Source organism: Mytilus californianus, unplaced genomic scaffold (genome assembly GCF_021869535.1).
Source record: "Mytilus californianus isolate M0D057914Y unplaced genomic scaffold, xbMytCali1.0.p SCAF_3, whole genome shotgun sequence".
In the NCBI taxonomy this organism is placed as follows: Eukaryota; Metazoa; Mollusca; class Bivalvia; order Mytilida; family Mytilidae; genus Mytilus; species Mytilus californianus.
The window spans coordinates 36,703,969-36,776,057 of NW_026262679.1; the positions used below are offsets into that span (position 1 = coordinate 36,703,969).

Here is a 72,089-nt window from a genome sequence, read left to right on the forward strand (position 1 = left end):
ATCTTCTTTTAGGCTATGTTACAAACTGCATGACCAGTTTGTGATGAAGGATTCAGTATGGCTGAGATCTCACTGGTCGGCATCACGTTATTGTCCTTTACTAGTTGAATGCCGGACCTGTGCAACTTTGCAAATAATGCTTCAGCAATGTCATTAGCGGATGGACTGGTATGAAGATTATTGTTGGAAGAACTCATAATAATAATATTGTCCGGCAAATCAGCTCGTTGCGGTTAACGTTGTGTCCTAGTACTCCTTCGTTTCTTTGCCCTGGGTCTATTTAATGGCGGCAAAGCAGTAGTCTCCATCTCAAAAACATCCCTAATTGTCGCCTCAGTCAAATGTCCGGGAGCAGCTTTCCTTTTTGTTCTTTGCTTTGGCATTCTGACTGAAATAATTAAGAATTAAAAAAAATATATGTGTATACTATTTTAATTGTTAGTACAATATTTTCTTAATATGGCCAATTGAGGAAATTATGATCCAAAAATTTTTAGGCATATTTGTAAGCCTATACATGTGTAAATAAATACATAGATTCAACCAATATTGAATTTAAAATTTATATATACTGATATAATAACTCCAGAACTACAAATATTATATGTATAGAAAACATGTAAAATTAAATTTTATAACCAATTTACCCTTAAATTAATTGTGACACAACCATATAGGGTTATAAACCATTTAGTATGTTCCTCTGCTTCAACCAAAGTCAATACACATGTATGTACATGGAAAATGATTAAATAGTTAATCCACATGTAACTGAACCATGTAATAATATAAGACATTAGTAATGTCAACCATTCTTGTGTCACAACCATAATAAACCAAAGCAAGACAGAGGGAAAATATGTTAAATAATATAAATTAAGTAGTAATGGAGTACCATATTTTCAGTAAATAACCATAATATTTTGTCAAGTTACCACATGACAAGATCCTCCATATCATTTTTTTGTATATTAGATAATTGCATCAATATCAAACAAAAGTGATAAAATATTTAACTTCAAGCTGGACTACCTACAGCTGCACGAATACTCTTGGCATATTTGACCATACCTATAGCGTTTAAATGCACCTTGTCATTTGATAACAGTGCTCGAGTGTTTTTCCAAAAACCCCTGTGCTGCCAGTAGCTAATATCACAACGTTGATATACATTTTTTCGTAGTTCTTTGTTTATCTGTATAACTTTGTTATTATAATTGTCTTTCAAAACCCCGGAGTATCTCGGGAACAACTGACTTATAATCACGTGACGAGCGTCGAGGATAAAAAAGCCCTTTGTCGCATTTTCGCAATATATTTTCAAAACTTTATTGTTTTGAAAATAAATGAAAAAAATATCCCAAAGATAAAAAGTAAAATAACAAAAATACCGAAATCCAATGAAAATTCAAAACGAAAAGTCCCTTATTAAATAGCAAAACCAAAAGCTCAAACACATCAAACGAACGGAAAACAACTGTCATATTCCTGACTTGGTACAGGCATTTCCATATGTAGAAAACGGTAGATTAAACCTGGTTTTAAAGCTAGCTAAACCTCTCACTTGTATGAATTCCATTATATTGACAACAATATATGAGCAAAACAAACAGACATAATAGGTTAAATTGTCAAACATTGGGGTACAGCAGTCAACATTGTGTTATAATCTTAATCACTATAAAAACAAATTGCTGTGTCAACAAGGAAAACAAAATGACATAGAGACACTTTACAGACAAAGCACATAAGCAAAAATGAAAGACAAAATACAAAAAAAATGACCATAGTACAAAACACAATGACGGGATGTATATATAAACGCATGAAAACATCAATTTTGGCGTATATATTAGATACATAAAATTGCGTTTTTTATCCAACGCAATCATAGGTTTGAACGTTGTTTTCAATTTAGACTTGTTTATATTTTTTCGTTTGGGGCTTGTATTATATTTGCCTTCGGGTTTATATAATCCATTCATCCTATTTCGACTCTTCAAAATTCAAGAGTCCATCCTAAATTGAGGTAAATTATATGGCCTTCCAAATACCGTTTCGATTCCTAACATCACTGAAGAGACATTAATTGTCGAAATCCGGATATGGTGTACAAATTTTTGCACCTCATGTTTGCGGTATACCATCTTTTCCTCAAGTTTATTGTTTTCTGTTTGGTATTAAATAAATAATTAAGATCCATTTAGTTACATCTGGTAATCCGTTAATTTGGCAATCGCCATGGCAGTCAGCAGGATTTAAGAACATCGGTTGTTCGACCTGCTAGTCAAATGCGTTTTGTTAAAATATACTTTTAAAAAAGTTAGGGTATACTGTTTTACCTCTGTATGTCCGTCCTTCCGTCCATCCGTCAGTCCATCCGTCCGTCTGTCCGTCCGTCCGTCCCATGAATATTTTTCGTCGCATCTTCCTCAGGAACTACATTACAAGGATTTCTGAAATTTGGTTTCAGGGTTTATATGAGTCAGCTATACGGTGATGCATTTTCAGATTCATCACTCAACAACTTCCTGTTGACCTTATACTTTTAGAGGGCGGGGGTATCATTTGTGACCAGTAGCTCACAGATTCACTTGTTCACTTTTTTGGTCTTTTGGAAAATGTTGTTTGTGCTGTATTTAGACCCCTCTACCAAGAAATTTGTTTTGCATGCACACGTAAAACCGCATTTTTTTATACGTGTGCATGCAAAACAAATTTATATATTATACATAATATAAGTATGCATGCAAACTATAATACAAAACAACTACTATAACTACTTCTAATAACAATATCGTTATTCAAAGTGACCAATTTTTTTTTACACCAATTTTCAATAAGGTTCACTTGGTGCAATACTAACTATATGAATAAAAAAAAAAATCAACCAATTCACGACGCTCAACAATATATTAACTGGACAAAATGTATAGCACAACATAGTGGTAAATGTGATATTAAATATAACACTCAGTTTAAAATATGATGCATGTAAGACTATTTAAATACAGAAACAGTACAAAAATTTCATTGTTCCTAAATCAAATACAAAATTTTAAAATTAAAGTTTTATTTTAGAAGTCCAAAAGTGTTGAATCTACCAACTGCTGAATAAAAAATTCAAAAACTGTCTGCTTTCAAATGTTCTGACACGTCATATATTATATTAAAACAAAATGGTTTATGGTAATTTTACCACAACCATTTGTAATTGTTTTAGTGCATGGATATAAATATAGTTTAGCATTGTGTATTGGATTAGAAATGGTGCTTTTTTATTAAGCTATTTGTAATGTATCAAGAGAACTATAAGAGTGACTTTCTGAAAATTATTGTAATTGAAATGTGTTCCATCCAAAGATATTCTTATCATTAAACGGCTACAACTCCAGAAACCACCTTCCTCACAGCTCAGTGTGTAAGAAACGGTTCTAAAAATAAAATTTATGCGTTTTTATGATAAATAAAATTTATCTGAACCGACATCGTATCGTGGAAGTACTATATTGTCTATGTTATTTCCATGTTTATACATGAGTATATGATGAGTATAATCATGCTGCTATTTCAAATAAAACAAGAGGCTCTCAAGAGCCTGAATCGATCACCTGTAATTTTTTGCTTAAATCTTTCATCAATGATTATTTTTGCTTTTCAATATATATTAATGTGTGGCTTAAAAATGCCATTTAAATGTTCTCTGTATTTGTCATATTTTCTTCAAAAGCCAAAAAATGCATTTTACCCCTATGTTCCATTTTAGCCATAGTGGCTATGTTTCTTGACGTACAAGGAAATAAAATACAATTTTATACTAGATACTCTGAAACTCATTCAGCTCAAGTTTGGCTGAAATTGATTCAGCAGTTTCAAAGGAGAAGATTTTTTAAAGTAAGCAAACTAGATGAACAAACTGTGTAAAATTGTCCTTAAAGGACAATAACTCCTTAATGGGTCAATTGACAATTTTGGTCACATAAAACTTATTTGTAGATCTTACTTCGCTGAACATTTTTGCTGTTTACAGTTTAATAATAGTTGTTGACCTAATGAATACTTTAACTTCTGTCTGATTTGCTCTAAATGCTTTCGTTTTTTAGATATAAGTCAAAAACTGCATTTAACCCTATGTTCTATTTTTAGCCATGGCGGCCATGTTTTCTGAGGAAACAGAAAATAAAACACATATTTTATTCTAGATACCCTAAGGATCATTCAGCTTAAGTTTGGTTGGAATTGGTTCAATAGTTTTAGAGGAGAAGATTTTTTAAAGTTAGAAAACATGATAATCAAATTGTGTAAAATTGTCCTTAAAGGGCAATAACTCCTTAAGGGGTCAATTGACAATTTTGGTCATTGAACTTATTTGTAGATCTTACTTTGCTGAACATTTTTGCAGTTTACAGTTTATCTGTATCTATAATAATATTCAAGATAATAACCAAAAACTGCAAAATTTCCTTAAAATTACCAATTTAGTGGCAGCAACCCAACAATGGGTTGTTAGATTCATCTGAAAATTTCAGTGCTGATAGAACTTGACCTAATGAACATTTCTACCCTTGTCAGATTTGCTCTAAATGCTTTAGTTTTTGAGATATAAGCCAAAAACTGCATTTTACCCCTATGTTCTACTTTTAGCCATGGTGGCCATGTTTTTTGACGAAACAGAAAATAAAACACAAATTTATTCTAGATACCCTAAGGATCATTCAGCTAAAGTTTGCTTGGAATTGGTTCAGTAGTTTCAGAGGAGAAGATGTTTGAAATAGTTTACACCGGACGGACGACGACGGACGATGACGGACGACGACAAACGACGACGGACGCCAAGTGATGACAAAAGCTCACATTTCCTTTGGAAAGGTGAGCTTAAAATCACTCGAAACGCGAAAAACGCAAAACGAAAACCATTTCGTGTTTTCTCGATTTCGCCTTCTCGCACATGTCAGATGAAGAGTTTATATTTTATTAAACTGGAGGCCATATAGAATATCATTTTCTATATTATTGTATGCCATACTATTCATAATATGTATGTATAATAATAATGGATAGGACATCATTGGAAATAATCTGTTTTGCTTCCATTGTTCCTTTGGTAAAGGCGTTAAATATACCTTTAGCCACACCCATCGCTATAACTTAAGATTTTTACCTTTGTTTAGCAAATCTAATTTGTATTTATTCAAAAGCCTTCCCATGAAAACAATATCAAAATTATTATTATTAAAGGCGAAGAGGCACACATTGCCGTATCCCCCAACGTTCTATCAGACAGTAGATGGACAACAGGTCAAGGCTTAATTTACAAATAATTGTACGTTCAAGACAATACAGCACAAGATAAAACAAAACAACACTAAACGTTCAATTCGTTCCGTTGGTTAATGTAGTCGAGCGTTTGATTTTGTCAGGTTTTGTGGACTTCACCCTTTTCAATTTACCTTGGAGTTCGGTATTTTAGTTAATACTTTTTCCCTTTTTTGAGCTAAACGATCAAATTATTATAAACACAAAATATATAAATTGGTCAATATTATCAGAGAGATATAATAATGTATTATATGTCTCTGATATCATGAATTAAAAAAAAACAATGATTTAATGTCTCATATTCATTAGTCAAAACATTTTGAAATTCAAAATCAGTATCAGAATACCATCTCAAACATTAACAACAGTATCAAAATACCTACAAACCTATAAGAACGAATTTTACATAAGACAATCTCTACCCAGCCCCAGACAGACTGTTGGTAATTTAACACGTGTTTTAAAGCTCGGGTCAGCACGGGCTCTTTTGTGCTAAACCAGGACTGAAAACACAAGCATCTTGAACATCAACAACAGTATCAGAATACCATAGTTTCAATATGAATGTAATCAACAGTATGCTGCTAACAGGTATGCTTTACTTGAAGGCCGTACTTTGACCTATAATTGTTTACTTTTACCCATTGTGACTTGGATGGAGAGTTGTCTAATTGGCATTCATACCACATCTTCTTATTTCTATTTACTGCATTGGAACAAATTTAACAACCAGTAAATCATGTATGCAACAACAACCACTTATGTGTGTACTAAATAAAAACATGTCAACAGCAGGAAGAAAACCAATAACAATACCAACGACATCTAATGTGAAACAACACCTCACACTACTATTACTTATACTATGATGTTTATTGAACTTAACCCTGGACCTAGAGGGAAACATCGAAGCGTGTACCCATGTGGATGGTGTTTGTTGTGATGAATGTGGTAGGTGGCAAAATAGATCATGTATTGAACTATGAACAGTTGATTACGAAATCCTTCAAAGATCAAACATTCAATGGCTCTGTTGTATATGCCAGAGTATAAATGTGTCAGCTTTTAAATTTCACAGCTATGAACTGAGCAAATAAAATTACTACGAACCATTCCCATATGAAATTTCATTCGAAGCTGTGTCATCAAGCATATTTAGCCCACTATAAAGACCAGCAGTCCAAGACTCAAAACGAAATCCTCACGACAAATAATTTTAAATATTACAGTAATAGAAGAAAAACATAAAGTAAAAACATATTTTACTTTAAACTTGGTGGTGGAGTCTTTATCCTTGTCCAAAAAGACATCATATCAGTAGAATTATGTAGTAACAAATTGTGAGTTAGAATGGGTAACAAAACATATTAACTGCAAAAAGGAACTCCTTTTTGGGTCATTCTACAAGCAAAATAGAAACATGAAATGCGTAGAAGAACTAGAAAAGTCTTTACAAATGACAGCAAGTAAAAACAATAACATCATGCTTACTTTAACTGCCAAGATATAAACTGGGAATCAATGGCAGTACCAAACAACTCAAGTGTCATGGTGATCCAAACTAAACTCTTAGAAATAACTCCACCCTTCTAACTCACTCAAATTCGTGAATCACCAACAAGGGATAACAACCTCATTGACATAGTGTTAGCAACAACCCTGTCAAAATCATCCAAAAGCACACTTGGCATATCACATAATGAAATGATAGTTACAGACTGCGACACTAAGCCATACTAACAATGTAGCAAACCCATGAAATGTTATATGTACCCAAAGGCGAATTAGAACAACATAAAAAAGAAATTACAATAACATCAACGAAAATCAGAAAAATGCAGGACAAAGGAATAAATGTACAAGAAATGAGTGACACCTTCAAGAAAGAACTGTTTTCAAAGCATGGACAAACACATACCATCTTTTTTTTTAATCAAAATTCAATTGAAATTCAAAGTTTTATTTAAAGTCGATATTCAATAAACTACATAAATACAAGCTCTAGTGATCATCTAAAGAAATTCGCCCAAAGTACCTACCCTGGATAAGCTACAAAATAAGGAAGCTGTTCAAAAAGAAACAATAAGTCTATACTGACAAGCTAAACGTACTTAAAAGTGGACACAATATTGGCAGTTCCAAAAAGGAGATAAAAGGCAAGTCAGGAAGGCAGAATACACATTGTATTCAACAACTTAGATCCGTCTTCACAATTGACCAATCAACATCAATATCCAAAACAACAAAATACATCAAATATTCTATTATACCTGATCTAAGCATAACAACAAACGGACTGGAAAAACTACTAAAAGATGTAAAGCCATCTAAACAATCTGAACCAAACAGAATACGGAAAGAATTTGCTACAGAAATATCACCAGGTCTAAGTACTATCTTTCAAACATCAATAGACACTGGAATACTACTAGAAGAATGGCTCAATGCAAACATTTCTTGTTTATTCAAAAAGGGATACAAACAGGCAGCTGAAAATAAGAGACAAGTTTCACTGACGTCGGTATCTTTCAAACTACTAGAACACATTATATGCCGGCACATTTTAAAACATCTTGAAAAGCATAAAGTATTACATCGCTCAACCATGGATTCAGATCTGGCTATTCTTGCGAAACACACATTTGCCAGTCACCTTACATGACTTTATGAGCGCATTCGAGGACGGTCTATCAACTGACATTCCAATCCATGATTTTTCCAAAGCTTTTGACACTGTACCGCATAATAAACTAATATAAAAATGGGCCGGAATACGAAATTAGAAATAAAATAAGCAACTGGTTAATATGTTCCTGACAATGAGAAAGACGAGGGTTGTGAAGGGGGAGAAAGCTCCGAAGAAGTGAAAGTGGACCCAGGAGTCTCATTAGGAAGAGTATTTGAACCGTTACTCTTTTTGTGTCAGATGAGTGAGCTCCCAGACACCGTCAAATATCAAATACGGCTGTTCACTAATGACTGTTGAGTGTACAGAACCATTAAAAGAAAGGCGAAAGATACCAAAGTGACATTCAAACTCATAAATAGAAAATAAACTGACAACAACATGGCTAAAAAAAGAAAAAGACAAACAGACAAACAACAGTAAAGAAAACACAACATAGAAAACTAAAGACTGAGCAACACGAACCCCACCAAAAACTGGGGGTGATCTCAGGTGCTCCGGAAGGGTAAACAGATCCTGCTCCACATGTGGCACCCGTCGTGTTGCTCATGTTAGTTCAAACCCGGTAATAACTCTAATTCGGTAGGTCACATTCGGAGTCACCCAATTTGTGATGGCGTCCGTAAAATTTACGCAGTGATGATTTCAACTTCACCACTTGGAACTTCCTTGAATATATAAAAAAAAAGCCCACAGAAGACTGCAAGAAGAGGCTAGCAAACTTGGATGTTTAGGTAAACAACTGGGGAATGCAACTTGATGCAAACAAACAAAAATGCTATATCCTGAGCATTTAAATTAAAAATCAGAAATTTTATACGTCCAATGGTTACATACTCCAATAAGTTCAGACCAACCTAGGAATGCAAATATAAGAAAATCTGGTGTGGAACATACATCGTATAAAAAAATGTAGCAATTACGGCTAATTCAACCCAAGGTTTTCTCGGAAGGAAACTATGGTACTGCCCATAGGAATGTAAGAAAACGGCAAACATTTCACTAGTACGATCAACGATAGAATATGCAGTCAAAGTATGTGGTCCTACAGTATAGCAGATACCAACAAGCCAAACGACAAGCAGCAAGGTTCACAACAGGCGATTTAAAAACAAGGGAAGATGGATGCCTAAAAAACAAGTTTGTCAAACTAGAACTGCAAGAGCTACAACATAGACGTACGAGCTTATATGTTTTTACAAGGTGGTTGAATAAAATTGAGAATGGAAATGGGGAATGTGTCAAAGAGACAACAACCCGACCACAGAGTAGACAACAGCTGAAGGCCACCAATAAGTCTTCAATGCAGCGAGAAACACCCGCACCCGGAGACGTCCTTCAGCTGGCCCCTAAACAAATATGTATACTAGTTCAGTGATAATGGACGTCATACTAAACTCCAAATTATACACAGGAAACTAAAATTAAAAATGATACAAGACTAACAAAGGCCAGAGGCTCCTGACTTGGGACAGGCGCAAAAATGCGGCGGGGTTGAACATGTTTTTTGAAATCTCAACCCTCCCCCTATACCTCTAGCCAATGCAGAAAAAACAAACGCACAACAGTGCGCACAGTAAAACTCAGTATAAGAGAAGTCCGAGTCCGATGTCAGAATAGGAAACAAAAGAAAATAAAACAAATGACAATTAATAATACATAAATAACAACAGACTACTAGCAGTTACTGACATGCTAGCTCCAGACCTCAATTAAACTGATTGAAAGATTATGTCTTCAACATATGAATATCAGGCACAATCCCTCCTGTTAGGGGTTTAGTATTATACCATCATAAAATATATGAGAAGAACATAACCCGTGTCATGCCAACAACTGGTTTTAGAATAAATATGTTTAATTCCGATGCAAAGACCCTATAAGTGAATCAATATTAAAGCCAAAATATGCAATCTTTAATGACCTGACAACAGTATCGTAACTATATCCCTTCTTAATAAGTCTGTTTAAAGGTTTTGTTAGCTTTTGAGGTGAATACTGACATTTTTGTGCTTTGTAAAGAATATTACCATAAAAGATTGGATGTGAAATACCCGAACGTATAAGATGTCTGCATGTTGAGTTATATTTACGAATGATGTCCTTAAGGTAGCACAATACAAAGATTTTTTACTTCCAATCTCCAACCTTTAAAATGATCGTTACTTTCTTATGACTGCATACAAATTAATAAAAGAGGTATATATAGATAGATAAAAGATTAATCTTTTAAATGAATGCAATATTTTTGTTATGTAATCATTATGTAATCAATTATTATGCAATTAATGGCAAATCTTGGTCAGTTCACTTGAATGAATTTAGCTCTGACATCTCTATAACTACACAAGAAATTAGAACGTTATCTTTTAAAATCAACACAGCAGGAGCTACAAAAGGGTATCTCAAATTATCGCTATCGTTTTCCATTCTCTCATAAATCTGTAATTAGTGTAAACATCCTTACCACATAAAAGTAGAGATTATTTGATTAGGTGTAAAATTTGATCTATATATATACATTCTATCCAAAATCTGAGACACCCTTTTGTAGATAATGGCTCTAGGAACAACATATTATAAAATCAACCCTCTCGGGGTATCCATGAAGAAGCTAATTTCAATTGAAAGTGGAAATTTCTTGTAAAATTTTGTAGACACAGTTAAAATTATAATTAATTACATAATTGTTGTATAATACTAACATTGCATTAATTTGAAAGAGTAATCTGTTAGCTATCCATAAATACCACTTTTATAAATTTTCAAGCATTATAAAGAAAGTTACAGCATTTTAAAACTGGGGAGTTGGAGGTATGAAATATTTGTATTGTGTTACCTTATACCGATGATAAAATTTTGTAAATGTTTTGACTAGTTTATGATATCGAAAACCCTGGTGTAATAATTTTTCAGTAATACATAAATTTCTATCGCAAAAATCTAATACGTTGTTACATACACGAGCGAATCGTACAAGTTGAGATATATAAACACCATAAGATGGTGACAAGGGAACGTCACCATCTAAAAATGGATAATTAACGATAGGAAATGAAAAATCATCTCTTTTATCATAAATTTTTGTATTAAATAAGCTTCCCGTTAATGATATAGATATCAAGATCGAGGAAAGGACAGTGGTCATTGTTAGTATTAGCTTTATTTAAAGTAAGTTCAACAGGAGGCTGGTTCATGCTATTGATCCAGATGACGATTATTTAGTATTTAAAACCATGAAGAACCATCACAGCTAAAAACTTTAATATTCTTTCAATCATCAAACATAGTCGAAAAACATGTGAGGAACAATCGTGACTAGGTGTTTAAATATTCCCAACAGTCTCTGAGCCACCAGTAGAACACAATAAATTTCAAACTCATTTTGTGTCCCGACAACAATAGACTGGATTGGAACCATATTGTAATTGGCGCAACAAGCGCAGAGAGCTTTAAATCTACTCCAGTGAACCGTCAATAAATCGACGGCGCCTTCACCCGTTGATACTATTAAGGGGGCGACCACTTGATTTTCTTGGGGAGGAGGATTTGAAAATGAATAAATTAGCCTGATAAAAACTGAAAATAAATAACTTTGCACCGACTAAATCGGATGAAAATGAATATTCTGCTACACGAAATACAGGAAACAAATGTGTATAAAAGTGAAAACAATTATCATTCCGCAAATCCTCCTCCCCTCCCCCATAATATCAAATGATCGTTCCCTAAAGCCAGTTTTGATTACTACGATGTATACATACAATTAGAGTCAAGGTTCTTTTTGGTTCTTTGTGATATCGGAATGGCAAACGCAACTTATGTTTCACTCCCTATTCTTAAAAGTACCCTTCTCCCCAACGTAACAGCGAAAATGAGATAACAGATATAAACTTTGCGATGGAAGAAGAAAACTTTATAGAATCTCTTTTTGAATTGGCAGACAACTTAGAAAAGCCAAAAATAAACAAGCGAGATGTTTGTTCCAGATGCAGGTAGAAATATATGATCTCCAAGATCACACTTCCACTCACTCGTCCGGAAATGTGTGAAATATTTGACAATGGACGTTAAGCAACCAACAATTAATCAATCCTCCCATCGTCCTTTATTTAGAATGAAACTTTAACTGGATATTTGATGTTGTAGATGCCATTTCTTTTTGACTCCAAGTACAGGAATAGAACTTCTACATGTTCTAGCATTTAATTTGCTTGAGCAGGTCAGGAATAACCATTAATTGGTGGATTATACCTCAATTCAGGTATAATCCATCATTTGACATATGATGAGATACACCAATTGAGGTATAATGCAGTTTTTATCCAAATAAATTTTTAAGAGATATTGGAGCATCTTTTTGCATTTACCGTACCTAGCTTTGATGACCACATAGTGAAGACATGTAATTGATTCTGACACTTTGTGCTGCATTGTGTCAGAGAAACCCCAAAACTAATATGATCCTCCTTTTCCTCTTTATAAATTCTGAATTTTCATCTATCAAATGTTATTTTTTGTTCTGTAGACTCATCCTGTCCATTTCGACTAACAAATCTAAAGTTGGAACTGATGCAGACTTGGAAACCAGTCGTGATGATATCCATCAATTAGTGGATTATACCTCAAATGATGTATAATCCACACTTTCACAGAACGCAACTAAAGGAGTTAGAAGCAATTACATGTCATCAATGAGAACTCATCAAAGCAGCAAAGCTTGAGATGGTATATGCAAAAAGATGCTCGAATATCTCTTTAAAAAATGTTTTGATATAAACTGCATTATACCTCAATTGGTCTATCTCACTATATGTCAAATGGTGGATTATACCTGAATTGAGGTATAATCCACCAATTAAGGGTTATTCCTGACCTGTTGAGGATAACTATAAAAGAATAAATGAAATTTTGGCATACTTGTAAATGTGCATGTAAACTGGCATTTTTGCGACAACTTTAAATTTAATGGGTAAAGGTCTGGGACTAAAATATTTAGTATAATAGTCCCAGGTAAAGGTTAAGGATATTTAATCTGAGTCTCAATTATAAGAGAATGATTTTTATTTGATTTACTTATTACTGCATACATGTAGATGAATATGTGAATGAAGTAGTATTCATAATGTGTTTGTAAACTATAGAACCTACCCATGTATTTCAAAAAACAGTTGTGATTCCGATAGACTACAAAAGCCACCCATTGATATTCATGAACCCTGCCCTGAAAAATTGTTAAAAGAGATCTGGTTTTATTTTGAAGTAATCAAAAATCGATATTATGTATAAAGTTATGTGTGGGTTCATGGTCGAATGGTTGAAGAACGATGGCCGCAGTGCTGAAGGTCCTGGGTTCGATTTTCACTCAGGGCACTGGAAAATTCAGTACATCAGAAGGGTGATTTTCACCCTCCCACACGCATTTCTGGTACCCACTAACCAGTCCAGATTTTAAACTAGAATGGGTACTTTGGGTGCCTCAGTAGGTCAAAGTTGCCACTGACTTTGACCAGGAGATCAATCTGCTGATATCTCTTCAGTTTGTCTGTTCCCGTTAAGGAGCCTGGTGGTTCTCTTCAAGTACTTTGGCTTCCTCCACCATAATAACAGACTTCCCAGTGTCCTAGCACCCCCTTTGTGTTGAGGTGGGGATTGTTCTTGTAAACATTGTTGTAAATACATAAATGACACATCTCGATTAATCCCATTTGGGAGTGTACATGGATTCCACTGTACCCTCGCAGCTCTCCAGGGGTGCTCCTAATAATGGAGGAATCTACCTATACATACATACAGTTACTAGATATTTTTTAGTTCTGACAGAGAGATTCATATTAGAATGTAAACTAAAACTGCTTCTGCACAAAAGTTAAAGGAGGGGAGGACATAGACAATACAAATACATAAAACTTGAAAATGCACGGAAAAGAAAAATATATTGAAATAGATTAGGGGGATTCATTATATACTTGTGCAAATGTTTGACCATTCTTATATGGAGGTCTGACAGTCCTGATAATCAATATGTCTGCAGAGGGTAATTTTATAGATGAGGATCCCTCATTGACGCTGGTAGGTGTCAAAGCAAAAGTTTAAAAGGCCTTCCAAGACTTTATGATGTTTTGGAATAGAGATCATATAAATGCCTAATTTATGAATATTGCCAGAAACAAAAAAATGCAACAGTTTTTTGGGGAAATGAAAGCAATGAAAAATTAAAATATATAAAGATCCAGTATTTTTATGATTTATCAAATTTTAAAATTCTCATTTCAGGAGACCAGTTACAGTTTGTTGGTGTCCCTTTTTACCATCAGAACCTATACAAATAACAACAACAGTATTTATTTTACAACACCCATTTGAGGTAAATTTTAAAGATGTGAATGATTTCAAAATTCTAGATAACTAAATATGCTTAATTAAACAAAAATGTTAATTTAAAAGAATGGAAACAGTAAAAAACTTCAAACCAGGTTGTTTTTTTGTCGAGCCTGCGACTTTTGTCGCAGAAAGCTCGACATAGGGATAGCGATCCGGCGGCGGCGGCTACGGCGGCGGCGGCGGCGTTAGCTAACTTCTTAAAAGCTTTATATTTTAGAAGATGGAAGACCTGGATGCTTCATACTTTGTATATGGATGCCTCATGTTACGAAGTTTCCGTCAGTCACATGTCCAATGTCCTTGACCTCATTTTCATGGTTCAGTGACTACTTGAAAAAAAAGTTCAGATTTTTTGTAATGTTAAATTCTCTCTTATTATAAGTAATAGGATAACTGTATTTGGTATGTGCGTACCTTGCAAGGTCCTCATGCCCGTCAGACAGTTTTCACTTGACCTCGACCTCATTTCATGGATCAGTGAACAAGGTTAAGTTTTCGTGGTCAAGTCCATATCTCAGATACTATAAGCAATAGGTCTAGTATATTCGGTGTATGGAAGGACTGTAAGGTGTACATGTCCAACTGGCAGGTGTCATCTGACCTTGACCTCATTTTCATGGTTCAGTGGTTATAGTTAAGTTTTTGTGTTTTGGTCTGTTTTTCTTATACTGTATGCAATAGGTCTACTATATTTGGTGTATGGAATGATTGTAAGGTGTACATGTCTAGCTGGCAGGTGTCATCTGACCTTGACCTCATTTTCATGGTTCAGTGGTCAAAGTTAAGTTTTTGAGTTTTGGTCTTTCTTTCTAATACTGCATGCAATAGGTCAGCTATATTTGGTGTATGGAATGATTGTAAGGTGTACATGTCTAGCTGGCAGGTGTCATCTTACCTTGACCTCATTTTCATGGTTCAGTGGTCAAAGTTAAGTTTTTGAGTTTTGGTCTTTTTTTCTAATACTATATGCAATAGTTCAACTATATTTGGTGTATGGAAATATTTTATGATCTATATGTCAGTCACGCAGGTTTTATTTGACCTTGACCTCATTTTCAAGGTTCATTGCTCAGTGTTAAGTTTTTGTGTTTTCGTCTGTTTTTCTTAAACTATAAGCAATAGGTCAACTATATTTGTTGTATGGAAGAATTGTTAGCTGTACATGCCTGCCTAGCATGGTTCATCTGACCTTGACCTCATTTTCATGGTTCATTGGTCAATGTTTAGTTTACTTGGTTAATGTTAAGTTTATGTGACAGTTGTAATAAAGCTTTATATTTAGGACTATCAACATAATATCAATGATTAGTAAAGAAGGCGAGACATTTCAGCGTGTGCACTCTTGTCTCATAACTTCATGCATTCATAATACAATGCCTTCTCTTGATACACTTACTGTATATAAATCTACCAATATACAATACACATAAGGTGATTTAGCTATTAATAACTTTTTGAGGTGCATGCTGGTGATATACATGTAATATAACTGGGCCCGCAATCAGAGAGTTATCACTTTTAGTTACCAGCAGTCACCCTGTTTAACTATGATTTAAAACTCATCTGACACAAAAAAAGTGATGTTGAACAGTATACTATTGTGTATACTATTTAATAAAGATGTTTGAAGTTTTTTGACTTCATAATATAATTTAGGTATATTCAAGAAAAATTGCATGAGCAGATGTAATTTCAACTCTTATTTTGTCTTTGAATTTATATATTTTCAATCATAATACACTTCAAAAACCTTTTTTTTAAATAAACAAAAATGATGTTAATAGTTTTTGTCGAGCCTGCGACTTTTGTCGCAGAAAGCTCGACATAGGGATAGCGATCCGGCGGCGGCGGCTACGGCGGCGGCGGCGGCGTTAGCTAACTTCTTAAAAGCTTTATATTTTAGAAGATGGAAGACCTGGATGCTTCATACTTTGTATATGGATGCCTCATGTTACGAAGTTTCCGTCAGTCACATGTCCAATGTCCTTGACCTCATTTTCATGGTTCAGTGACTACTTGAAAAAAAAGTTCAGATTTTTTGTAATGTTAAATTCTCTCAATTATTATAAGTAATAGGATAACTATATTTGGTATGTGCGTACCTTGCAAGGTCCTCATGCCCGTCAGACAGTTTTCACTTGACCTCGACCTCATTTCATGGATCAGTGAACAAGGTTAAGTTTTCGTGGTCAAGTCCATATCTCAGATACTATAAGCAATAGGTCTAGTATATTCGGTGTATGGAAGGACTGTAAGGTGTACATGTCCAACTGGCAGGTGTCATCTGACATTGACCTCATTTTCATGGTTCAGTGGTTATAGTTAAGTTTTTGTGTTTTGGTCTGTTTTTCTTATACTGTATGCAATAGGTCTACTATATTTGGTGTATGGAATGATTGTAAGGTGTACATGTCTAGCTGGCAGGTGTCATCTGACCTTGACCTCATTTTCATGGTTCAGTGGTCAAAGTTAAGTTTTTGAGTTTTGGTCTTTCTTTCTAATACTGCATGCAATAGGTCAGCTATATTTGGTGTATGGAATGATTGTAAGGTGTACATGTCTAGCTGGCAGGTGTCATCTTACCTTGACCTCATTTTCATGGTTCAGTGGTCAAAGTTAAGTTTTTGAGTTTTGGTCTTTTTTTCTAATACTATATGCAATAGTTCAACTATATTTGGTGTATGGAAATATTTTATGATCTATATGTCAGTCACGCAGGTTTTATTTGACCTTGACCTCATTTTCAAGGTTCATTGCTCAGTGTTAAGTTTTTGTGTTCTCGTCTGTTTTTCTTAAACTATAGGCAATAGGTCAACTATATTTGTTGTATGGAAGAATTGTTAGCTGTACATGCCTGCCTAGCATGGTTCATCTGACCTTGACCTCATTTTCATGGTTCATTGGTCAATGTTTAGTTTACTTGGTTAATGTTAAGTTTATGTGACAGTTGTAATAAAGCTTTATATTTAGGACTATCAACATAATATCAATGATTAGTAAAGAAGGCGAGACATTTCAGCGTGTGCACTCTTGTTTTTTTTTATCATGTGCCAAAAGTTTTTATTTGTTATGAATTATTATTTAGTTTGTACTCTAAATCTGGTTGAAGATGAACAACATTTTATTACTAGTTGTCCAGCATACAATAATGATAGGGAGATATTTTTCAAGGAGATAAACTGTATCAGTCCCAATGTTATATATCTTTCAAATGAGGCAAAATTTGTTTGGTTATTTACTAATGAAAATTTGTCTATACTTAAAAATTTAGGGAGCTATATTATTACATGTCTAGATGTTAGACGAAATGTTAATTAATGTATGTAATAACAATGATAATTGTAATGATTTTATAGTTCTGATCCTGCCTGGAATTAAATGTATGTGATTTTTATAGAATGAAGATAATAACATCTGTCTGAACTTTTTAATGTTTCATTTTAATATATAAAAATGTTTTTCTGTTACAAATCATGATGTATTGTTTTATGTGTACATGTTATGCTGCCCATCAAGGGCCCTTGATTGGAATAATAAATAATAAATATTCTATTCTATATTCTATTCTATTATTTCTGCTGATGAGTCGGCATATGATGTTACATCTGGTAAACTTTTAATTACTTTTATGACACAAATGGTACTAATCAATTAACATTCTGATCCTTACTTAGGGGCAATTTTCCTCCAAATCTCCAATTTCAGAGGTGAGCAGCTTAAGTCTGTTTTTATTCTATAACATGTAATGGTTATATAAAAAAATTCAAAATTCAGTATTTTTTGTAAAAAATAATGAAATGTGGTATGATTGCAAATATCACAAGCACCAACAGAGTTCAAATAAAATGGATATAAGTTATATAGAAATATTTGTGACTTTTATGGTTATTGGAGTAAGTGTTTTCTGTCATATTTTTTTTTTTTTGTAAACTTTAGATTTTCAGTTTGTTTTTGCATTGTTAATTATTACCCCCATATATTCTCTCATTCAATTCAGGTTGTAAGAGTTATTATAACATTTATTCCAGGAATCAAGAAATTTAAAAACTGCTCCAATGTTAAATCAGAGTCTATCACCAGGAAAGTGTCATGTTTACAGATCAAAAAAATTCCCAGAACACAGGTAAATTTTATATCGAAATCACCACACTATTCTAGGGATTTTAAACATACTCGAATAAAACTTGCAAGATTTGATGTAGTTTTCATTATATTGATTTTTATACACCCGTTTACGGGATGTATTATGGTATACCGTTGTCCGTCTGTCTGTCCGTCTGTCCGTCGTCAACATGTCGGACATTAACTCAAAAATGCTTTAACCAATTTGCATAAAACTTTGGTGAATTGTTTATATCTATTGACGTGAGCTCCCTTTCGTTTTTTATAAATTTTAGATTTTACGTTTCCGAGTTATGGGGTTTTATTCATTAAAAAAAGGGGGATTTTCCAGTTTTCGGACAATAACTCAAGAATGCTTTCACCAACTTGCAAGAAATTGTGGTGAATTGTTTATATCTATTGACATGAGCTCCCTTTAGATTTTTATATATTTTAGATTTTACGTTTCCGAGTTACAGGGTTTTATTCATAAAAAAAGGGTGATTTTCCAGTTTTCGGACAAAAAATCAAAAATGCTTTCAGCAGTTCTTATGAAACTTTGGTGAATTGTTTATATCTATTGATGTAAGCTCCATTTAGAATTTTATAAATTTTACATTTTACATTTCTGAGTTATGGGGTTTTATTCATTAAAAAAGGGGGGATTTTCCAGTTTTCAGACAATAACTCAAAAATGCTGTCAGCAATTCTCATGAAACTTTGGTGAATTGTTTATATTTTAGCTGATGCTGCAGTATAGTTAATGACATATATGTTTCTGTAGAAACTGGGAGATTTTGAGCTGAATATTGTAATCAAATATAAATATTTGTGTACTTGTAGATATCCAGTACTTCTCAGCTGATGATATTGTAAATGACATATTTGTTTTTGTAGATATCCAGGACTTTTAGAGCTTATGAGACAACCCAACACCTTACTACTATTTCCAGGCCCTGGGGCTGTTGATATATCTGAACTTCCACCCGTAGGAGATGGAGTGTCATATAACTTGGTACTGTTGGATGGAACCTGGGGACAAGCAAAGCATATGTTTCTATCAAATCCTATGTTACAATTTCCCCAAAAGGTAAAACTGTGGTACAAATGTATAACTAGTTGTAAAATTTTGGGTTAAATTGTTGGTACTTTGTATGATTGTTGACTGTCACTTAAAGGTGCACCACTAATGAGGTTTGGATTTCTAGCTTGAGAGTCAAAGTCACAAACTAATTTAACATTGCAGATCCTAGCTTCTCCTTTAAAAAATGTCCCCCTTGGATTGATTTATTAGTGTTTGATTTATGGCAAATAAGCACAAAAGGCTACTGTAAATTCAGAAATTATTGCGTGCATTTATTATTTCGATTATTGAAGAATAGACAAAAATGCGAGCTTAATTATTGCGATTTCAAGAAAATCTGCATACAGATATATGTATCAGATATCAGAATGCGAGTTCTTATTATTGGGATACTCACCCATTCCCATTAGTCACAATCATATAAACCTCGCAATAATTTCTGAATTTACAGTATATTGCAGCAAGTGCCCCTTGATGGAATAGTAGCTACTTTGTATGGTTTTTTTTTCACAACTTCTAGCAGATTTGTTGCAAACAATGTTGGAACTTATTTTAATGCAACAGAGTGCAGACTATAGCTACATGCATGTTTCAAATCATGTAACTCTCTATCTTGAATACTTCATGTAGTTTCTTAATGATATCTAGTTTGTTCCCCACTCCAGAATATTTGTCATGAAAAAGATTTGAAATTGCAGCTTAAAGATATCAAGGTCTTTAACTAAGCATAATGTTTCAGAAATTCAGACCCTAGGTTCCTGTTTATAAATTCTGCCAGGTCATATCTTGTGTACTATTTGGAGCTTTACAGTGATGTTAAGTTTTTTTTATTTAATAAGATTGTGATGTCTAGCACATTAGCATGAAGGTCAAGGTAATCAATTTAGCATGTGAACAAATTTTGTTCAGTCATTATCATGAGTGCTCCATGCAGTTAAAGGGTGATACTTTGTATGATTGTTCACATCATCCTGAATATGCACAATCTATTTGTCACTGAGTGTTAAGTCAACAAAATAAAAATCAATTATTGTCTCGCCTTGACAGAGTCAAAAAGCCAGACATAGGTATGCTGTTTCCGGCGGCGGCAGCTTCAACAATGTATTAGTTTGTGATTAGGTCTAGTTTAAGGTGAACTAGTGGTTGGTCAATGATATTTGGTATGCAGTTGTATTAGCACTGGCACATCTCATTTCCATGGAAATTATTTGGCTCCGCCCCCTCAGTCATGGTCTATTGACTTTAAAACTTTGCTTAGTTTACATGTATTAGTTTGTGATTAGGTCAGTTCAAGGGGAACCACTAGTGGTAAGTCAATGATATTTGGTATGCAGTTGTATAAGCATTGGCATATCTCAGTTGTATAAGCATTGGCATATCTCAGTTGTATAAGCATTGGCATATCTCATTTCCATGGAGAATATTTGGTCCCGCCCCTGCAGTCATGGTCTATTGACTTTGAAACTTTTGCTTAGTTTACATGTATTAGTTTGTGATTAGGTCAGTTCAAGGGGAACCATTAGTGGTAGGCCAATGTTAATTGGTATGCAATTGTATAAGCATTAGCACACCTCATTTCCATGGAGAATATTTGGTCCCGCCCCCTCAGTCATTGTCTATTGACTTTGAATCTTTTGCTTAGTTTACATGTATTAGTTTGTGATTAGATCAGTTTAAGATGAACTGCTAATGTTAAGTGAATGATATTTGGTATGCAGATTTATTGGCATTTGCAAGTCTTATTTCCATGGAGAATATATAGCCCCACCCCCTCATCATGGTTCATTGACTTTGAAACTTTTACATAGTTTACAAGTCAATGTTTGTGTTTAGGTTTGTTGAAAGGGAACGACTTATTTGGTATGCAGTTGTATTAGCATTGGCACATCTCATTTCCATGGAGATTGTTTTGCCATGTACCTTCAGTCATGGTTCATTGACTTTGAATATTTGCATAACTTACATTTAACTTAAATGTTAAAGTACTGTGGATTCATTTATTTTCGTGGGTACCAATTTTCGTGGATTAGGGAAAACTTGCATGTTCGTGGATATTTGATTTCGTGGTTTTGCTGAAGTCTGCATACAAGCCTATAGAAAATTTGTCATTCGTTGAACATTTAATTTCGTGGTTCACCTGTACCCACGAAATCCACGAAAATTGGTATCCAACGAATATTAATGAATCCACAGTATTGCTATTTTAATTTCAACATTTGCATTATCAAAAGTACATAAAGGCAAGACATATCTCTGTGGTAACAGTTTATTATTATAATCGCCACTATTAGAAAATCTGTGATCATGTCATGGATTTAGCCTGAAGGTTAATGCAACAAATATAATTTAGTGTTGCAGACGATTTTTTAGGTCCGTGCTTACAGATTTCACATCCAGGTCAGATATCTTGTTGACAATTAGTACTAAAAATTCGTTTGGTTTATTATCACGGAACTTTGTTCCGTGGGGTATAATGCTTTTGACCTATCTGTCCGTCAGTCCTGTTCTTGTCATCACAACTCCTCTAAAACCACACAACAGAATTTCATGAAACTTTGTAGATAATAAGGACATACTATGTAGATGTGCATTTCGATCGGAAATTATGATTCAATTATTTTCTAGAAGTTACCGTCCGTCCGTCTGTCAGTTAGTCTATCCATCAGTTTGTCAGTCCTGTTCTTGTCATCGCAATCCCTCTAAAACCAAAATTTAAACCATACAACAGAATTTCATGAAACTTAGTAGATCATAAGGTCATACTATGTAGATGTGCATATCGACAGGAAATTATGATTCAATTATTTTCTAAGAGTTAAGCCCCTTTGAACTATTACAACAGTATGTCATTGCAATTCCTCTGAAACCACATAACAGAATTTTATGAAACTTTGTAGATAATAAGGACATAATATGTAAATGTGCATATTTATCAAGAAATTTTTATCAGTTGACTTTTGTTGGAGTTATCAGTTTATGAACTTAGGAATCTAGTGAGATTTTGTTTGCCCAGTGACAATGTAAGGGCATGGAGTATGTAAGCATGCTTACAAAGGTTCTTTAATTTTAGCTGAGGCAATATCTTATGACTCTTGTTTGCAGAAAATTGCTAGCATAACTAGGGAAGCATATTTTAAGTTGGGAGTCTGGAATCGTGTTTTTCCAACCTATCCCTTTGCAATAATAAAAACATTATAAAAGTTTCTGAATTGACAGTACATGTTTTAAGTTAAAAAAAATGATTTAAAAAGAAAAACAGCACCAATTACACTCTTTGTCATAAAAATAAGAGTCATGTATAGGTTTTCAACTAAAAAGAAGAACGTGCTTTTTAGTTTTATGTTTAATTTCAGGTGCAAATTAATCCTACTGTAAAAAGTAAATATGTGATACGTACTCAGCCAGATGATGGTTCCCTGTCTACCCTAGAAACTGCAGCTTTTGCTTTATCTGTGTTAGAACAGATCCCAGACTTATTTGATGTAGGTATTTGGTCAAATTTACTATAGAGGAATAAGATTTTGAATAAACATGTCATGCATCTTAAAAGCTTTGAAAATAAAAGATATTATATGAACTAGGCGATGCCTGCAAAATGAGCTCAGCAGCTGTGTGTATTGCTCAAGCAAACTCCCCCACTGATCTTTAAACTGTACAAAGTTCAAATATCGAAACACACAATAATTTCAAAATCATCAAGTGTCATAATGCATAAATGACAAGAGAAGAAAGCCTTCCATAAGAAGATATTTTTCCATGTAAATTAAGACTTTTAAATATTTTTTCTTTACATTTTCTTCACAAACATGTTGATATATGAATTCATTACTTGTTTATGATGGTTTAGCCATTGCTTGCTGGGATTACTATGCATAAAATAAAACAATTATTCCAGTAGTGAATTGATAAAATGACAATACCATCATGACCATTATCTATAAATTTGAACTAGGAATGTAGTTCTTTTTTTACTCAGGAAAACAATTGAAAAAAAGGAAGTTATCACAAGTAACTGTAATTGGTAATTAATGTTATAAAGGTCTAAAAAAATACTTTGAAGTTTTAAAAAAATTTGAGGTAATTACAATAAAATTATTTAGTGTCTTAAAGAGGATGGGAGTATTTTTATGGACAAACAGGTAATAAAATGGCCATTTCATAATGAAAAAAAAATACCTTACATGTTGCTGTTTAAGCAGTTCACATGAAACAGTGAATAATGAAGTTCAAGCACAAAAACTTGAAATCAAATTGGAAACAAGTTGCATGAAAATAACTTTATACCAACCACACTATTTATAAATTCAATATTATATTAACTATCAATGTGTAATTGTATTTACAGGTATTAACCAAGCCTTTAGAAGCCTTATGCCAGTTCCAGCTTAATCATGGAGCCTGCACACACCATAGTAAAACATATAAAATAGAAAATGGATTGTGGAAGAAAAAACTGTCAAAGAAAGCTTTAAAAAGACTTGAAGAAAAAAAAAACCAACAAATTTTAGATGGAAATCAGCAAAGTTGACAAACATTTTATTTTAGTGTATGCTTAATTAGTGTGATTGTTTTATTAAAGATTGTACATGAACATATTTATTTCTTTCAGATCTTAGATATTAAAATTTTAATAACTTTTAAAGTTAGCTGCTGTCTTCTTTTGAAATACTGTTCTGTGTTTAATCCATGTCATGGTCCTACCAAAATCATTATAAATACTCAGATTATTTTCAATTCCTACTTTTAATTATATGCAGGACAGATAACATTGACAAGGGGTGTCAAAGTGTTTCTTTAAGGCCTAGTTTGTTATAGAATCTTATAATGATAAGATATGTGGTCTGGCTTATTATCTTAAATGTTTAGCTGAATTATTTTGGTTACAATGAGGCTTATTCTTTATTTTGCAGACAGCTGCCTGTGTCCCTCAAGTTTTGTCAAATGTGATAAGTAATTATGAATTGATAGTGTTTAATTTGTCATTTTCAGTCTATTTTTCTATTTTGATATGACCTTGAGAGGTGAACATTGACCAAACTGTATTTCTGTGTAATTCGATTATTACCTTGTAGTTACAGCAACCCATCCATGCTGACTTGATTGTCTTGCTGGGGAATTATTAATGACAAACCAGGTCTGCCGAAAATGTCTGTTTTTACAGATTGCTGACAAAACTGTGACTTAGTTTTTACAGACCAGATTTTTTTGGGGTCATATAATACCTCCTAGTATTCCTGAACTACCTATGCATGCATTTAGGATAATAGTTAATAGATACAGCATATGTCACTAAGGCAGTGGTCATCAAATGAGTCCCACCCCCACATGATTTTGATTTTGGCTACTTTTCACAATTTTCATTTTTTAACTCTAAGAAGGGCATATATGTTGTCATATCTTCATTATAAACAACACATCTGGAAAGAGTTTATGGACCATGCATTGCAAGATTGAACTCCCTGCTGCCAACACAGTTCAGCTGAGGCAGTTCTAAAAAAGTATGGAGGGTCATATGGGCAATAAAAGAATAACTTGCAATGACAACAACAGGTGGGTTTGGGGCGAAGGGGTTGATTGACTTTACTTCAAGTTAAAGTCAATTGACACTTGCAGTCCAAATTTGCAATGTTTCAGGTGGCAACTAAGATATCAATTAAATATCAGTCAAGAAAAAGGCAACAAATAATTTGAATGATAAATTGTATTCAAATGCAATTTTTATGCCTGGTTTTTTGGGCTAATGTTTGCCATCTTATCAACAGTTGACATGTTGTTACTAATTTGGGTCATTCTTTGAATGAGCTGCCACATTGAATTCCTGAAATTCAACAAGGTCCATTATTTCAATATAGATTTACAGTGTTGGGTAAATGTCAGAAAAACTCAAACTTTACTACAATGTTATAAAAACAACTCTATTTTTTTCAATAGCATAGAGGAACAAGATTATTTTTTTAATTTCCCCCCCCCCCCCACAATTTTCAATGGAAACAAACCTTTTTTCTCTTCCCTTTAGATGAAACCAACGAAACAATTTATTAAAAGAAACAACTATGCCCCCTTCCCCCCCCCCCCACTAAAATAAATAGATATATAATACAAATTAAAATAGAGATGTATGGTTGCATGGTGTCTTTGGTGTGTGGTCTTCAAAATCATTGACCTTTTTTATCTGCCAATTTTTTAGTAAAATAGTTTTTGAAATGAATATCCTGAATTATTTGAATTGTCGATGGACATCAAAAATAATAATACATTGTTCATGTACTGAGTAAATATGCATAAAAGGAAATTAATCTAATGGTATTTGGTCAATAAAGTAGGTAGCATTATTCGGTTCTATATGGGTTTGATTACCTTCATTCACTCTCTTGTCAGAAACTGAATAGAAACCGGTTGTTCCTTATGGTTTATTGCAGGTATTACTTGTAGTGCAAGTCATTGATTTATAGAAATAAAGTGCAGCTTGTCATCTAATATCCCTTCAGTATCCTCCACCTCTCTATGAACATAAATGTCCCCTTTACTGTACTGTACCGTAAGTCAACCAAAGCTATATCATTACAAACTCATAAAGTACTCTAGAAACTTATTTGAAGTCAAGTTCATGCAGTTAAATCTGAATTTTGTCAAGGGACACTTTATTTATCTGAAGGAGATTGCTGGGTCAAATATGAATTTATTTCAAAGTAAAACGGTCTTCACTTCTTTCATACAGCATTGGGCATCTGGAATAAAGAAAAAGTAATCAGTAATGCAATTAAAAACTATCAGTTGAAAGACAGACAATGCCATTGCCTACAGAAAAAATAGAAAAAAATAAGTTTCTAAAATTGAAGATTTTGCAACACAAATCCCACCAAGGATACCTGAGGACTAATTCAGGTGTTCCAAGATGGACAGCAATTTATGATGAAATTATGAGTATTTTTGAATAAAATTTCAATTCAATAAATGTTTTCACATAAAATTATAAATAAAAATTAAAAAAAATAAATATTGCAAATGATTTTTCATTGTCACACAGTTGTCCTCTGTTGTGTCTATAAGGACGTTGGTTTTAAGCTATTGCACGGTTTATCTCCTTTTTCAAACCGGAAATGTTTCTTTATACTACAAATTTCAGGGGGACATAATCATCCAATTTTTGCAAAATTTGCATGTTGAAATTTTTAAAGTAATAACCAAGTGTTTAATGTCATGCTTTTTTTAATATGCATCGGTACATGCACTCACATAATCTACATGACTGACAATACGTTTTTCTTTCACATGACACCTTTTAATTACCTGAAATAAACACTCGGAGAAAAGTTCAGAAAAATATATAAATCTCTCGGAGTTTCCCATCAATCATCTGACCATTCAGTGTAACTTGTGCAAGTTAGTTGCTTCCATTAAGAGAGTCCTATCTCCCAAACATAATATAACCCAATTTTATTTATCTGTTTATTACAGGTGTCTATTTTTCAAACCTTACAAGATCAAATAAAGTCTCCCAATGAACATGACGTAGTTCTATAGAATCTATTATGGTGTTTTCAGTGAATTATATGTTTGTTTTACCTTTTCATAATTTGAATGATTAATTATAGCTCACCCTGCCCAAATGGCCAGCAGCCGGTTGTACGAACGTGTCATCAGGCTAATGAGTCATTAAGTCTTCATTAGCCTAATGCATCATAAAGGCTTAACCCTCTTGATGCCACATTAAAAAAATCAACGTTTTGACGTTGCCAATAGGCAATGACAATTTGACGTCGCCAGTACCAAATTCTTTTGACGTCGTCTTTTTGGCGTTTTTTTTTCTCATATTGATTTATAAAGTTCTTTTTTCTACGCGAACGGCATTCACAATAGCGGTGACCAGGAGATCATTTTGATAATGCTAAATTGACCGATTAAAATCTTTCAATACAAATTTGCTTCTTGATGGACCAAGGAGACTCATGAATGTAAAGTTAACTGATAAAATTTTTGAAAATACTGTTGAATTTGTGCAATTTACGTGTTAGTTACTTTACCCATTTAAATTTTCGACTGATATAATTCTCCAAAAAGCAAGACCAATTATTAAAAGTTCTTTTTTTAAATTGCAAGAGAATATTGTAAAGTATTATGCAATACGTATTTGCCACCTACAATTTTGGCTATATATTTTCATATCATAACAGTTTTTAAAAAGATATTTTAGGGTTTTATCTTCGATTGTTTTTGTTTTCTACTGATGTGAACATTGATATTAATATTTTGCAAACTAATTTGGGTAAAATATATGGCAAACTTCGGGATAAAAAATTATTGTTTTTATCACCAGTAAAAGATAATTGTCCAAGGATAAATATAACTTATAAACAAATAGATTTGTGATAATTTTGTTCAATTGGTTGATTGAAACCCAATTAGAAATAACTTTATAAAATTTATAAAAAATGTAATATATAGCCAACAGTTGTTCGTGAAAAATACTTCTCGGCCACTGTATAAAAAGGAGTTGTACATAATTTCTTCTAAAAGGGTAATGAACATGATGAAGGGTCAGTTATAATCGTTTTTCCCCATGTTTAAGAACTTTTATTTTTCTATAAGTAACATTTTGATTTAACAATTACCGATAAAAAAGGAGGCGAGTAATGTCGTGATATTTTAACCTCGCAACATTGTCCCGTGCTGTCTCTATACATAAACCATGTGAGCAGTAGTGTTTTTTATATTACATGTAAGAACATTTTTTTCTTGCATTTAATGTTTAGGGATAAATTCAGAAGACGGGCTTAAATTTATCTTAACTTGTCTCGACACGGGACTATTTAATATATGAAGTTATATAGATGTGATTGTGTATTGAATGTTTGTCAACCTCTGTTTGTCATGATTTTTTTTAATTTATTGTGTCTTTTGATGTAGGCCTATACCACTTCTTTTTATCTTGGAGATGGGGTATTGAAGGTTGCACTTTGTAAATACAGCTGTTTCTCAAACCACGCCTCTTTTGGGGAGATATATAATATTCATAGATATGTTAATTTGTTAACGTACTGGTTCCCATTTATGATCTCTGTGTTTCATTTCATAGAGACATCACTTGGGAATGTAACCAGTATAGAAAAACATGGTAGCGCCTAAATTTTAATTCTTAGGAGGTCCAAAAATGGAGGTAAGGGTAGTATAGAATTTCAGTATAAGTTTAAACTCTTAGAAGTTCAGGGCATATAAATGTTGAAAATATGCCGTACAGCCCTATATTTTGACCTTTGAATAAAATAGTAGTGCATATAAACTTTCCTTTCTAGGATATTATTTTTCACGAAACTTCATAGTAAAAGTGTCACAGTTTTAGCCGCAAAGGGAGTTCCTATGGGAAATTGCATTGTCTATATTTACAGAATTGCAACCTATAGGTGACAAGATTCCTTTTGTGTAAATTTCTGTAGAACAACCTCAATTTCTAAAACATACAGCAAATAAAAAACAGTAAGAAAGAAAGTATTGCCCGTAACTATTATCGAAAATAATTTTAGTACCCATACTCCTTGTATTCTTCACCTGCAAAACAACTTATATCATTTCTAAATGGTATATTTTACATCATTAACCGAATCAAAACGTTAAAAATAGTTCAAGATTTTAAAGGTCGTAATAACCGCTGCTGGTTTTGTGTAAAAAAAAATGTGCCAGTAGAGGGTGTCTCCTCTTATATATTTTTTCGTGTTCTCTTCTAACGAATGCATAGACATTGGGTGTTCGTTTTGTATTTTTTAATGTGAATCATCGCACAGAGAAGTACTATTATCGACAAGATCCTTTTAAGTTAAATTACAAAAATGAATTTCGAACACTCGGAGAACATATTGTTTCATCAGTTTATTCTCTATAATTTATTTATGAATATTTCATGACCAGGTCTGTGGTATCTGTTTAGTGAAATTCAAATCCCTAGCTTCTGTTAAATCCGGAAAAGTCAGACTTCAAATAAAAAATACTGGTCCCTCAGGCTTTAAAATTTCAAGCTGGATACAGATGGTGCATGCATGGCTAAAAATACCAAAATAGTATCAAAAACATTCAGTAACTTTCATTTTTTTCAATAAATGATTAAAAACTTATGTGTTATACTTGTACACGAGTATGAATAAGCCAAATATAGTAGTCTAGTCTATATTTAGTAAGACCTTATATAGTATTATGAATTAGGTCATTAATTTTCTCAATTGAATTATTTCACATTTTTTATTTCGGGGCCTTCTATAGGCGACTAGTGGTATTGCTTTTCTCATCGTTGAAGGCCGTACTGTTGTCTGCAATGTTGCTGACATCCACTTCTTTTCAACTTTGGTTTATTGTTGTCTCATTGGCAGTTATACCACATTCCCTTATTTTTATATTATAAGTATGAAATATTGGTCACTGAACTAAATGACATGCAATTAATTAATCGTAAATTCAGTTTTAAAATAACTTTACTTAAAATTTAAATTAAATATTTCGTCTCTTAACTATGTGAAGCCGACTGAAAGTGTCCGTCAATAATGCACCACATAATGTTTAATGACATGATTTCATTCTAAAATGTTTGTAAAATATTTTTCCTGCGGTGTTCACACAAATAAAACAGTCGAAGTTCACGAAATACATGTTTGTAAAAAATGGAATTAACCCTTTCCTCTTTCATGGCAGGAACTCAGCTAGCAATAATAAAGAACACTTTGAAACATCAAAAGGAGTAAAAAACATGGTTAAATTTCAATTGTCGAAAACTAATAAATACGAAATTTTGTTTATCAAATAAAAGTCAAGAATTTGTCGCTTATCAGTCAAACACCATTTGGATAAAAGGAATTCAATTTAAATAAGAAAATGTGGGCATTGGCAGTGTGTATTTTTTCGAGAATGTTAGGGAATTTCTGTTGAGTTCCATGTTTAAAATTAGTGTTTTTCTAAATTTTCATAACTCCAAATCTCAATATTTTCTTTTAATATTTAGCGAGTCCTAACTGTGCTTTCTCTTGGGCCATGATTCTGTCATGGGTGGACCGATTTCCCGTTTCGGACTGAGAGTGTAAACACATAAACATTACTATTCGAACATACGTTATGTGCGAAACTTTCTAAAGTATTTTTCAACACACAGTCTGACATATATGTCGGATATGCGGTCAATAAATTGTTTTATATTATGTTAGTCTGGTAAGTTACAATGCCAAAAAAAGGGCGGCACGGTCTTGTTGTTCAATTATCTTGTGTTAATTTCCAGCTCTTATGTCGATCTTTAAATCGTCAGCATCAGTGTCATGTGCGTGCATGCAAATATAAAAACCAACGTTGTCGTTTGCCGCTGGAAGACGAGTTTTTTTTCAAAGAAAGAAAACTAAATTTACTTGTGCCATAATTATAACGTCACAATGACGTCATGGATACTACGTCATTGCTTCAAAATACACTTAGATGACCGATGGTCAACAATGTTATAAAGCATTAATTATTTAGTGTAGTATAGGTTGCAAAGTTTTGATTTATAATATATACTTATTGTAATATTGCTGAAACGACATATATGTCGCCTTGGCATCAAACCCCCAAACGACTTATATGTCGCTTTGGCATCAACACTGAAACGACATATATGTCGCGTTGGCATTAAGAGGGTTAATGAAGACTTAATGACCCATTAGGCTAATGCAACGTTCGTACAACCGGCTGCAGGAGAGCTATTGCCATCACTTGGCATCAGTCATCATCATCATCATCATCATAAACTTATTCAAAGATCTTCTCTGAAACTGCCAAATTTACCACTTTCAACCAAACTTGGGTTGAATGATTCTTTTGGTATCTGGTATAAATTTTGTGTTTTTTTTTATTCCAGTCAGTCAACAAACATGGCTACCATGGCTTAAAATAGAAAATAGGGGTAACAAGCAGTTTTTGGCTTATATAAATATCTTAAAAACCAAAGCAGTAATAGCAAAACTGACATTTGGTAAGAGTGATCAACAGTTCAATATTTATTTGCGAGGAAATTGGCAGACGTATCAGACACCCTATTTGGAATTAACTGTTGCCCCTGAAATAATATTTTTTTATGAAATTTCTCAGTTTTTGGTTGTTATCTTGAAAACTATTAAAGATAAAGAGTAATTTTAAACAGCAAAAAAGTTCAGCATAGTGAGATCTACAAGTAAGTCTCAGAATGGAGTTGGTAAATTGATTCCCTATAGGAGTTATTTTCCTTGAAAGATTATTTTTTTATAAAATATATAAGTTTTTTTCTTTCAAATAGATACTAACATGACTAAGATAAACAGAAATTCAAGCAGCAAAAATATTCTGCAAAATAAGCTACAAATAAGTCAACATTACCGAAATTGTCAGTTGATCACTTATAGGAGTTATTGCCCTTGAAAGATGATTTTTACTGATTTTTTTTGTTTGTCGCAGAAATCATGATAGATGGGGAGAATCTTGAAAGGCATGTTTGAACACGCATTAATATACATTAAACAGTAAAATAATCATTGATGCAAGATCTACACAATAAATCCAGGTGAACAATTCAATCTCTTAGGAGCCTCTTGTTTATACGACTGTGTTTACTATCATTTAAATTAATACTTATTAACTGTGGGTAATTTTTAGAAAATTAAAGAAAATTATAATCTTTGCAATATTCTACGAAGCTTTAAGCATTGCTGGAAAACTGTGGCAAAAGTTCAGTTGTTGAACCGTGCATCCTATTTGCAAAACTTAATAAAAACTACTCAAATTTACCAACCATCAGTTATAACATGTAAATAATTCACTTAATTCAAATAAACACACATTCATTTTGTGCAAAAATTTCTGTATTAAACATTGTATACATAACAAATAGCTGAGAGGGTGATAGAACATATTGTTACCCAGAGAAAACATTGTCAACTGAGGCGAAGCCGAGGTTCACAATGTTCTTCCAAGGAGTACCAATCTGCTCTATCACCCTCTCAGCTATGTGTTATTTAATTTATTGTACTGAATGTTCTATCATTATTGTCTTTTACTATTACATTTTGAATTGAAAGTACTTAACTATGACGTCATATACATAACAACGTTACAGTTATTAGAAAAACAACAGAATTGCAGCAAGATATATTTTTCTTATTTTGACAGTGTATGAAAAAAGTTTTGAGGCAAAAATGTAGAATTTGAGCATTCAATATGTCTTTAATTTATTGATGTAACTTCAATTCATTGTCCTTTGAATTATTGATTTTTGATTGGTCTGCAAGAAAGGGCGACATTCAAAAAATTGTCTCCCGCTGAGCCATGGGATAGAGTAAATTATCTCCCTCGTATTACCCAATCAAAATCTGGCATTTTAACATGAAGTATAATGAGTTATTTTTATTCACCTGTTTCATTTGGGACTTGGTAAATTTACACTCTCTTTTTAACAAGTTTGACTCATTTGAGTGTGTTTATGTAAGAGGCTTTGTACATGTCCTTACACAAAACTAATTGCCAAAACATGTTTTCAAGCTGCAATTAAACATGATCAACTAGTGTAAAATTTAAACCCCTTGCTAGAGATAGGTTGTTACAAACTATAACCCAGACATTTCATTCTAGACCATTACATCTGTACTCTATATATATATGTACTGTATTTGAGTGGTGAACAGCAGCTAGAACTTTATCAACTGTATTTTGTGAACATATTTTTTAGGTTGATGAAATGAAGGTTAATCAGAAGAAAGCAAATTCAAAAGGGAAGGATATTGTTAAACCTACACCTGGTACTCAAACTATAACTTCCATGTTCAAGAAACAAATAGCTTCATCCATGGAAAAGACAAGTAAGTTTACCATGACACACAGGAGAAGGTATGAATGGTTAGAATGATAGCAAATTGCGTAGTTAGCTCCCCCTAATTGTTAATTTCTAGTGGATAACAACCAAATTATATCTTGAAATTCCAGAACAGAAAAGGGAAACAAATGTTATATTCTGCACTATTGTATATTTTGAACTTGAAATAATGTAAACTTGAGTGGGTTTTTGTTTGTCATGTTTTCACCTCTGTCTGATTTTTAGGCAGATTGGCACTTAAAGTAAAACTTCAGTCAAATTTTATAAAACATGTTATTTGTTAACTGTGGAATGATGTACATTTTAATTTCATAGATATTGATAGGTCAATGAAGTTACTGTTTTGATGAGTTTTCTGATCCTATTATTTCAAATCAATGGAAAATTTGTACATTTGTATTTCGCTATAACTTACAGTTCATATTCTACCTATATCCACAAATTGATAGAATCTATCATCCTATTAATATGAATTAGTCCACTTTTTTAATTGAAATACATATCCAGGAATTTTGTATGAATAAAAGGAGATGTTAAGTATATGCAACACAAAACATCAAGAGGTCAACGTATGGACATAAACAATAGACAGGTATCCATACAGTGTGTCATGCTCAAAATCCCCAAAGTCTAAAAAAGTGTGATTAAATTAAATAAAGACTATATTTGAGTATAAATTATGAATGTTTTCAGATTGCAGTCCAGCAAAGACATCAAGCAGTGATGATGATGTTATGATTGTCAAAGTAGAAACAGAATCTTCATATTTCCAGAAAGGCTCTTGTGATGGATGCGAGGGAAATAGAGTTCAGACAAGACGTAGATTAAGTCTTAAGAAATCTGCCAGTGCTGGAAGTTCAACATCTCATACAAAAACAGATGTTAAGTATTCAGGGAAAGTATCTGGAAATACGGGTTCAGCAGACATACCTTCTTTGACTGAACCTGATTGTTTAGATAAAATTTCAGATAAAAGTAAAACAGATGGAAGCGTTTGTAAATTGAACTCCAAAAAGTCGAACACTGTCAGTTCATCTGAAGATAAAGATATTGTTACAGGAGAGGATGGAGATGGCTTGGGAGAAGTAACAGATGATATTGTAAATGAATCATCTCAAAAGGAAAACCAAAACACTTCTGACAGCTCTAGAAAAACAAAAAGAATGTTAAATCTCAGGAAAAGAAAATCTGATACTTTTTTGGAAGAAGAATCTAGTAAAATGAGTAAAACTGAAAAGGAAGGAGAAAATTCTCATATGGACAAATCACATGATCAACATTCATGTTCTCATGACAAACATAATTATGAAAATCAAGTTTTAGATGATGGTATTAAAATCAAAATAACTGCTGAATCTGGTGGTCAGGGAGAGTGTTCTTTAGAAAATAAAGATCCCTCAGGTAGAAGAGACATCAAGACAGAAAATGGTCACATGTTGAACACACAGCCATTTCAATCAATGAAAGAAGAGCCTTGTACTTCTAAATCTCCAAATTATAAATTGGTCAAATCAAATTCTTCTGAATCAAGTGTTGTTGATGAAAGTTCTCAACAAAATGAAGATATAGACATTGATGAAGATAAGAGTTCAGAATTTAGGACGCCATACTATTTAGAGAATTTTAGAACTGTGCTATCAACTGTTTTTGAAGATGAAAATAATATTAAGTTGTATGATAGGGAGGATATGGATGTTATTTCAACATTTAATGAATTATCTGGTAAAAATTATTTATTTTGAAGTTTCTCTAAATCTTTTGTCTGATCCCATAGTTTATTTTAAATGTATCCCAGGCTCTTCATTGGTGAAAATTGAATAAAGTCTTCACATTACTTTGCATGGTAAAAGTCAACTATGTTTAAGGTTGTACATATAGAGCAAATTTTATAACTTCAGAGAACATCATTTTTTTCCTCATTTTGTGCACACATGTTTATACACTGCTTTTCATGGATAACCATGTATTTCACCACTATTTATAGCAATTTTTATTTATAATATTAAAAATAATTGTTAACATTTAAGTAGATTGGAGACATAGTGTTTCCTATTGCATGAAGTGATAGAATCTACACATGTCAATTATGAAAAAAATATGATTTTAAAAAGAGAGGCTTAAGATACCAAAGGGATAAATATTTATTCAAACTCATAAGTCAAAAACAAACTGACAATGCTGTGGCACAAACCCAAAAACAAACTGACAATACTGTGGCACAAACCCAAAAACAAAAACAAACTGACAATGCTGTGGCACAAACCGAAAAACAAAAACAAACTGACAATGCTGTGGCACAAACCCAAAAACAAACTGACAATGCTGTGGCACAAACAGAAAAACAAAAACAAACTGACAATGCTGTGGCACAAACCGAAAAACGAAAACAAACTGACAATGCTGTGGCACAAAGGGAAAAACAAAAAACAAACTGACAATGCTGTGGCACAAACCGAAAAACAAAAACAAACTGACATTGCTGTGGCACAAACCGAAAAACAATTAAAAAGACAAACAACAGTATACCAAACACAACTTAGAAAACTAAAGACGGAGCAAAACGTACCCAACCTAAATCTGGGATGATCCTAGGTGCTCCAGAATGGTAAGCAGATCCTGCTTCACATGTGGCACCCATTGTGTTGCTTGTTTAAGTACAAACCCGGTGATAAGTCAAAATCAGTAGGTCATAATTGAGGAAAAGATGGTTAAATCAGTCTTCACCTTTTGTAAACAATTAGGATTTCTTTTTTTCTTTAAATATTCTATAACTGAAAATGCTATAATATAGTGTTATGCAAATTATGTACATCTGAACCCTGTATTGTGTTATAGTTAATATATGCTTAGCCACCAGTGGCAAATGTCTTATGCATATTTAGGACAATTATAAATCAGAATAATGATTTTGGAAACATCAAATATAACCACTACATATATTAGTTCTAGAAACTTCAAGGAAAGAGGAAATGTAATTGAAGAAACAAATACAGATAGGCAATAGTTTAAATGATTACTGGTAATGTAAAGTCTTCAATTTAAAAAAAAGCAGGTCTTCATTTTAAAGCACTTTTTAGAATGAATATGTCAGTATTTTTTTTTTTCATTCACATAACTTGAAAATATTTCAGAACTGTCATAATACTTGGTTTAGGATTATCTCTGTCAATAGTAATAAAACAACTTTGGAAAATAAAATAAAAGGCTCATATATTTATCTGATATTTGCAGTTGTAATACATGTACTGCAATATTTAAAGAAGAAACAGTTATAAGCAACTCGGATGTTAATTATTTACTTTCCTTCACAGAAACGGCACAGAAGTTGTACTTGAGATTATTCTGTAGAAAGTGGGTATGGCTACCTCTAAGTAAGATTAAATATCCCAGGATAGCAGAGGATTTAGAGCCTGTTGTTGAAGAACTTGTAAAGACAAAGATGTTAACTGAAGGTAATCAGGCTGATTTAATAGTTATACTTGACTTAAATTTACAGAAATGTCATTGTCTAATAATTTATTTTAAAGAAACAACATATTTAAACACACCTCAAACACCAGGCTGTCACAGTTATAAATTTTGTAAATAAAAGTTCAAATTAAAATAAAAAGTGACATTTGACTAATGTCAATGAGACACAAACCCATCTGCAAAGGCAATCATAAAAGGAACCCCTTGAAATTATCAAATGGCCTGTATAAAGTTAAAAGATGCTATCATCATTTGGTAATTTTAAGTGAAAAAACTGACTCAAATATGAAGACATAATGACTAATGCTATCTGTAAGAAATTTTACAGAGGAAAAACAATGTTATTAAACTGTTCTATTTTTTCACAGATAAAGAATTAAAAGATCTGAAGATAGCTTTGAAGTTATTATCAGGAGGTGACACAAAGACTTTAGCAAAATTGTATCACATGAATACTGCCAGTCAGAATAAAGTTGATATTACAGACCTTCTGATTAAAAAGACAAAACAGAATACAATAGGTTCTATGTTCAAAGTCGCAGGAAATTCTCCTGAAACTCTTATGTTGAATAGGTAATTCTAAAATGTAATGTTATTCATATTTTCATACAAAAGGGATATTTAAAGCATTGTGTATCACATATCAGATTTCCCTGATTAGATGTTTTGATAGCTTCACATCTAAAAGTTAATATTTAATCTATAATTCACTACTCAGAGGTGTCTAGTAGCATATTATGATACATTTATGAAAAAGGGAGAGTTGGGGTAAACATCAACGAGACAATAACCCAGAACATAAATAATCAAATTTATGTGTATTATTGCTGTATTTTTCCAGAAGGATTTGTTTTCACAATACCGATTGGCTAAAAATCTTTTTCGTGTTGAAGTTTGAATTCTCTTTTTCAAACTGATGAACTAGTTAAAAATTTCAGTCAACTGCTACAGGATAGTTTTTATTCGTATATATCTGTATCAGTGTAATTAAAAAATTTGCACAATCCAATTCAAATGTTTGACTTTTTATTTCAAAATAATTTTAAAAAACTGTGCAATATTTGTTTTGTTCAGAATACAAAGAAACAATCTAATGATCACTTAAACAATGTTTAGAACTTATTGATGAGGGTTGGTCCATTAAATCATACATGGTACCCAGGGATGACACTTTCAACTTTGGGGTAACTACCCATAGAGGCAATTTTAGAATATCGCTTATATTACAAAGTACAAGAAAGCATGTGACATAAACAAATTGGTGAAAAAAACCCATCTTTATCTAAAGGTAATATTGTTAACATTGTGTACCCCAAAATGTTATTCTGCAGAGCATTTAAGCCAAACCGAAGAGAAACTTTTCATGCATAATTAATATTATTAAAAAAACCAGTAAATAATACATGATCATTTTTCCCATTTTCTTTCAGAGCCAAGAAGTTGTTGGGCACGTGTATATGTGTAGCAGAGGAACCAAGGAAGGTATTTGCAAGGACATTGATGCTGTTTTCTTTGACAGATACTGTATTGGACGAGGACAGCTCAGGACAGTCACTTCAATTGTATGTATTTTGTTGATACTAACCACACCAATTAAATTTACAAAACATTTTACCTTGAACATGTGTGCCAATGAATGAACCATGGGGTTTCACCACCATGTACAATATGAAGTTCACCACAAGTTAAAATGTGATATAGATAAATACTAAAGAAATAATAAGTATTTGATAGGAAAAAGTGTAAGGATATGCAGAATGACTCATTATTCCAACACATGAACCAAAATTAAAGTGCAATAAATTTGAAATTGGGGATCAGGACACCATTTCTCATAAGACTTTTAAGGCTTATCTTTATGAAAAAAGGATATCAATTAATATAAAAATAAGATGTGATATGATTGCCAATGAGAAAACTTTCCACCAGAAACCAAATGATGTAGAAATAAGCAACTATAGGTCACCATACGGCCTTCAACAATGAGCAAAACCCAAACCGTATAGCAAGCTATAAAAGGCCCTAACAGATCAAATGTAAAACAATTCAGACGAGGTAATGAATGTCCTGATTTGATACAAAACAATAAACGAAAAACAAATATGATATACAGCAAAATGACAACCACTAAAATACAGGCTCCTGACTTGGGACATTATTTGAAGTATATTCATTTTTCCTGTTGTTTTCATTGAATGAGAATGAAATGTATTTATATCCTTGGAAAAATAAGATATTGTGAAAGAAAGATAGATAAGTGTTGTGCATTAGTAATGATAATAAGGAAAATGGTAAGTATTGTACAATTTAAATCATAAATAAGCATGCTATTTCAATATTGCCAATTGGTGTTTTTAATTTGCTGTTTTCTAATAAAAGCTATGGTAAGTATATGTCATTTACATTTTTGCTGCTAATTAGTTTAAGGTCTGAAATCTGTATCATTCACTTCTTTTACTTTCACTGCTGGACTATCAATTCTCCTTTGTACCATCTTCCAGGAAGCCATTGCTTCAGTATTACCTTGCATGATTCAATATATTAACCTGAGATTGTTGATAGTCAGTTTCTAAATTATGTGTTTCTTAATGAAGCAGTAATCAGTCTAAGTAATGTAATAATGTTCAAAAACTAAGGTTGTGACTCACTCAGGCCATGTTGACCAAAGACAGTATTGGCTGTTTTGTTTATGCCCTTATTGATATGGATGATACTGAATGACATGTATTCGTCCATCCAGAGTTTTGATCCTGAGTGTACTTGATTAATTTTTATTCCATAAATAAATGTTTTATACACTAAAATTTATTAAATATGGTTATTTTTTTTTTTACATATTGTGAAACATTTGTTGTGATAAGCCCATTTGTATGTTATTATTTTGTAGTAATTGAATTAATTACAGGTTTCAGATGTTAAGAGTAAATATTGGGCAAGTGACTTACCCTAAATTCACAGTCAACAAACAGACAAAGATCTTTCTCGATAGAGATGCTTTGCTGAGGTATTTTTATTAAGATTACAATAATTATAAAAAATCAAATCTTGTTGAGACATTTGCAGCACCCAAAGCCTTAGATGCATACATCTCAAGCACATTAAAAAATAAAGGGCAATATGCGAACAAAATATATTCAATCTTTTCACCAAATTCATCCCATTAACACTGCCAAGACAAATTTAAAATTCCTTAAAAAAGATTTATACCCTCTGCCCATCATACTAAGTAATTTAGCAGTTTGAACCATATCAGTCAAGGTATGCATGAGTTAATGTACATTTTGCATCACAGGAAATCATAAAGATGCATATTTTGTACTGAATAACATCATGTAAATATAAGTTTAATACTTTGGATAATTGGTTATAAATATTTCACAATATTTTCCATCAGGAACAAATATTCTTTGCTGTATACAATTAACAATGCAGTATTTTCATAGTTGGAAAAGAATTTCTTTTATTTTTGATCCAATGAAACAAAGGATATAGAGGAACTACTACAACTAGGCATTGACAAAATTAATTAGATTAAAAAAGTATGCAGACCCTTAGATTACCACCATTCCTAATTATATGGTTAAGGCATCACAGCATGTTAAGTTGGAAGAGCAGACAGATAGAAAACAGAATACTGTAATAAATCTGACTGCATAAAAAGTAAAATAACAAAAATACCAAACTCCAAGGAAAATTCAAAACCAAAAGTCCTTTGTCAAATGGCAAAATCAAAAGCTCGATCACATCAAACGAATGGAAAACATTTTCCTGACTTGGTATAGGAATTTCTTTATGTAGAAAATGACGATTCATTAAATCTGCTAGGTCTGGAGCATTATTAAAGTTTGTGGAGTATGCTCAAAACATCCGCATTGATGTTTTTTCGTCTTGAAAAAAAAATTATTCGTGACCCCTAGTTCTAATTGATAAGAGGAAAATATGATGTTCTAAACTTCAGAGTAAAGCTCTCTAATTGAAAAGTTCAAATAAAGTGGAAAACCAGAACTTCAATGGTGGCTAATGACTTTTATATTCCTGACTCAGAAACTTTACAAGATAATTAATGGGATAAACTAGATGTTATGGTGACAAGTCTCCTTTATAAATATATAAAACAATCATTTATGGTTTGAATTTACATTTTTGTTTGCAGATTTTGTGAAGCTTCTCTACTTGAATTTGGCATCCTCACTAAAATAGAAAGGAACAAATATGCAGATGCATTTGCTATTTACGAAGAAGCTGTTAGACAGTATGATAATTTAACTAAAAACAAGCACATTTTAAAGTGAGTAAAACCTATTCAAGGTGAAATATAGCTTTTTTATATCTGTAAATCCTTTGAAAACCTTGCTTTATGTCCTATATACCAAGTCATGATAATAAAACTACCACTCCAGTATAGTATGATAATCCTGAAAGCCCACCTAATAACCAAATTAATGACTCGGGAGATATTGTGATCGCTAATCACTTTTTACCTGTGTTCTTCACACTTGATAGTAGTGATCAAGCTCAGAACTAATATTTTAAAGAAATTCTATTCCATTACAGCTTACTTCTTATCTAAGAATTTTTCAATAAAGACCATCGGCAATTCTGATTTAAAAATTAAAACTTTTAGTAAATGTGCATTGAAAAAAAGTAAATTTTTTCACGAGTCAAACATTTGCTTTATTTACTATGTAATACCCATGCTTGAAATTGTCTTTACCAGATTAGACACTTAATCATAAAATGCAAAATGATTTATACTAAATTAAAGTAAAATAATTGTCAGTCATATTCAAGCACTTTTACAGGTAACAAAATTAAAAATACAATGTTTTTTTGTCTTTTGATAAACAGAACGAATCCCATAAATGAATTCCAGAATTAATTGTAATTTAGTATTAACTTTAAACTTCCTGTTCTTATTTTGTGTTCAAAATTGAAAGAAGTATTGGCTACTCCTAAGAAATTTATCATTTGAGTCATTAAAATAATTTTAATTTTAAACTTTTGCATTCCTTAAATCGTTATTGAAAGTTTTGGAATCACGATAAGAAACTTCATGAAGTAAATGCGATGAAACCAGCCAAAACAAGTTCATTGATGCCATGAATCAAGTGTGAATAATTTCGACAGTTTGAAAAAAAGACCCAAACTTTCGATCATCTCAAAATGACAGAAATTGTGTGAAAAAATTTCCAGAACCATGGTTTATGTATATTTGTTCATTATAAATATGCAAATGATGCTTTGGCTTTTATTTTTTTTCAGATTCTTGGCTAGTTTATGTCATTCTTTCCCACTGAAAACTCTGAAGTGATTTATTTTCATGTTTTTCTTGTCTCTGAATCTGATTTTTCGTTAATTTGATCATAATTGCGAAATAAGGGGGAAAAAATTACAAAAAATTTTCAACTTTGCAGTTGATATTTTCTTTAAATTCTATTCATAGAACTCACAAAACATTTGATATTAAGATATTTTACTTTTTATATAGATTTGATAAAAAGTTACCTGTGTTTTTACGACCATACACTGCATGTGGGGTCTACACAAGGGTCTTTAACCAGGGAGTAGAGATCTTACAACGCAGAAAAGATTACCCAGCAGCTGTAGATCTGCTGAAGAAACTACTATCACAGGGTTGTTATTGTCAACATTATAGAGGTCATTGGTGGGAGAGACTAGCATTGAACTATGACATTCATCTTAAAAAACAAGATATGGTATATACATTTTGTTATATTCTTTCTTTTCCATAATAAAGAATATCACAGTTCAGTTACATGTATATTTTGAAATGTAGGATTTAATTATGTTCTTCTTAATAGTAACAAAACATTCTTCTACTGGGTTAAACATTAACTTTTTTAATGCGTTCTTCTTAAAATAAGTTACTTTGTCAATATTATCAGGACTGATTGATATGATGTTTTATTGTAGAAAGAGAAATAAATTAAGGTCGATTAGGATTTTTTTCCCGTTTTTGGGTAAAGATTGCATGAAATGCAATCAAAACCCTATGGTACTGACCAGGGCTTCCAACATATATTTGAGCCAGCCGGACATTTTTTGTCTTGTCTTATCCTGATTTCAATCCCTGTAGACTTAGTAACAAAAGGCAAGCATTTTAATCAGTTGGGCATCAAATGAACAATGATTAACACATAAATGATTTTAATTTAAACTTGACTTTTGATATAGATTCGATGTTCTGATGTAAACTGTTCAATTGACGGTGCATCATTGGAAGTGTGCATCATCAGCTTACTAATATCTGTCTTAGACTCTTTATTTGTGGAAAATTACGCTGTCAAAAACTTCGCTTTCGATTTTACTAAACACATTTTTCTAATACCGGATGTTGACTTGACAATGGTAAAACATGAACCAGAGACGGACATGTAAAATCTGTATACGTTTACAAAGCACGATTGAATTTAAGTAGCTCTTTTCACGTTATTTCTTCAGGAAAATACTCGAAATGAATGTTAGACATGTTAGATTAAGGTATTAAGGCTTAATGATGATTTTAGCATTTAAAAAAATATCGGATGCATAATTAAACCTCACACCTGTGCACATGCGCACACGCTTACTAGTTCAACAACGTGGTTCTGATGATTTTTTGTTTACAACCTTTACTGCTACCTTTTTTTATTTTCATCAAATTATGTTCAAACCGCTGAAATTAAAAAAAAACAAAAGTTTTTAAATAAATAGACCGATCAACGTCCGGTACAAAATCGTTTACCTGTTGCTTGAAAATTATGATCTTATCGTTTTAAATATGTTTTTTTCGATAGTCTTAATTTGTTTTGCTTAAAAGTAGTTAGATTTAAACCAGGAATGTTTTTAATTTTAATAAAAAAAAGTATCTTCCGAAAAGATCGATTGATGTCCAGTACAAATATTTTACCTGACACTGGTGATCACAGGTAAATCTCACCTGATAGACACTTAGTTAACATTGATTGTAATGAGAGGGGATTATAGTAGAGCTTTATAGATTACTGTCACTTTTATGACCGGAAAAGTGTGGCTGTTTAAGGCAAAAGGTCAAGTCAGATTGGTTCATTTTTCTGAATGCATGAATGTTAAAATGGCAAACCCACGTAGGATGTCCGTTTCATGCTTGGCCTAGTAGGACAATGTCCGGTAAACTAATATTTGTCCGGCAAATACGACTGTTTTAGAAGCCTTGGTACTGACTTGATATCTATATCTTCCAGGGTTTATCACTACCTTTGATAGTTCTAACAAAATAGTGCAGTTAAGTGATCATTATTTAGATCCTATCCAGTCAATGTCATGCAATTTATTGATGATATGTTATACTTTGATATTTTAGTTACAATAGGATTAATTACCATACTTGTCAAGCAAACATTTTTGAAAACGCTTTTTGGGTTACCGGTCCTTGGTATGGTGACATGAAAATTTGAACGAGAAAAAAAATGTAAAAAAGGTGTAAAACATCTAATTTTTGAGATATGTACATGCTGTAGAACTGTTTACAAGTGTAAATATATGTGAATATATATGTTTGAGATAACAATTTAGTAACAATTTAGTAGTTTGTGCCAATATATACCTGTGATTAATATTCAAGGACACAAGGACACGCAGACTGGACATGTAAACAAATATGAACGATACTCCAAATAAAGCAGGTTTGAAAAGGGAACTCTCATTTAGTCCATCTGATATTTCTCCTTCGCAAATACAAGTAGGTAAATCAGCAAAAACTATTCCAGATTCACCATCTCCAAATTCCTCCTTACAAGTCTCCGAGATGTCACAACCTACAATTATATCCGCTCAGGGCGAGACTGTGCTTCAGCTATCAGAAGTGGTACTGTCAGTAATAAACAACCCTCAGTTCGTCCAGGCAATAGTTCCCATGGTATTAGAAAGAGTGCTTCTAGATATAAAACCCATGGTCGAGCAAATTGTATCTGACAAAATTCAACCTTATATTGAAGCAATTGAACAAAATAAACAAGCCTTAACATCACAAAACACAACCATTAACGATCAACAAGATACGATCAACAAGTTGCAAACCAAAGTAACTGATCTTGGAAAAAGGGTTGAAGAGCAAGAGCAGTACTCAAGAAGAACAAGTCTTCGCTTCAACAACATCAAGATACCAACAAATGGCAATGGTAGAATAATAAAACCAATTAATACTGATTTTCTAGTTTTGCAGATCTGCAATGAGCAATTAGGTCTTGATATTAATTTAAAGGATCTTGGTAGAACACATCCAATAGGAAAGGTCAAGAACGGTAAAATGTCTGTTATAGTTCGTTTCCTGTCATATAGAACTCGTCAATTGGTATTCTCAAACAAAAAGAAACTAAAAAACAATGAAGATAAACTTTTCATTTCAGAAAACCTAACAAAATACCGCTATGGGCTCCTGAAACATTTGAATGTCCTACGGTTCACCGAAAAAATACATTCTTTTTGGACTCATGATGGTAAAATCATAGCTAAAGAAACACCAGAGTCGGATTATATCGTTATTTCGTGTAACCAGGATATAAGAGATCTAGGAGGTGAAATTTCCGATAAAGACGACGATTATTAAACTGTTTACCGCTACACGTGTATCCTTGTTTACAAACTCTATACTTGTTTACAAACTTGTCTTAAAATAGATACTAGTGAGCGTGTTCTCGACATATCAATTCTATTATTAATCTCAAATCGCTCAACCGGAAATTTTGATTTGTTCTTTAGTGAATTACCTGGGCTGTGTTGGAACTTCAGTAATTTAAAATTTTAAACGCTAAATTTTGTTGTGTCTGATCACAAATTTAAAGTTTTAGACCTTCTTAGTCAAATTAAAATTAATGTAGATATTCGAATTTTAATTACTATACAAATTTCAACAGGTACAAAAAATGTATAAATATATATATTCATTTATAGATTGATTTGATCTATAGTTAAAAAGCTTATTATAACCTTTTTTCCAATTTTGATATTTTCAAACATACATCGATTTACAGAACGCAAGTATTCCTTGTACATACACTGTTTTTTGTTTTATATGTTCATATGTTTTCATTCTTACCATTCGAAGTCAACAATTAAGTCATTTTTTCTTTGTTTAGTTTTTATACAGCCCTTTTTAAACATGTGTGTCAGATCAATTTTTGACAATGGGTAGTGACGCAATCACACATAGAATAACAACAGGGCTATTTTACGGCAAAATTAGTGGAGTACTTACAAGAAAAGCGATAAAAATACATGTCAATATATATGATGTATTTTGTTCATTTATACTATGGCTTTGTTGCTTAGTTAAAAACCAATTATCCATGCTGAAAAACATTTTATCATTCTTGTTTATTTGTCTGATATATGTAAATATGTTGATTTTGGCAGGAGATGTTGAATCAAATCCAGGCCCTGCGAATACAGTTGACATTTCAGACCAAAGTATATCAATTTTCCACTGTAATATACGCAGTTTGAGAAACAAACTGGATTATATTTCAAATGTTATAGAAGAATTCGATATCATATTTTTTTCAGAAACTCATCTGGCCCCTTTTATTACCAACGAAAAAATAGCACTCCCGGAATTTGAAACACCAATAAGGAAAGACAGGAACTCCGATGGAGGCGGAGTTATTATGTATTATAAAAGTAACATTAAAATAAAGCGGCGCCTGGATTTGGAGCATGATAGTGTAGAAATTATGTGGTTTGAGTTGAAAACAAAATTGCACGTGATATTGATAAACATTACTTATCGATCTGAGCGCTTTTCACCGTCCAATTTTTGGTCGCTATACGATATGATGTTGAAAAGGGCATTAGACGAAACTAATCATATTATTTGTTTGGGTGATCTAAATAAAAATTTTCTTCTCAACCTACCTAACTGTATCAGTGATATACTAAGTATAAATGGTCTATTTAATACAATTAACGACGCTACTCATTTTGATTCACGAACTGGTTCGTTGTCCTTATTAGACCCAATATTAATAACTGATTCCGTTCAATTTATTGACTCGGGTATTATACCTATCAATAGAGACATAAGTGATCATGAAGGTACTTACATAACAGTCAGAAGCGGGTTCAGTAACTCGAAGAGTTTCAAACGTACAATATGGGACTATAAAAGGGGGGATTATAATTTAATGAAACAGATGGTTTCTGAGGTCGAATGGAATAAATTACTGGATAATGATATTAACATCCATGAATCTTGCAATATATTTACGCACGAATTTTTAAAAGTGACTGAATTTTGCATTCCGAAAAAAGAAGTTATTATTCGATCTAATGATAAAATCTGGTTTAATTCAAATCTCCGTAAAGAAATAAGAAAACGAGACAGGTTTCGGAAAATATTTTCAAAAAATAAAAGCACTACAAACGAAAAGAAATTTAAAAACCAAAGGAATCGAGTGAATAATTTGAAGAAACAAATTAAACAAAACTTTTACGAAAATATTAATGAAAACTTAAATGAACTCAAGCAAACAAATAGTAGAGTATATTGGAAAATCATAAACTCCTTATTAAAAGAAGACAGATCTTCAAATGATATTCCACCGATGCAAAACCCAAGTAATAATTTTGAATTTTCTTATGATGCAAAAGAAAAAGTTGATATTCTAAATAGATATTTTTGTTCAATAGCTAGTCTAGATGAAGAAAACAAAAATTTGCCTGACTTCGATGATAGAGGTATTAACGTTTTGCCAGAAATTACTGTAACTTTAGAAGACGTTAAAGATATTATTTCTACTTTAGATCCAAATAAAGCTGTTGGTCCAGACAAAATCAGTAATAGAATGCTTATAACAGTAAAAAATGAAATTGCACTTCCCTTATGTATTCTTTTTAATAAATCGCTCTCTCAAAATATATTTCCTAAAGATTGGAAATTGGCATATGTAATTCCTTTATTTAAAAATGGAGATAAGTCAATGCCGTCTAATTATAGACCGGTATCACTTCTTTCTTGCGTGAGCAAGGTACTGGAAAAAATAATATATAAACATATGTTCAATCATTTAGTTTCTAATAAACTTTTGTATAAATTTCAGTCTGGTTTCATACCCGGCTGCTCTACTTTTCATCAACTAATTGAGATGTACCATTCTATCGTGTATGCTTTAGACAATAAATTTTATACAAGTTTAACTTTTGCTGATGTAAGCAAGGCATTCGATCGAGTTTGGATAAGGGGCCTACTTCACAAGTTAGAAAGATATGGTATAAAAGGCAATCTGTTAATATGGCTTGAAAGTTACTTAACAAATAGAACTCAGAGGGTAGTATTAAAAGAGGCGACTTCCGAATTAGGTAATCTTAAAGCTGGTGTTCCACAGGGTTCGGTACTGGGTCCTCTTTTATTTCTAATATTCATTAATGACATTGCAGATGATATGATTGGATTAAGTAGAATGTTTGCAGACGATACATCTATTGGACATACCGCTCCAGATGAAACTACTCTTCAATCTATGATAAATATCGATCTACAAAATATTAATTCCTGGGCAAATGATTGGCTAGTTAAATTCAATCCCAATAAAACTAATATCATGTTGTTTAGTAACAAAAATTCAAAAAATAACTTGATTTTTGATTTTGGCGGAGTTCAGGTAGATACAGTTACTAGTCACAAACATTTAGGTATATTTTTTAGCAGTGACTGTAAGTGGACCAAGCATATTGATTCTTTAATAGAAAAGGTATCAAAAAAATTAAATGTTCTTAGACGTTTGAAATTCCGACTAAAAAGGGAATATTTAGAAAAAATATATTTAACTTTTATTAGGCCCGTTCTAGAATATTCTTCTGAAGTTTGGGATAATTGCGGACAGTTAAATTCTGAAAGATTAGAAAAATTACAACTGGAAGCAGCACGTATTGTCACTGGTTTAACAAGCTATGCTAGCACTCAATCCCTTTATTTAGAGACGGGATGGGAAAAGTTAAAAATTAGACGGGAGGTTAAGAAATTAACTTTATTTTACAAAATTATGAAAGAGGACGCTCCAGAATACTTATTAGATTTAATACCCCCTTCAGTTGCAGAAACAAACAATTACAATCTACGAAACAGTCAAAATATATACCAAACCACTAGCAGACTGTCCCTTTATCAAGAATCATTTATTCCATCTAGTATTAAACTGTGGAATTCGCTCGATTTAAGCATTAGAAATGAACTGTCTTTAAATATGTTTAAATTAAAAATTAAACAGAAATATTATAAAAACAAATCACCCCCTACATATTTCACTATTGGCGATAGATATTTAAATGTTTTGCATGCAAGATTAAGAAACAAATGCAGTGCCCTTAACATGGATCTGTATCACGCAAATATTAAACCTAACGCAATGTGTCAATGTGGTTATTTATATGAAAATGCTCAACATTATTTCCGTTCATGTAAAAATTATACAGCTCAAAGGAATATCTTATTTTTGGAACTTAGAAAAGAAAATATACCTACTGACTTGGAAACTTTAATGTACGGTAATGATATGTTTAATATTAACATAAACACGCTAATTTTTACAAAAGTGCAGAATTATATCAAAGACACCAATCGCTTTTCATAGTGTATAGACATTATGGTTAAATATATAACAATAATAATGTAATTACTTTTGTTGACTTCGAATGAAATTGTTCATTTTTTCCAAAGACATGAATCATCAATTTGATTTTATATATAAAATCCTATCAGTTGACAACAACAATTTAATTTAATTGCTTTAAAATAATAACTTACCTTTTGAGTGAATATTTATTCCAAATCTAAAACAACCTACTAGGTCTATCATAAATAAATTTACGGTCAGCTCGACTTTTAGAAATCGATGAGCCATGTCGTTTAAATTCTTGTTAATTTCATGTCTCCATATTAATATTGTTTATGATGTTATTATTATGTATTTTATTTTGTTCGGTTATTTATTATTTGTATGTAATGGAGAAGACGTTCTAAGTTGCAAAACTTGTGTCTAATCCTATTGTCAATGTTTTTGGACAATAAAATATGTTTAAACTAACATTTTTATGCCCCGGCCGTAGCGGAGGGGGCATTAAGTTTTACCCTTGCCCGTCTGTTCATCCGTCTATGTACGTCCCAAAATTGGTTTCTGTTCTCTAACTTTAGTTTGCCTCAACCAAATTATATGAAACTTATAAACAATGCTTATTACCACAAAACACAGATCAAGTTTGAATTTTGGTGGCCTCACGTTTACTGTTCTAGAGTTATGTCCCTTTACAAATGAAATAAAAATTACCGAATTTTTAGTTTTTGTTCTCCGACTTAAGTTTGCCTCAACCAAATGTTATGAAACTTATACACAATGCTTATTACCACAAAACTCAGATCAAGTACAAATTTGGGTAGTGTCACTTTTACCGTTCTTGAGTAATTTCCATTTATAACGTAATATGCAAGTGGGGGCATGGTCTGTGTCCCATGGACACATTCCCCATTTATTTTCATTTCAAATTACATAAGTAATGCATGGCGTATGAATCTGTTATAAAAATAGGTTCAACTACAAATGTACAATTATGAACAAAAGAAGATTACTCCAACTTAAATTTTTAATTTGCCTAGCAAAATTCAATTCAATGTTTTATATAAAAATTCACAAGATTGCAAAATGAAAGCATTCTTTACCCTTCAGTGCTCACAAACACTTTGATTAACTTATATTTTTTACTTACCAATCGGGCAAGTATGCTGCAGCTTTTACATTCCGAGAATGAATTTTACTTGTCCCAAGCAATCCTTCAATTGCTACTATTTTCGTTGTTTTTTAATTTTTTTGTGGTTTGAAAAAAAAATTGTATTTCCATGGCAATTTTATTATTATGTCGTTTTGCAAAGTCAACATATCATCCTATAGAAAATTTATACTTCGTTGAACATTTTTAAAAGTATATTTCTGAATTATAATTAATATGAAGATTGATTTTTTTTTTATTGAAGGCACTGCAAGCAGTCCAGGATGGATTAAATGATATGTTATGTAAGACTGGAAGAAGACTGGCATTGTACCAAAGAGCAGAGAAGATTTGTACTACTGCTAAATCCAAATTTAAATCAAGAATGAAAGATTTCCATCATGAAAAATTGTTGGAACTACCAGTTGTAAGTTTAATTTATTAAAATTAAACAAAAAACAGATAATAAAAATGAATTATAAAAAACAATCATTTTACCAATATCCAATATTTTCATTTTTTTTTATTAAGTTTACCTTTCAACATCCAGTCATTAATCATATGTATAAAGATCGCTTATCAATGTATTGATTAGAAATAGTATTCTAGCTGTAGTTCATTAGTAAGTGTAAATAACACCAGTGTCTGTAAACAAATATTTTGAAATAATTAATATTCAACTTTTTAACCACCTAAAGTTTATGTAAATCATTTACATAGAAAGTAAGTAATCAATTACTATTTTGATGATTAAGATAAAGATCTTAATCTATATTTAGGCAACAATAGAGGGCCAAACATTATCAGACAATATTGAAGGACAGAAGTATAAGTTTATGATACAATACAGTCAGGGTAACAGTCAGACAGATACTGATGATATAGCATTCTGTTGTGTGGAAGAAGTAGTCCTAGATCACTACAAGCACAATGGGTTTCCTGATGGTATGTACCTATTTAAAACCAGTCATTTTTGGTGTACAAATTTTTACTGTACATGAAAAAAAACCCAAAATAACATAAAATTGTAAATCTAAAAACACTGCATTAAAAATTGTACTTATTTACTATTCTTCATTTGTAAAGTTGCAAGAAGGGTTTCAGATGCTTACTACAAAATCAGATCAGCTTTGAGAGTCAAGATATTAAGTGACATATGTGAGAGTAATGGATAAATTTGCATATAAAAGGGGCTTTGTATTTCTATTAAATTCACTACTCGAAAAAGTACAAACAAATGCATTGTATCTCCATTGCATTTGTATGAAAACTTGAAGGTTATATGGTATGTATTTTGTTTTGATATTTATAAGTGTACATGCTTAGGATTGTATGATATTTATTTTCTTTTGATATTTTTAGGTATGCATACTGAGGATTCTAGGATATCTGTTCTTTTTGATATTTCTAACATGCTAAAGGTTCTTTAATACCTTTATTTATATATTTCTAGGTATACATGCTGTGGGATTTGTGATATCTATTTTGTTATGATAATTGTAGGTATACATGCTGAAGATTCTCTGATATCTCTTTGTTTTGATATTTGTAGGTGTACATGCTGAAGGTTCTATGAGATCTATTTTGTTATGATATTTGTAGGTGTACATGCTGAAGGTTTTGTTTTCATATTTTTAGGTGTAAAGTCTGAAAGTTCTGTGATATCTATTTTGTTTTGATATTTCTAGGTATACATGCTGTAGATTTTGTGATATCTATTTTGTTATGATATTTGTAGGTTTAAAGGCTGAAGGTTCTGAGATATCTATTTTGTTATGATATTTCTAGGTATACATGTTGAAGGTTCTGTGATATCTATTTTGTTATGTTATTTGTAGGTGTAAAGTCTGAAGGTTCTGTGATATCTATTTTGTTTTGATATTTGTAGGTATACATGTTGAAGGTTCTGTGATATCTATTTTGCTATGATATTTGTAGGTATGCATACTGAGGGCCCTATGATATCTATTTTGTTTTGATATATGTAGGTATACATGCTGAAGGTTCTATGATATCTATTTTGTTTTGATATATGTAGGTATACATGCTGAAGGTTCTATGATATCTATTTTGTTTTGATATATGTAGGTATACATGCTGAAGGTTCTATGATATCTATTTTGTTTTGATATTTGTAGGTATACATGCTGAAGGTTCTGTGATATCTATTTTGTTTGGTCTTTTTTTCTGGGATATTATGTTCATGGATGTGCCAGATGTATTCCACAGTCCTTACCAGACACACCCATTAGATCTTCATAGAGAAGAGTTCTACTTCAACAGACAGAGGCATATAGATGATCGTCTTGATTTGATACAAAAGAGTTCTGAAGAGGTATGGAAACAATTTAGATTTAAGATTTATCATGTATTTGTTCACTCTTTTCTATAATATGGAATTTATTTTTGTTGAACAAGAATATTTTCTGTATATGAGTGTAATATCTTTTACTTAAGTATTTTTTATGCCTGCCATGAATGTACATGTGTATGTCAGGTTTTTGTAAAGTTTTGTGTTTTAAGTCCATTTTTAGCTCACCTGACCCAAAGGGTCAAGTGAGCTTTTCTCATCACTTGGCGTCCGTCGTCCGTCGTCCGTTGGCGTCGTCTTTGTCGTCCGTCGTCGTTAGCTTTTTACAAAAATCTTCTCCTCTGAAACCACTGGGCCAAATTTAACCAAACAATCATCATTAGGGTATCTAGTTTAAAAAATGTGTCCGATGACCCCGCCAACCAACCAAGATGGCCGCCATGGCTAAAAATAGAACATAGGGGTAAAATGTAGATTTTGGCTTATATCTCTTAAAACCAAAGCATTTAGAGGAAATCTGACATTGGGTAAAACTGATTATCAGGTCAAGATCTATCTGCCCTGAAATTTTCAGACAAATCTGACAACCTGTTGTTGGGTTGCTGCCCCTGAATTGGTAATTTTAAGGAAATTTTGCAGTTTTTGGTTATTATCTTGAATATTATTATAGATAGAGATAAACTGTAAACAGCAATAATGTTCAGCAAAGTAAGATCTACAAATAAGTTGTCATGACCAAAATTGTCAGTCGACCCCTTTAGGAGTTATTGCCCTTAATAATCAATTTTTAACAATTTTTCGTAAATTTTTGTAATCTTTTACAAAAATCTTCTTCTCTGAAACTGCTGATACAAATTTAACCATACTTGGCCATAATCATTATTAGGGTATCTTGTTTAAAAAATTTGTCCGATGACCCCGCCAACCAACCAAGATGGCCGCAATGGCTAAAAATAGAACATAGGGGTAAAATGCAGTTTTTGGTTTATATCTCTGAAACTAAAGCATTTAGAGCAAATCTGACAGGTGGCAAAAATGTTCATCAGATTTAGATTTATCTGCCCTGAAATTTTCAGACAAATCCGACGACCCGTTGTTGGGTTGCTGCCCCTGAGTTAGTAATTTTACAAAAATTTTGCAGTTTTTTGTTATTATCTTAGATATCATTATAATATCTAATATCTAATACTATTAATTATGATTTTAACCTTATTTTACATGATTTCCAAAGCATCAGTAAATACAGGTGAGCGACACAGGCTCTTGAGAGCCTGTAGTTCAGAAACCTAAGAATGTATTTCACAATTTTCTTTTATTTAAAGGGGCATTAGCTACAAGATATAAAAATTAAGATACCATTTTTAGCTCACCTGGCCCAAAGGGCCAAGTGAGCTTTTCTCATCACTTGGCGTCCGTCGTCCGGTGTCGTTAGCTTTTTCCAAAAATCTTCTCCTCTGAAAACACTAGGCCAAATTTAACCAAACTTGGCCACAATCATCATTAGGGTATCTAGTTTAAAAAATGTGTCCGATGACCACGCCAACCAACCAAGATGGCCGCAATGGCTAAAAATAGAACATAGGGGTAAAATGTAGATTTTGGCTTATATCTCTGAAACCAAAGCATTAAGAGTAAATCTGACTTTGGTAAAACTGATAATCAGGTCAAGATCTATCTGCCATGAAATTTTCAGACAAATCTGACAACCTGTTGTTGGGTTGCTGCCCCTGAATTGGTAATTTTAAGGAAATTTTGCAGTTTTTGGTTATTATCTTGAATATTATTATAGATAGAGATAAACTGTAAACAGCAATAATGTTCAGCAAAGTAAGATCTACAAATAAGTTGTCATGACCAAAATTGTCAGTCGACCCCTTTAGGAGTTATTGCCCTTAATAGTCAATTTTTAACAATTTTTCGTAAATTTTTGTAATCTTTTACAAAAATCTTCTTCTCTGAAACTACTGAGACAAATTTAACCATACTTGGCCATAATCATTATTAGGGTATCTAGTTTAAAAAATTTGTCCGATGACCCCGCCTTCCAACCATCATGGCCAACTTGGTTAAAAATAGAACATAGGGGTAAAATGCAGTTTTGGGTTTATATCTCTGAAACTAAAGCATTTAGAGCAAATCTGACAGGTGGCAAAAATGTTCATCAGATTTAGATTTATCTGCCCTGAAATTTTCAGACAAATCCAACAACCCGTTGTTGGGTTGCTGCCCCTGAGTTAGTAATTTTACAGAAATTTTGCAGTTTTTTGTTATTATCTTAGATATCATTATAATATCTAATATCTAATACTATTAATTATGATTTTAACCTTATTTTACATGATTTCCAAACCATCAGTAAATACAGGTGAGCGACACAGGCTCTTGAGAGCCTCTAGTTTTTTGTTCAATCATTAATGAAAGTTAAATAGTGAAATAATAATTCGCTTTTAGCTGCCAGTTTGGTTCAATTTTGTGAAAATAAGCTGAGAAACATTGCTGATGAATTATTTACTTGTAAGTGAATAATTCGACCTCATTGAATCCGTATTGATGTGATCTTCAAATTAACCCCTTAGCTGGAGATGGGTTACGCATGTATTCAGCTATTTAAAGGAAAAGAATGTCAACATTGAAAGTGAATCAAGGGTAAACCATTAGGTTGACTGATTCGATCCACAAAAAAAGTCATTCTTATACAGGTAAAAACGATGATAAACTTACTTTTTAACCTACAATATGAAATCAAACAGATCTAGAAAAATTGCATGTGGTTGCTATCTATTTATATTAGTGTTGTCAACAATTAACCGAATATCAAATACCAAAATTGCTAACCGGTTAACCAGACCTTTTTTCAATTTTAATAGATTTGATATAAATGTGTATTGAAATAATAAATTTTATAGAATTTTAAAAATGATCAAATCGTGGTAATTAATTTGACAGATCAATTGTCCAGTATATTGATTTCAATTTTTAACCTTGAAAACATTCTAATCTTACAAAATTAATTAGCACAAAGACAATTTGTCAATCAGCTCTGGGCAAGATCTAGATAAACATAATTAGCATGCATGTATTTTGAAAAGTTGATTACATTTTACAATTTACTTCATTATTTCATTTTTGATTTAATATTGCGTAGACCTACATGTAAATATGCCACCTCCAATGTATATTTGGTGGTACGAGTAACACACTTAATCATCTCAAATTGAAATACTCCACATTATTTACTGAGTAACCAGAGAAAATAAAACAATCAACGGTTTCAGACAATGTCAATTAGACGAGATCAAGAATATTTTCATCTTCTCAATCTGAAGTTATTACAAACTTCAGAGTAGATATGGTAGAATTGGATTATTAAAAGTAAAACTTCACCAGGAATGCTCAAAGCCTAGCCTTATAATGCACAAGGATAAACTTCAATTTGTTGTATCATAAAAACGTACATTTGAAGGGTACTATAAACAGATAGATAAGGTCTTTAAACATCAACTTACTACTGGTTAACCGGTTAATTGGTTGAAAGATTATCTGAGTAACCGGTTAGTCAAAACTGTTCGATTTGACAACGCTAATTTATATTTATATTTATGTTTATATCGGGTTATATGACCGTCTGCAGTCTTTGGAGGTCACCTCGATGATTAGATGACGTCTAGAAAAACATACACATGAATTGCTGATACATATTAATGAGTCCTTGCATTGTTAATTGATTATTTTAGAATTTGTAATTTGGATATTCGTTTTAGTATGTTATAAATCAAATATGAAAATTTGAGTCAGATCCGTGAACATAAATTTGACAGCTAATGCCCCTTAAAGAACTGAGTAAATTTTATATGTAGGTTTATTTCTTAAGAATGCATGACTATATATATATCAGCATTTGAGTAAAAGTTTTCCTTTATAATGTACAGGAAATTATACAATTCTGCACATATTGTCCAAATAACCACTTTTGATAAATGAGAAACTTCTGGTTTTGAGAAATATTTATAATGATTTTTTTCATCTATTTTGGAGCCAGAACAACCCCTGGTATCACATGAAAGTTCCAGGTCAGGAATATTATCAGTTGTAGTCAATGTCTCTTTATGATTTTTTCTGTCTTGTTTTATGGTTTTGTTTGGAATTTCATGGTTTTTATATTTAATGAATGTATAATTTTGACACAGGAGTTAAATGATATAGTAGCAAAGACTTGGGAAGAACATGAAGGTACATTATGTGCTGGTCTGAACTGGGAAAGATTTAATAATTTACAGCATGTACAGGTAAGTATTTTACTCTAGATATGTGGAGGAATAATTATACATTATTGACAGGTGTGTAAGCATTATAGGCAAAGGACATGTGTGTTTTTACCATTTGACTTAATAAGAAGATATTGTTGCTCCAAACATGGCGGATATTTGTACTCTGAAGTTTTATTCACATTTATGAAATCAGAGACCCATTTGGGTAATTTATCTCTATGCATTAAACTTTAATTAACCTATAAATGCTAATACTGTAAATTCAGAAATTATTGCGATGTTTTTATTATTGCGAAAAATGCGACAGGGTTATAATCGCAATAATTTAAACTCGCATTTTGAAATTTTTTATATGAATTAAACAGGATTTTCCTCAATATCGCAAAAATTAAAATCGCATTTTAGTCTAAAATGACAAAATCGCAATAATAAATGCACGCAATAATTTCTGAATTTACAGTAGTTAGAATGATTTTAAAATATTTTAATTACATTCATCATTTGAAAATAACTACTTAAAAATATTATTGCATCAACTTCCTAAAGAATATATAAATCTTCAATTTTTTCAAAATGTCAGTTTTAAAAAAGGGATTTGCTTTCAAATTTTTTTGTATTTTCCATAGTCTCCAGATAAATATTCTTAAATTCAATATAATGTCAAGCATTATTAAGATATATGTATTGCATGGACAAAAATATGAGCTAGCATCACTTGACCATGACCAGAGGATGAAAATATAATGAAATAGAGGAACATTTGATGATAACCATTGTCACACCCTATTACTGACAATCTGTGTTGCAGATGCAATAGGTACACAGATCAAAATTTGCTGTATAGGATTGCAAAGTCCATTGCATTGCAATGGCCCTCAGAACAGTAGACATAAATCTGCAGTACATGATAGATAACACAATTGTTTTTAATGGCAATCGTGGAACAGATCCTTTTGTTTCTGCTGTAGTAATAGTTGGTAACATAGTGTTAGTATGAAGGTAACTTCACAGTCAGATTATATTTCACATTAGGTAGTTGATATAGGTTAAACAAGTATTGCCTGATTAACACCATAAATATATTTTTTCTTTCTCGTTTATATAAAAAATTAGTATACTAAAACTGGATGATTTCACATGGTCTTAAAGTGACAGTTGTATATTGATAGGGTCTTAAAGTGACAGTTGTATATTGATATGGTCTTAAAGTGACAGTTGTATATTGATATGGTCTTAAAGTGACAGTTGTATATTGATATGGTCTTAAAGTGACCGTTGTATATTGATATGGTCTTAAAGTGACAGTTGTATATTGATAGGGTTTGATTGAATGTATTGGTGGTAAAACATTGTCTGGAATTCTGGGAAGATATGCCAAGGATCCTCGTCACACAAGATCTGGTTTTCCTGATCTAACTTTATGGAATACAGAAACAAAAGTTTTCAAGGTACAGTAATTGTTTTCAATATGCCCAATATTTTGACCCTTTATGTCCATGAATGCAAATATATACTGAAAATTACTCACAAATTATATCCTTACACACTCATAGATTTTTCAATGCAATTTTTCTTGATGTAGCATAACATAACACAACAAAAACTCAAATCGCTTAAACTCATTAAATACATGTACATAGTTCATTTTACCAAATACCATGCACATATATTAGAATAAAGGGAATCTTGAAAACAGGAAAATACCAGTTAATTTTAAGAAGATTTCAAAATCTTAAAAAAAAAAATTGTTCATTTTGAAAAGAAAAAAATTGAGAAGTTTAATGTTTCTATAAGCAGAAGTTCACCCAAAAAAAACTTTGTTTTCAGATATGTGAAGTTAAAGGTCCAGGTGATAAGCTGTCACATAAACAAATTATGTGGTTAGATTACCTACTGAAGTTAGGGGTAGATGCTGAAGTCTGTCATGTTAAAGGTTAGTCAAACCTTGTAATTGACTCTTACCAAGCTAGAGATAGATACATATACTTTAGGTTGTCATGTTATTCAAACTTTGTAATTAACTCTTACAAAGCTAGGGATAGATACATTTACTTTAGATGCTCATGTAAAAGGTTAGTCAAACCTTGTAATTAACTCTAACCAAGCTAGGGATAGATATATATAGATTCTACCACTGCATCAAGTGTGATACTATATTTATCCACTCAAGACAAAAACATGAGGTTTGCCGAGCATTTTAAATATTTAAGATTTAACTGTCAAAATTTATAATTAACACTTACCCAAGCTAGGGGTGGATTTTTAAAAAGCTTAATCAAAACTCTAAATAGTAATACCTAATGAAAGTAAGGGAACATATTAAAGTGTGCTCTGTAAAAGGTTAGTCAGACTTTGTAGTTATATTCAATACCTAATGATACATGGGGTAGGTGTTTAAATCTGCTATATGAAAGGTTAAACAAACCTTGAATTGGTGCTTAATACCTTCTTAAACCAGGGAAGAGTACTGAAGTCTAATATTCTTATTCAAATTGTATATTGCAGTCAATACCTACTGATGTGTATGGTACATGTTAAAGATTAGTCAACATTTATTGATAGTAGCTTCTATTTGGTGGCTGAAATACCCAGATATTTTACCTACCAATGCCTGATTATTGACCAGTGGAAATTTATTATATTTTACAAAACTTTGTTTTGTTCGCAAATTTTTGAATTATATCTTTCCGGTTAGATAACATGTATTAGACTTTCTTTTTCATCTATAGTTTTTAACACTGTAAATTAACAGTAAAAATACACATAAATAATACCTTTATCTGAAGTGTTCTTAATCAGTCAGAATCAAAATTCTTGATATTCAAAGTTCATGCTTTAGATCTTCTTTTTTTTCCATTGCAGCTGTCGGAAGTAAGAAATTGAAGAAGATTCCAAGTACCAACTGATGTGTACAGAATGTTATATGTGCCATAACAATACCTCATTTAACCAGTGCTATGTAAAAGGGCTTTCAATTAACTTGCTATATTTTTTATATAGATTTGTATAAAAGTTTAATCTTTCTAATGACTTTTATGTTTATTCTAAATTACAAATAAACAAATTGAACATATGGCAATGTGAATCCAAATGAACTCAAATTATTTTGTTAATTACAGCAAACACTTTCTGCAGATAAAATCAGTTTCATCACACTGAGATGGCAATTTGCTTGATACTCCCATTTTATTTTCTTTCCTCGACAATATGGCATCGGAGAGACTTAGTTGTGCTGTTTTTGGAGGCGGCGGCGTCAACAATTTGTTGAATAGATATAAGAAGATGTGGTATGAGTGCCAATGAGACAACTCTCCATCCAAGTCAAAATTTATAAAAGTAAACCATTATAGGTCAAAGTACAGTCTTCAACACGGAGCCTTGGCTCACACTGAACAGCAAGCTATAAAGGGACACAAAAATTACTAGTGTAAAACCATTCAAACGGGAAAACCGTTTGTAATAAGGTTAGTTTAAGTGGAACCACTAATGGTAAGGCAATGATATTTGATATGCAGTTTTATCAACATCGGCACATCTCATTTTCATAGAGAATATTTTTCACGCCTCCTTAGTCATTGTTGACTGACATAGAAACTTGTGCTTAGTTTACATGGAAAAGTTGATAATTAGGTCAGTTCAAGATGAACCACTAATAGTGAGTCAAAGATAATTGGTATAGATTTGTAATTACAATAGCACATCTTATTTCATGGAGATTACAAGGCCCCTCCCACCCAATCATGGTTTATTGCATAGTTTTTGCATAGTTTATATGTTAAATTTTGTGAGAAAGTTTATATGTTAAAGTTTGTGAGAAGATAAGTTTAAAGAGAAACGCTTATGATAAGTCAATGATATTTGATTTGTGCAGTTGTATTAGCATTGGCATATCTCATTTCCACAGAGATTATTTGGTCCTGCACTTTTCAGTCATGATTTTGACTGTTTGATATCCCTTGGACAACAGTTTATACTTATGGATAAAAGAAGATGTGAGGTATACATTAATGAGATAGCAACCCAATGACACAAATAACTGATAGATATAAGTTACATTAAAAAATCAACTTTTCTATGCCTTTATGGTGAAAAGTCGGAGATCATCCCACATATGTCCACCTATCTCTTCATACAGTTTCATTTTAGAACTTTTATATAATCATGGTGTTAGTACATATTCTACGATTAGCAATATTTTCAGGAATTTGATTTTGTCACATTTTCCACAAATGACAGTGTGTTTAACTTGGACATTCTTCGTGAGATTATGCATGCAAGGTTTATAGTTCGTCCACCTTCTTTAGGTTTCAGTACATATTTTAAGATTGTGCATATTATCAGGATTTGGATGATTGTCAAATTTTCCACAAATGACAGGACGATGAACTCAAGTCAATTTTTAGGGAAATAATGCATGAGGGGTACATGATTCTTCTGGCTAACTCCTCCTTCAGTTGTCAAGCTGGAAATTTTGTAGTATGCAGATTGTTTATACATTATGCTAAAAGTTTTCTAATTATCCAAATTTTGATGTCTTAAAATTTTTTCAATAATAACAGGATGTTGAAATGTGACATTTGTTTGATAAAATTGTGCATGTGAGTACCGGTACATCATTTGTCCACCTTACTTTAAATACAGTTTTAAAGTCTGAACTTTAATATTATGGAGGGTGTTTATAAAAATATATGTAACTGGAAAAAATCAGGCCTTCCCCAACATACCAGTAATTTGAGCTTGGTCTTTTTAATGTCCCAGTGATGAAAAAATCCAGAAGTTACCTTGATGAATACTTTTCATATGATAAATAGAATTTGCATTTTGTTTTATTGTGCAATCATTAACCAAGAACAATTGTACCTGGATATGATATGACAGTTACCATTTTATTTGCATCAAAAACATTCACTTTTTTTTCTTACCTCCTGTTATCTTTGCAAGACTTTACTTATAAAGTATGAAAGGAACAAGAACAATGAATTACCTTACATACTGTGGATTCATTTAATTTTTGTGGGTACCAATTTTCAGGGATTGAGGAACAGTTGTATATTTGTGGACATTTGATTTCCTGGTTTTGTAAAATTTGTATACAAGCCTAAAGAAAATTTATGCTTCAGTGAACATTTTTAAATTCATGGTTCCGTATTCCCACCAAATCTGGTATCCCAAAAATAATAATGAATCCATAGTTATGACCTAAATAGAATAAATCATAACTTGAGTGGTTGCATCAAATGAGCCTCCTCTTGGGGTTTTTGATTATGTGATTACTTGGCCGTTTTTATAGTGATTATTTGATTACCAGACTAAATATTTCATGATTATTTGATAATCTAGGACTGTATTTTTGATTATTTGATTATCTTGTTTAAAAAAATAATTAATGATTATGTGATTATATTGGCAAAAAATTTTGATAACTTGGACACCCCCATGAGGGGCCTCTGAAATGTGTCTTTCAAACATAACTATTTTAAGTTGTAATATAACATCACTGTTTACTGAATTTAATGTTTACTGTACTATAAACAAGACTATGACTGGGGCATCTCTATGTTTTATTTAAGTTAAGATTAAAGGGATATACTTTTATTTCATCACTTTTCATTCATATTCTTACCATTTTCTCAAGAAATTCAAATGACATATTCTATATTTAATATCAAGATTTACTTGAGTATTTAAACATTATTCTTCATTCTGAGGAACAATAAAATAAAGTTCATGTAGTTACATTACTGGCTACTATTGGGAGAAAATAAATAAAATCATAATAATAATTTTTATTTAAATAGGGTTAACACATATTGGCACATAGACTAGTTTACATGCCCCTTTATTATATTACATACATATAAAATAAGGACTACAATTACACACTTAAATGTACAAATTTCCATACACAAATTGGTTGATAAGTCTGAATTGATAGTTTCTGCTTTGTTCCAGTAACCAAACATTTTGTTTTATTTGCATTAATGAACATGTTATTCATTTTGCACCACTCTTCAACCCTGTATAAATCTTCTTGAACATCATCATGTATATTTTCTATGTTTTTCCCTGATTTATGAAGAGTGGTGTCATCAGCATATATGTCTGTTTCACAATTTAATGTAGTAATTGAAATGTGGAACTGAAATGTGGAACAATAACACAATTATTCACTTAAATAACACTTTGTTAGACATAGAAGGTCTAATTTCTTCCATGTCTAACTACACCTAATTTCTTTGATAAAACAATAAACATTGGTCTATTGTTATAGCTAAAATTGAGGCTGTTTGAACATTTTCTTTATCAATATCATCTATCCTAATGTTAATACTTTCACCTAATTATTTTTAGACTGGTTCTAATTAGTATACACTGAGTATTCTTTGAATTCAATCAACTTGTTTCAATTCATTCTATTAATTCATCCAATTAATAGAATTCAATAAGCCTCAATAAACCATTGATTAGTTTCTCTTCAATATATATATAATTTCAACTCACTTATCTTATACATAAATAGTGGCATGTCAATGTTAAAGGCAGACAGGACAATTGGTTGCTCAGTCTTTGGTTTTCTGTACTGTTGTTTGTCTGTTTGTCTTTTTCTTTTTTAGCAATGGTGTTGATAGTTTATTTCTTCATTTTGATTGTTTTTGCATACAAAAAATACCTTCATTTCAACACAAAAAACTTTAAAAAATATGTCATTATTATTTTAGTTTATTTTCATATATCTTCAAAATCCTTACAAATATAACAAAATAAACTTATATCATTTAATTACACTTGTTTAAAAAAATATGAAAGTTTGGAAATTTTTTTTGAATATTCAAAATTATTGAGCCATTTTAGGAGATTACTGCATACACTCCATTACAAAATATTTGTACAAATTAGGTTAAGGTTAAAAAAAGTCCATCGATTTGTCAGCTATTATTATGAGATTGTAATTATTATAATTATTTGCCTTGGTCTCATTTGTTTTGTGTTGCCATATGAGGTGTTTACATAATTGGGTTGTTTACTATTTATAGTTGTTTACAAAATAATGTTTAGAAGTCACTGGAACAATCATAGATACTGATGGAATGATTAGAACTTTCTATTTGACTTACATAATGATTCAAGAATGATCATAATCTACAATGAGTAATTTAAACTTCTACAGTGTTCTAGAAATTTTCCTTTTAAGTGTACTAGAAGTTTCCCTTCTACAGAGTTCTAGAAATTTCCGTGACAACTTTATATACAGACACTGAAATTAGACTTGTCAGACATTAATATACTTGTATTCTTAGAAGATCTCAGGAGTTGTTGGATTGACACTTTTATTTACTAACAACATCACACTAGTTTGTGAACTTAGTGGACATAATATTCCATTTGGAATCTGCAGCAGTTATGAGAATTCCGGATAAAGAAAAGACTAGGATCAGACATTCAGATATTTTAACAGTTAAGTTGACATTTCAATTTGTATAATTAATCTTGTTAAATCTATCATTGATTTTTGTCTTTTGTTGGCTACAATTAAAAGTAGATTTCTGGCTGTAACACTTTTAAAAAATCAGCACATAAGAAAATAAAATGCTACGCGGGGCGCAGCTTGATACGACTGCAGAGGTTGAATCCTGAACAGTTGGGGCAAGTATGGAACCTACATTCAAGCTTGATACAGCTCTGAATTTGGATTGTGATTAAATATTTGACACAGCATATGTTTCTGATACAGAATGAATGTGGTTAAAGAACTGAAAAAAATGAAATTTGAGTTATACCTATTATGGTCCAATATCCAAAATCTATATACATTGTTAATTTCAGCATATCCAAGTACACCAAGAATTTAATTTATTTATTTATTGATGGACAATATTAGCTAAGTTTTTAAAATGCTCCATAAAGGAATTTATTTTAAGCTGTAATTGGTAGGAAACCTTTCATTAAATTAATAATTTCTTGGTGTTTGAATATTGCTACAAGTGGTTTACAGATGGATGTGTATGGTAGTTGAGGTTTATTTGTCATAAGGTAATGATTGAAGTTTTTAAATGACGGGAAAGGGGAGGAAATTCCTTTTTCTTGACATTGTTAAACTGTTAGCATTTAGAAATTATTATTGATAATTTAGCAATTTTAGGAATGAATGATGTAGATGAAATGAATTGCAGAATAAAATTTAATCTAAGTTAAAAGGATAATAGAATTATATTATTATGAACTGAACATTTTAATTTTTTTTGCAAGATAGGATAATAATATGGAATAAAATTGTGGCATGCTATTGTGCATGAATTGGTAATTTTGGTTTATGGGATTGTAATTTTAATTGGTTGGGATGTTATTTTAATTAGATTTGTGAATTTGTGGTTAGAATTGTTCTGAAAGTGATATCAAAAGGTGACAATAATGTTGTGTGTTGAGTGGAATATCATTAAATTGTGGTTTAAGATATTTCACTTTGAACAGAAATGTCAATATGGAGGAAATTGTTTTTAAGTTTATGTGGGAAATGTTAAAATAATTATTGAAGTGGATTAGTATATTTGAATGAGAATGCTGATAATTTGATAATTTTGATTATTCGTCTTTTTACCTATTTAAAGTGCAGTAGACAATTGATGTGATGTTATGGAGGAGGTTTATTTTTCATTGTTTATTTGTTTTAAGAACGACTTTGATTGTTAGAATATTATTTTGAATTATTCATATTTATTTGATAAATTTGTATGGAACAAAATTTATGTGATTCTATTTAGGGGAAAAAAAGGGGGGGGTTACTGCAATGCATATCATTACCATTGAATGTCTAAATTAGTATTTGTTGTTTATATAGACGATGTAATGAAAATATGTGTTAGGATGCATTAAATGTAGATGCATTGGCTAAAACTTGAGTTGTGTTTTAGAATTGAAATGTTTATGTTCATAGAGGTTTAAAAGTTATGGACAGAACATTACAAGAATTGCATTTTGTGTGGGCAAATGTAACTGATTGGAATTTCATAATATGTTTTGTAGATTTAGTCAGGAACTTTGTATTACAGGGACTGGTAACTCTTTAACAATCTTAAAATAAAACAATGCATAAACAATAATCACTAAAATTAATATATCTGAATCAGCAAAATTCTTAGTAACATTTAAGGATAAAATGACAGCTTCTCATTTGCATATCACCTCAAAGATAAGACATAAATAACAAGCTAAAACAATGTAAGGGAGGTAACTCTTAATGAAAAAAAAACAAAACAAACAAATGAAATATTCAAATTTTAAAGTAAATTTGGATTTTATTAGATAAATACTTAATATCATAAATTCTGAGTGTAACCCCAATTGCGTCATAGGTCAGATGGAAAATACCGACTAAAAATAAACGTACTCTCACTGGTCCGGACATATACCCCTGTTTGCCCATATTCTCCCATTCAATTTCCTCAAGACAGAAACGTAAGGAAAGGGGATGAAGGGGAGGTGGGTGGGACCTATAATTTATGATGGTAAGTATTTATCTAATAAAATCTAAATTTACTTTAAAATTTGAATATTTTATAGCTATAAATACGTAACCATCATAAATTCTGAGTAACAGAATCTAACGTAAAGCTGATTCCCCTGTAACAGAAGAAACAGGAGGAAAGTTCAATCTTTGTGCTGAAACTATAGGTCCAAGAGAGTATAAAATCTCGGCAAAAGTAGCCATAGATTGAAGGTAATGAGATATAAAAGAGTTCTCATTTCTCCAGAAACCTGCAGACAGTACCTCTTCTAAAGATGCACTGTTAAACAGAGCCCAGGATGTAGAGATACCCCTAACATCATGAGCTTTAACATTAAAACTATTTAAAAGTTCTGCCTTAGAAGAACCATAAGCTAAAGATATGCATTTGCATATCCAAGTAGAAATAGTTTTAACAGAAAGATCTGAGATTCCTTTTTTAATAGGAATAAAGAGTCTTGAGTTAGAAACAGAACGTAAACTACTCGTTCTATCCAGATAAATAGAAAGGATTCTTACTGGACATAAAAGTACAGAAATAGAATCGCTAGGGAGTGCAGGAATCACGACTGGTTCTGCACCCTTATCTGGAATCTGATTCTTTGCCAAAAAAGCAGGATCAGTTAAAAGAGTAACAGAAGATTTATCCCTGTTAAATCGAAGGCAAGCATCAGAAATAGAGAAGGCATGGATTTCACTCCTCCGTCCAGAAGCCAAAGCTAAAAGAAAACAGCATTTATAGGAATGAAACCTTAAACCTATTGTTTCTGCTGGTTCAAAAGAAGGAAGTTTTAAAAAGGATAAAACTAGTCCAAGATCCCACTTAGGAACTAAAGTTTTTTGTCTTGGTCTTTCAAGACTAACACTACGAACCAAAAGAGAAATATGCTCATTGTTTCCAAAATCTGGGCCACCAGAAACATGAATAGTTCTTGAAATAGCTGATCTATATCCCTTAATAGTAGAGGGACATAATCCTTTGGATTCAAAAAGAAAAACTAGAAAGTCTGCTAATTGTTGTACAGTGACGTGGAAAGGATCAATTTCCCGCTCACTACACCAATCTGAGAAGATTGACCATTTTGCATCATAGACAATGCTAGTGGAGTCTCTGACAGACTTTGTGAGATGCTTGGTTGCTCCTTCAGAAAAACCTCTCTTTCTGATGCTAACCCTGAGAGAAGCCAGGCGTGTAGATGAAGTTTTTCTGGATTTTGATAAAGAACCTTGCCCTTGATTTGAGACAGAAAGTCTGGTCTCAGAGGTAGAACTAGAGGACAAGCACATGATAGGCGCAGAAGGTCTGGAAACCAAGACTGTTTCGGCCATGCTGGAGCAATAACTATGATCTTGCAATTTTCCCCTGCTATTTTCTGAAGTACTGGGGAGAGAAACCTGAAAGGAGGGAAGGCGTACCCGAACATTCCTTTCCAAGATAGGCTCATTGCGTCTACCGCAAAAGATTTTGGATCTGGAACCGGAGACACAAATGTTAGAAGTTTGTGATTGAGACTGGTCGCAAACAGATCTATCTGAAGTGACCCCCAATGAAGAGTCACAGCTTTGAAAACTACTTGAAGTAGTTCCATCTCCGTGTTTACTGGAGCAAGGGATCTGGATAGAGTGTCGGCTAGAATATTGAGGTGCCCCGCAATATGTCTCACCACTAGATGAACCTGGAGTTGAAAAGAAGGAGAATGTCTCTGGCTATCTGATAAAGAGAAGGTGAATGAGTTCCTCCCTGATTCTTGAGATAAGCTACAACTGTTGTGCTGTCCGTGGCCAGAATGACAGACTGATTCTTTACAGACATTTGGAAATGATTCAGTGCAAACAGAACTGCTTTCATTTCCAATACATTGATATGCTCTTCCAAAAGATCTGGATTCCAGACTCACGAGATTGTAAACCCCTCCAGATATGCTCCCGAACCGAGGGTGGAGGCATCTGTGAATAATGTTAGACTGGGAACTTGAGGGGACAGACATAGGCTCCTCATTACATTTCCCCGTACTAACCACCATTGAAGATGTGGAAATAAAGGCTGAGTGATTGGAATCAATGCTTCCCATTCTTGTGAAGCTGGAATCCATAACTTGTGCAGATAAAACTGAAGCGGACGAATGTGAAGTCGTCCCAATGGAATTACATCTGCCAGAGAGTTCAATAGACCCAGAAGTTGAAAGAATTGACGTGCTGTGACTGATTGAACCGTCAGGAATAAATGTATTTTCTGACATAGTTTTGTAAATTTTTTCTCTGGTGGGAGGACTAGGCCTACACTGGTTAGGAAATGTTCTCCCCGGAAAACAAAGTCTTGAGAAGGAATTATCTCTGACTTTTTCCAAGAGATTAGGAAGCCTAGGGACAGAAAACAATTGATGACCAAATCTGTCTGAACCCTCAATTTGATTGGGCAAAATTCCTTGAGAAGGGAATTGTCCAGGTAGGAATGAATCTGAATAGACAGGGAATGTAGATGAGCTATAGCTGCCTGCATGATTTTGATAAAAGCCAAAGGGGCTGTAGACAGGCCAAAAGGGAGAGCCTTGAACTGGAAAACTTTGTTGTTCCAAACGAAGCGAAGGTATTTCCTGTAAGTATTGGAAATGGGAATGTGGAAATAAGCATCCGAAAGATCCAGAGAAGTAGTCCACATTCCTGGAAGGATTGAAGCCCTGATTGATCTGTTGGTTTCCATTTTGAAATGGGGAACAATAAGAAAGTTGTTCAGAATAGATAGGTCTATGACCGGCCTCATTCCTCCAGTCTTCTTTGGAACCAGAAAAAGACGGGAATAAAATCCCGGAGACAGAGTTAAGAGCGACACCTCCTCTATTGCAGATTTTTGTAACATTGGGTCCACTTCTACTGATAGAAGTTGATACTTGACTGGGTCTTGAGTATGAGACAAACTTATCGGAGCTGCAGACAGAGGAGGTGGGTTCTTGAACTGAAGTGTTAACCCCCCTCGAATTATTGACAGCACATAACAGTCTGAGGTAATTTTCTTCCACTGATTTAGGAAAAAACTTAACCTCCCCCCTACTGGTATTGATTTTTGAGGAACTTGTAAATTTTCCCCTTGGGAAGCTGTCAATAACGTACGAGGGGGAAAGAACCTAGGTACTAGACCCAGGTTTCTTGGGACCCTTAAAACCTCCAGAAGGCTTACCTGAGCTTTTTCCGGAGTTATGGGGTTTGTTCTGCGGTTTGCCGTAGTTATTCTTCCTTTTCTTAGCAGAAGAAGGAGGACCACCTGAAGCAGAAGTACTAGTAAAACTAGATGTAGCATTAACCGACCTCTTGCCATTAGTAACTTGTACACTAACTTTGACTGGAGGAGGGTTTTTGCTGAGTTCCTCTTGAAACCGCTGTAAGGGTAAACCAAACATCTTGTCAGTAAGTGGAGATTTCAGTAAAGAATCTTTCAAAGGCTCAGCAACAGAAATGTTTTCAAGAAACTCTGCTCTTTTAGATAGGGTGCAATTAGCAATAGAACCCATTTAAAGCAACTGAGATGAACCTAGAGCTTTATCCAGTTGAAGTAAGAAGGATCGTACTTCTGCTGGAACAACAGAATCTTCGCTGTTAAGCAAATGTCCGGTTGCAGCTAGAAAATGTTCGGCTGTGCCAAGAACTTGAGAAGCACTACGAAGGAGATTCTCAGTCTTTGACCAAACAGGTTGAGTGAGACGAAGACCATCTACTGGCTTTTTTCCCAATAAAGATGACATAGATTTGTCACAACTGGGAACAAGTCTACCCAGTGAAGAATCAAAGATATCAAAATCCTTGTACTTAACCTGATCAGAAAAGGATGACATTCCAAATCCAGAGATATTGTTATTAGCAACCTTTTCACTAGCAGAATTAGCGATACCTTCATTAATAAATTGTAAAGCAAATGCCATATAGCCAGATTCAGGAAAAGAATTGTGAGAAGTCACAGTATCCTGAGAAATACCACAGGAAGCTTCAAAAGTTGAAGAAGGTTTCTTCGGCTTGGAAGGAGAGGCAAAAGGGATATGTGCTTCATCCCTCATCAAGGTATACACCTTATCCCTAAGATCCTTCAAGGATGGAGGATCCCCAGACTCCTTGGTGGGAGGTTGTTGAGCTGACTTAGAAGAAGGCTCAGGGGCCGTCTTCGATACCTTGGGAGAAGAAGAACTTTCAACATCCTCATCAGTGAGGAAAGCCCTTTCATGACTCCCAGGGGAAACAGAAAGCTCGTCATCCTCCCTCTCATCATATTCTACAGACTTAGCTGGAGAAGGTTGATGAGTAGAAACTCTATTCTCCAGTAGAGACATACGACTGGATAGAGTACTAAATTCAGCCTTGAAAGACTCACCAAAGTCCAAAAGTAACTTCTGAAAACCATCCAAAGATGATGCATGATCAGAACCCTGAGTACCATGAGAAGAGCTAGAAGATTGAGCTCGAGAGTCAGGTACGGTGGTAGAAGGAGCTACTGCAGGAGTCAAAGATACTGCTACGGGTGGAGCAGGAGCTAAAGGTGGTGCATTAGCTACCCCAGAAGGGGGACCATAGAAATTGTCCCTATAAGGCCAAAAACCAGGTTGGTTTGGCATAAACCCACCATAAGGGTAAGACTGTGGCCAAGGTGGCTGAGACCATGAGGGTAAAGGTTGTGTGCCCGAGTTGGGAAGCATATACCCACAATAGGATAATGGGGGTCTAGAACCTGGCAAGTTCAAGCCCATAGCTGTACCTGGGACAGAACTAATAGTACCCGATGCATTAACAGGCCTAGATAAAGTATGAGTCACCGAAGTTGACGTAGGTACCCCCCAAAATGCATGGCCGAACCTTGTGAAAGGGTCGGATAGGTAGCATTACCAGACACCGTTGTCGAAACTCCGGTCAATGTACTGGTAGTTTTTGGGGGGGGGGGGGGACTTAAAGGTAGTGACCCATCTAGGAGATAGTCCGAACCAGGAATATTTACGTACGGACTATTCAAATTAAAGTCCATAAAAAATTTACTTTAGTAAAAAAAAACACAAATAATTTGTTTAGAAATTCAAACTAAACAAGGGAATAAATTTCCAATAATATACACAATATATGAAAAGCAATTAAGCTATTCAAAAAACTTTACAAACAACTAAACACTGCTCTGTTGAATCTGTAATAATTTGCACGTGTGACCGATGTCGCAGATGGAAATTGAATGGGAGAATATGGGCAAACAGGGGTATATGTCCGGACCAGTGAGAGTACGTTTATTTTTAGTCGGTATTTTCCATCTGACCTATGACGCAATTGGGGTTACACTCAGAATTTATGATGGTAACGTATTTATAGCTATAAAATTGATCATATACAAGCAATTCATTATTGCAAAAACCCC

At 32.5% G+C, this 72,089-nt stretch overlaps 2 protein-coding genes across 5 annotated transcripts; both read left to right on the top strand.

The window, feature by feature from the left end:
* The first annotated feature begins 11,825 nt into the window (after positions 1 to 11,825).
* On the top strand, positions 11,826 to 24,216 carry LOC127734474 (tRNA-uridine aminocarboxypropyltransferase 2-like). The gene is made up of 6 exons (XM_052244362.1): positions 11,826 to 12,000; positions 14,282 to 14,372; positions 18,418 to 18,512; positions 19,388 to 19,580; positions 22,928 to 23,056; positions 23,920 to 24,216. The coding sequence occupies exons 1-6, from the start codon at positions 11,906 to 11,908 to the stop codon at positions 24,100 to 24,102; spliced, it is 786 nt and encodes a 261-aa protein (XP_052100322.1). The 5' UTR covers positions 11,826 to 11,905; the 3' UTR covers positions 24,103 to 24,216.
* Positions 24,217 to 26,655: 2,439 nt separating this feature from the next.
* Positions 26,656 to 60,280, top strand: LOC127734475 (fanconi-associated nuclease 1-like). 4 transcript variants are annotated; one of them, XM_052244363.1, is made up of 16 exons: positions 26,671 to 26,957; positions 33,280 to 33,409; positions 34,117 to 35,145; positions 36,735 to 36,875; positions 37,263 to 37,467; positions 38,325 to 38,456; positions 39,800 to 39,898; positions 41,048 to 41,182; positions 42,383 to 42,611; positions 50,894 to 51,055; positions 51,408 to 51,573; positions 52,767 to 52,963; positions 57,127 to 57,225; positions 58,527 to 58,655; positions 59,035 to 59,140; positions 60,070 to 60,280. In XM_052244363.1, exons 2-16 carry the CDS (start codon positions 33,289 to 33,291, stop codon positions 60,111 to 60,113), a joined length of 2,994 nt encoding a protein of 997 aa, XP_052100323.1. In that variant the 5' UTR covers positions 26,671 to 26,957; positions 33,280 to 33,288; the 3' UTR covers positions 60,114 to 60,280. The 4 variants fall into 4 exon arrangements, with proteins under 4 accessions (XP_052100326.1, XP_052100323.1, XP_052100324.1 ...); XM_052244364.1 differs by having other exon boundaries at positions 26,678 to 26,751; XM_052244365.1 differs by lacking the exon at positions 26,671 to 26,957 and adding an exon at positions 31,819 to 32,118.
* Positions 60,281 to 72,089: the final 11,809 nt, after the last annotated feature.

What these genes read in the sequence shown, in the direction of transcription:
- LOC127734474 (XM_052244362.1), top strand. Translation starts at nt 11,906, where the DNA reads ATGGAAGAAGAAAACTTTATAGAATCTCTTTTTGAATTGGCAGACAAC. An exon ending in TGTTACAATTTCCCCAAAAG is followed by an intron (nt 19,581 to 22,927) that starts GTAAAACTGTGG and finishes GTTTAATTTCAG; the next exon opens with GTGCAAATTAATCCTACTGT. An exon ending in AGATCCCAGACTTATTTGAT is followed by an intron (nt 23,057 to 23,919) that starts GTAGGTATTTGG and finishes TTGTATTTACAG; the next exon opens with GTATTAACCAAGCCTTTAGA.
- LOC127734475 (XM_052244363.1), top strand. Translation starts at nt 33,289, where the DNA reads ATGAAGGTTAATCAGAAGAAAGCAAATTCAAAAGGGAAGGATATTGTT. An exon ending in AACATTTAATGAATTATCTG is followed by an intron (nt 35,146 to 36,734) that starts GTAAAAATTATT and finishes TTTCCTTCACAG; the next exon opens with AAACGGCACAGAAGTTGTAC. An exon ending in GAAACTCTTATGTTGAATAG is followed by an intron (nt 37,468 to 38,324) that starts GTAATTCTAAAA and finishes ATTTTCTTTCAG; the next exon opens with AGCCAAGAAGTTGTTGGGCA.